At 43.7% G+C, this 72089-nt stretch overlaps 2 protein-coding genes and 1 long non-coding RNA gene across 11 annotated transcripts; 1 reads left to right on the top strand and 2 right to left on the bottom strand.

The window, feature by feature from the left end:
• The first annotated feature begins 31757 nt into the window (after nt 1–31757).
• On the top strand, nt 31758–34520 carry LOC127345738 (pyrroline-5-carboxylate reductase). The gene is made up of 7 exons (XM_051372267.2): nt 31758–32103; nt 32232–32280; nt 32377–32468; nt 32947–33019; nt 33673–33793; nt 33901–34006; nt 34203–34520. Exons 1-7 carry the CDS (start codon nt 31894–31896, stop codon nt 34389–34391), a joined length of 840 nt encoding a protein of 279 aa, XP_051228227.1. The 5' UTR covers nt 31758–31893; the 3' UTR covers nt 34392–34520.
• A 601-nt stretch (nt 34521–35121) lies between these two features.
• LOC127345737 (uncharacterized) lies at nt 35122–40014 on the bottom strand. Of its 2 annotated transcripts, none has more exons than XM_051372265.2 (3): nt 39687–40014; nt 37013–37277; nt 35122–35563 (listed from the first exon to the last, which is right to left on the bottom strand). In XM_051372265.2, the coding sequence occupies exons 1-3, from the start codon at nt 39943–39945 to the stop codon at nt 35314–35316; spliced, it is 774 nt and encodes a 257-aa protein (XP_051228225.1). In that variant the 5' UTR covers nt 39946–40014; the 3' UTR covers nt 35122–35313. The 2 variants fall into 2 exon arrangements, with proteins under 2 accessions (XP_051228225.1, XP_051228226.2); XM_051372266.2 differs by lacking the exon at nt 39687–40014 and adding an exon at nt 37799–38063.
• Nucleotides 40015–46647: 6633 nt separating this feature from the next.
• LOC127345736 (uncharacterized) lies at nt 46648–53487 on the bottom strand. 8 transcript variants are annotated; one of them, XR_011756304.1, is made up of 12 exons: nt 53270–53487; nt 53097–53192; nt 52903–52992; nt 52773–52824; nt 52565–52675; nt 52158–52242; nt 51779–51925; nt 51615–51678; nt 50109–50958; nt 49642–49941; nt 47140–47320; nt 46648–46997 (listed from the first exon to the last, which is right to left on the bottom strand). It is a non-coding gene; the product is annotated as an uncharacterized lncRNA (long non-coding RNA). The 8 variants fall into 8 exon arrangements; XR_011756308.1 differs by having other exon boundaries at nt 51779–51840; XR_011756302.1 differs by having other exon boundaries at nt 51759–51925; nt 52158–52208.
• Between the last annotated feature and the right edge of the window lie 18602 nt (nt 53488–72089).

Genomic DNA, 72089 nt, shown 5'->3' with positions numbered 1-72089 from the left:
GAATCAAGTTTAAGTTGTATTCTACCCCAAAATGAGCCATAGACATTTCCCTCTTATCTCATGATCCCTATCACTGTTCAGATGGCACCCCCAACTCGCAACATGACTCAGGAGGCAATGCTGCAGATGCTGCAACAGATGATGGCTGATAGAGAAGTTGAGAGAGCTGAACGGCAAGCCAACCTAGCTGCACTTCAACAACTTGCTCATGGCAACCAAGGCCACGGAAACCACGACCACCCAGGGTCAAAGCTGAAAAACTTCCAGAACACTAACCCACCTGTGTTCAACAAGACAGAGGAACCCCTCGATGCTGATGATTGGCTCCAGACTATGGAGAACAATCTCGAGGTTGCCGGAGTGGAGGACAACGAGAAGGTGTTGTTCGCCACCCACTATCTGGCTGGACCTGCACGTGCCTGGTGGACAAGTACCCGCGCCTTACATGCGGGGAACCTGATGACTTGGGAAGACTTCAAACTCAAGTTTAGCAAGTATCATGTGCCCCGGGTTTGATTAAGAAGATGAGGGATGAGTTCAGTGAACCGAAGCAAGGCGTAATGACCGTGGTGGAATACCGCGACAAGTTCCTCACTTTGTCAAGGTACGCCCGGATGAGACGGACACCGTCGAGAAGAGGAAGGAGAGGTTTCTGAATGGACTGCATGATGAGATGCGACCGTGCCGATCAACATCCCCTTTGCTGACTTAGAAGCACTCGTTGACTCCGCCATTCAGATGGAGGGGAAGATACACCAAGCCAATGAGAACCGCAAGCGCCGTATGATGAACCAGAGTGGGCCCAGCAACAACCACAAGTATCGCCCCAACTTAGGTGGAGGGTTCGCCCCAAGAAACAACAAGCCCCCGATGCAGAATCCACGTCCGAGTTATCAGAACAGGAGTGGAGGAAACCCCAGGTCAGGAGGACACACCAACTACAACAACAACAACCACCACAGCAACTTCAACCGCGCCCCACCTCGCGCCCCCAACAATAACCCCAACACTGCTCCAAGGACTGGGAGCAACGCTGTTCCCATCACCCCCAAGGACAAGTCTACCTACAACTGCTACGAGTGCGGAGTAGCTGGGCACTTTTCCTATGAGTGCCCCAAGAAGCTCGCCAAGACTGCCGCCAACACCTCAGGCCCTGCGCAGCAGCAGCGTCGTGTCACCACCAACAAGAAGTTCGCCCCCAACAACCCGAACAACCGCAACGGCCGCCTCTATCACATGAATGCAGAAGAAGCTCAGGAAGCCCCAGACGTTGTGCTGGGTATGTTCTCTGTTAACTCAATACCCGCAAGAGTGCTGTTTGATTCTGGAGCATCGCATTCATTCATTACCGAAGATTTTGCATGCACTAGTAAGATTCAACCCATCAGTTTGAAGCATGTCATGATAGTTCAAATACCTGGATCAACAACTAAAGCTAGAAAAATTTGCAAAGATGTGCCAATCAGAATACATGAAATAGAATTCTATGCAAATTTGATTGTTCTGGGAGCCAAAGGTATGGAAGTAGTCCTGGGAATGGACTGGATGGCGAAACATCATGGACTGATTGATTGTGCCAAGAAGGCCATCACCATGACTAGTAGCACCGGAATAATAGTCGAACACATATCTGAAAAGATGCCCCGAAAAATTTACTCAGTAACCAAAGCCTAGCCAAACCCACCTTGGATCAGATCAGGGTCGTTTGTCGATATCCTGATGTGTTCCCGGATGATCTACCCGGTATGCCCCCAGATCGGGATATCGAGTTTATCATCGAGTTAATCCCCGGAACCGGACCCATAGCCCAGAGAGCCTACAGCATGAACCCGGCAGAGTTAGTGGAACTGAAGAAACAGCTGGATGATATGCTATTCAAAGGTCTGATTCAACCAAGTGCGTCACCCTGGAGATCACCAGTTTTGTTTGTGGATAAAAAGGACGGTGCCACTCGTTTGGTTACGGACTATCGTAAGCTTAACGATGTCACCATTAAGAATAAGTATCCGTTGCCCAAGATAGAAGATCTGTTTGACCAGCTGACCGGAGCCCGAGTTTTCTCAAAGATTGATCTCATGGACAGATACCATCGCTTGAAGATTCGTGCCACCGATATCCCCAAAACTGCCTTTACCACCCGATATGGATTGTATGAGTACAATGTCATGTCATTTGGATTGACCAATGCCCCCGCTTACTTCATGAATCTCATGAATAAGATCTTTATGAACTTCCTGGACAAGTTTGTGGTTGTCTTCATCGACGACATCCTCATATACTCCAAGTCCGAGGAAGAGCATGAGCAACATTTGGAAGTGGTCCTAGATACCCTTCGGGAACATCAGTTGTATGCCAAGTTCAGCAAGTGTGAGTTCTGGTTGAAGGAAGTAGGATTCTTGGGTCACATCCTGTCAGCCGGAGGAATTGCCGTTGACCCCGCAAAAATCAAGACTGTTGAAGAATGGAAAGCCCCAACCACTCGCATCAAGTCCGTGCTTTTCTTGGATTGGCGGGATACTACCGCCGATTCGTTGAAGGATTCTCGAGCATAGCAAGACCAATGACCCAATTGTTGAAGAAGGACCGGAAGTTCGAATGGACCGACAAGTGTGAAGAGAGCTTTCAACAGCTCAAGTTAAGATTGACAACAGCCCCAATACTGGTTATGCCGGACATTACCAAGCCCTTTGATGTGTACTGTGACGCCTCCAAGATTGGTCTTGGATGTGTGCTGATGCAAGAAGGCAAAGTGATATCTTACCTATCAAGACAGCTGAAGCCGCATGAACAGAACTACCCAACCCATGACTTAGAGCTAGCAGCGGTGGTGTTAGCGCTGAAAGTATGGCGTCATTACCTCATGGGTAATCGATGCGAGGTTTATTCGGATCACAAGAGCCTGAAGTATATCTTCACGCAGAAGGAGCTGAATATGAGACAGCGCAGATGGATAGAGTTAATCAAGGATTACGACATGGAAATCCACTATCACCCCGGCAAGGCCAATGTGGTAGCGGATGCTCTGAGTAGACTGCCGTGTCAGTTGAACTCCATGTTAGCAATTGAGCAACCTAGCCTGTTTGAAGAGTTTGAACAGTTTAGACTTGAACTGGTTAGCGAAGGATACCTCGCCAGCATTGAACTCCAACCCACCCTGATTAGTCAGATCAAAGAAGCTCAGAAAGGAAATGCTAGCATTGACGGAATCAAGAACCAAATAGCCGCCGGAAAAGCACCAGGATTCACCGTAGATGAAGAAGGAGTGCTATGGTACAACAAGCGCCTTTGCGTACCGTCAGACTCAGAATTGAAGCAAGTTATCCTAAAAGAAGCTCACGACACCCTATACTCCATTCACCCCGGAGGAACCAAGATGTACCAGGATTTGAAAGAACAATTCTGGTGGCATGGAATGAAGAGAGAAATTGGAAGCTACATCGCCAAGTGTGACATCTGTCAAAGAGTCAAAGCAGAACACCAACGCCCCGCCGGACTGTTGCAACCCCTACGCATCCCCGAATGGAAGTGATTCCGTAGGAATGGACTTCATCACCGGACTGCCCAAGTCTAGTAAAGGAAATGATTCCATCTCGGGTAGTGGTCGACAGATCGACCAAAGTCGCCCACTTCATCCCCGTCAAGACCACCTATCAAGGACCGAGACTCGCAGAGCTATATATCTCAAGGATAGTCAGCCTGCACGGAACACCGAAGTCGATAGTATCCGACAGAGGATCCCAATTCACCTCCCGATTCTGGCAGAAAGTCCATGAAGGACTCGGAACTCGCCTGAATTTCAGCACAGCCTATCACCCGCAGACGGATGGACAGACCGAAAGAGTCAACCAGATATTAGAAGATATGTTGAGAGCATGTGTGCTAGAGTATGGATCTAAGTGGGAAGACTGCTTGCCGTACGCAGAATTCTCGTACAACAACAGCTACCAAGCCAGCTTGCAGATGGCCCCCTTCGAAGCACTGTACGGAAGGAAGTGCCGTACTCTCTCGAATTGGTCGGAAGTAGGAGAGAGTCAAATCTTTGGACCAGATATCCTCCGAGAAGCCGAAGAAAAGGTTCACAAGATTCGTGAGTACCTCAAGACAGCCCAATCAAGACAGAAGAGCTACGCCGACAAGAGACGCCGAGAGATGACCTTCGAGATCGGAGATTTCGTATATCTCAAAGTGTCCCCTCTTAAGGGAATGCAGAGATTTCAACTCAGAGGAAAGCTCGCACCCCGATATGTCGGACCTTTCAAGGTCCTGAGTCGCCGAGGAGAAGTATCCTATCAGCTGGAGTTGCCGGAAGAAATGTCAGCGGTGCACAATGTGTTTCACATCTCGCTACTCCGGAAGTGTTTAGAAGTGCCTGAGAAGACCGAGGTTTTCAAGAACATCGACCATCGAGCTGTCGACATCAACTCAGATCTGACATACCGCGAAGTACCTATTCGCATCTTGGAAGAAGCTTTCAGAACCACCCGTACTCGAAGTATCAAGTTTCTGAAGATCCAATGGAGTAACCACACCGAAGAAGAAGCCACTTGGGAGAGAGAAGACTTTATGAGGACTGAGTACCCAGATCTCTTTAGTACCTAGTTTTCTCAGATCTCGGGACGAGATCTTTTGTAAGGGGGAAGGGTTTGTAACATCTCAAGTTTCAACAATATTAAACAAGAAAGAGAAACTCCCCAAAACTCAAATTTTGCAATTAACAAAAACTTTTTCTATGCATATAGGGCCACATATAGATAAATGCATATGAGTGATTTCTTTTGTGCAATTGCCATGATGAGTGTTAGTATGTGTAAACCTTGCTTTGTGAACCCTAACAAAGTTCACTAAACCCTAAATTGGGGAGAAATAAAGAAATTGGGAAAAACCCCTCTCTCACTCACATACCCTCTAGGTAAAATAACCAATCCTCAACCAAGGCCAAGTTAGCTTGCCCCATGGCTTCTAAAATACTTCAATGTGATAAACTAACCCTTTTGCATCCTTGGATCAAGAATCAAACCAAAAGAAATCAAATTTTCTTCACACATGTGATAATGGTCACATCTCACAAAAATATTTTCTTCACCTCTTCACCCCTCTGTATTTCTCAAATCTTGAACTAAGCAAGGTCAACTAAAGCCAGGTCATCCAAGACCATGTCAAGGTGAGTAACTTTGGTGTTGACCACCCTCCCTAAAGTTGACTAGGTTGACCAGAATAAGAGGGCAAAGAAGGAACCCGAGAGAGAGAAGAAGATCACCCCAAATTTTGAAAACTTGCAAATCAATTCCAAATTGAGTGCCACCACCACCAATACATCACAATGTTTATATAAATGAGATTCACCAAAGAGAATTTCAAATTTCAAAATAAAAGTTCATGCGGGCATTTGGTCGAACAGGTGGCAGGCAGCCTCTAGACTAAGTGATACATGCTATTATCCAGCAGTTTTGACCCTAAACCACTTTGGCAAAGTGATCATCAGCCTCCCCTACACCCCCTGCCTCTAGCCCAGTACTTGCATGGCTGATAAAAGTGGAGGAGAAACACTAAACCATGCCAAACAATGCCATGCCGGCCACCTTTGGCACTCCTCTCCCTGGCCACTCCCTCGTCGTTTCTTCGTGTCCTTGAGCATCTATGATACATAAGGATCACGCCCGTACCACTGGATCGATCGCCATTGCACGGCCCTGCCGTAACGCCCGTGTCCAAAACGCTCCAGGACGTGCCAGCCGGCGTGGTGATCACGCCCTGGACGCGCAAGGACGTCGTCCACTTGCACGCCCTCGTCCTCGCCCTGCATCCCTACCGCCGCGTCGAGCATCGCCTCTGTACCCTCTACAAGCTAGACGAACGCCCGTGCCTGCCCTGCACCGTCGCCGTCGCCCGAGACGAAATGATGCCGCGCGCCCAGTGATGGACATTGCACGCGCCCGAGCGATCCCATCCCCCTTTTGCCGCGCCAGCTACTCCTTGAGCATCTCCAGGACAAGGCCTACACGCTCCCGTCCTTCGCTTGCCCTTTCGCTCGCTGGAACCGCCACGCCATGGCCGCGCCCTTGCAGCACCCCACGGCACCCTCGCCGCTATAAATAGAGGCCCTCCCAGCAAGCTCCTCTCACACCACTCGACTCCCCTCTCACCCCTGATCATCCTCACCACCTTAGTTCGTTCGATTGCCGCCGGAGGAGGAGCAATTTCAAGATCGGAGCCGCCGGGGGACGCAGCTCACCGTCGACGATTGGCGCCACCCCAAGCGCCGCCGCTGCTCCCAACCTCTTCCCCATCGACTACACCTTCACCGCGCATACTGCCTGAGTCCTGCATCGGCCTGGTAGGCTCCCCGACCTCCTACTGCTGCCGTGCCCTCGTCGGAATCCCGCCGGGGACGACGACGTTCCCACACCGTCGATCCTCCCTCTAATCCTACGGTCGAGATAGAACATACCGGTTCGGCGTTTAAATAGACACCGACAGGTGGCCCCCACCCTGTCAGCGCGGCCCGAGCGCGCCAGCCGCGTGTTGGGCTGCGAAGTGCTGCCGAATTTCGTTTCGGCCCATTTACTTTTCCCGCCCAGCCCAAAAATTCAAATCTGGTTTATTCTTTAATTCAAATTGCTCTGCTGAATGTTTAGTAAAACTTAAATAGTTTAAATTCTACCAAACCAAATCTAGCAAGTTTTATACCGTTGGAAAGCCCATAAAATTACCCATCCAATGCCACTGGCCCCATCTCCATTTTCGTTATAGATATAATTTGACAAAAAAGACAAGACAGGGACTTTTACACATTCAAACTTTATTTAAAAATCAACCAGAATAGATTTTGAAGTAATTCCAACTATAATAAATCACAAATGATGTCCTCTAATTGATTATGCAATAACATAGCCCTGTTGTTTGTATGATCATGGACTAGATCAAATAAAATGGCTATGTAATCATTTCTAGAGCATTTTTAAGTGGAATTCCAACTCAACCCCAATATGAGAATTACCTCTCATTTAAATTTTGATCCTAAGTACTAATAACCAGGGGGAATGACTTAAGCTAATGAACCCTTGAGAATTATACTTAGAGATTTTAATTCATTTAAATACTAAGTTTTTAAAACTATGTGAAGTGTAACACTTCTATTAAATTGAACTCACATGTAATAGATATGAAATGTTGACTTTGGGGTCAACCTATATTTCATACCCTATTATTATATGGAGAGATTAAATCTTAATAGTAAGTAATGCAAAGAAATGGAATCCCTTAAAGACCTACATATCAAATCTAAGAAATAGGAATAATGAGAGGAAATTATTTTCTTTCTAATAAAGACCAATCCTATAATCCACCATGCCATGTTTGATTGATGATAGGACTAGTGTGTGAACTATTTTTGAGTGCCTCTAGTTTAGCATGTGAGCTTGGTTTAGTATTTATACCTCGTATTCGTATATAGACGCTAGTAACGAGGAATACCAAGAAGAGGAGGGCTACTCTCAGGAAGAAGAAGAGAACTTCGATAACTATCCAGCTCAAGGCAAGCTAACCCTTGCTAAACACATGTGCTTAGCTCTACAAGAGCAAAGGCACCATCACACTTTACTTTTATGTATTACCTATCCCATGTTTTTACTTACAATTGCTTTTGCTTATTTATTTCAAAGTACCCTTTTTATTTATGATTCCCATGTCTAGATTAGAACAAGAGTATCAAAGTTAGCCTAAGCAAATAAAGCTAGATAGCACCTCCTTCACATAGTGGCTAGTGCTAAGCAATTAAAAATTGACTACTCTAGATGGGAACATTTGTGAAATGGTTTGAAGTAAAAGATTTTTTTGAAGGTGAATATGACCAAGAGAAGATGGTGATTTTTGACAAAATAGATGATTGAGTTTGAATGCGATACCTTTCCAATGATACAAGTACCCCCACAATACCTGATTATGGGTAGGGCTTAACTAGAAACTTGTGTATTTTAGTATGGGTTCCCTCTGAACAGACATCATAGGGGTTACGCTGCGGCTGCCTCCGTTACTTGTGGATTGATGTTGAAATGAGGTGAATATACGGCCCAAGCCCTGTGCAGTTCCCGGGCTGACTGCGGTTTCCACCGGGAGGCCAAGCTCATGGGGAGAGGTGCTCATACTAGCATATATAAGTGAAAGGTTTCGATTGATGATCCGCGTACTGTGTTACGATGATTCGAGGTTACCCTCGACGGATGTAATCAAAAGTTGTGGCACAAGAGTACAACCTCTGCAGAGTGTTAAACCTATTCGAATAGCCGTGTCCACGGTTACGGACGCGTGGAAAGGCCATACTATCTCCGTTATCATTAAAATGTTTTGGTTCTAGGAATGAATGGTGGTTTGAAAAGTGACGTTATGGTGATCCATAATGAGTTGTGGGAATGACACTAATGTTCCCACTTGAGTTAGTCTAGCACATGATTTAGGCTTTACCAAAGATTTATGAAACTAAAACTTGGCTTTATGCAAATAAACCTAGAGCTTAGCACCCCCTTACACTTAATGAGTATTTATCTTAGAATTAGTTTGCGAGTACTTTAAAAGTACTCATGGCTTTGCCCTGGCTATTCAAATGCCAGACTATGAAGGAGAGCACCAGTATCAGGATGACGGACAACAGGACGTCTACGATAACTAGGATCGTCTTCTAACGTCAAGCGTTGCCTGTGGAATAGATCGTCCACTACTACTTCGCTTCCGCTACTATTTGTGATGTTGAACAATATATTCGTGTAATGTTGGATCATGTGATCTATGGTTGTAAGACAATATGTGTTGTAATAAATGATGACTCTATGCTGCTTACTATTATGTCTCGCAAAAACATTATTCCTGGGATTGCGATGTACGGCATAATAGGCATCTGGACTTAAAAATCCAGGTGTTGACAGCGAAGGTGTTATACTATGTTTGTATGTGGATGATATTCTGATCTTTGGTACAAACATGAAAGTAATACACGAGGTCAAGTCTTTCTTGTCAAAGAGTTTTGATATGAAAGATCTGGGAGAAGCTGATGTAATTCTGAACATCAAGCTAATTAAGAACGAGAGCGGGATTACTCTAACGCAATCCCATTATGTTGAGAAGATCTTGAGCCGGTTCGGCTATATTGATAGCAAGCCTTCTTCAACACCCTATGATCCCAGTGTGACACTACGCAAGAACCGGAGGATTGCCATAGATCAATCTTTACTATTAAATTGGAATAGGTGGCTGCCTGGTGTCACACTTGGGCCAGTTTTTCATGGGCCTGAAGTCACAATTTTCGGTCGGTACATAGACAAAAATAATTTGCTCCAGCCTCCCGCAAGAGAAAGTCACGATCCAAGTAGATGATTTCCTTCCTGGCTCAGGGCATAACGCACGGATTTGGTTCAGACTCTTTTTTTTTCTATGCGACACATAGATTGGCTCAGCTGAGGTTTTCTACATATGGGATACCAACGGCAGAAACAAAAAAAAACGATCGTTTGGTGCGATCAGAAAAGCAGTACGACTCCTACAGATAACCGTCTTTGTTTCCGTATCGATGCGTGCCAATTCAAGAGACAATTGGCAGATTAGTCGGCTCCACCTCGGTTTGCCACATGTTCTCGTGTATACATATACCTACGTGTGTGTACCCTCTCTCTGAGTAGTAGATGCTATGAGTCCGGGTTAGACTAAGACTACTAGCCGTGTGCAATTGTACATGCAAGTCGTTGCTAATTGCTATATATAGCCACGTGTTTGACTCTTATGTATAAACCGATGGACGTGGTTGTAACCCAGAACTCGCACACATATATTCATGGATTTAGAACTCAAACACGGACGCTCAGGTCTTGTATAATGAGTATTACAAGGTAAGAGATATGTCGAGTTGCTCACTTTCATTGGGTGGGTTAGCGCTTGTGTTGTTTTGTCAATTCAAATTCAAGGGATTGCACATGATCTAAGATTTATCATGTATGAATCATGGGAACTCCAAAGCTTCTATATAATTGTGTGAGTGAAGAATTAGAATAATTTTAAACATTATGGAATCATAGGAATGTCAAATGCCCTTGTCTAGCATCGGAGGATCATGATGCTCGAGGGTGTAGATGTCAATATGGCATGTGGCGTAGTGTGTTCGCCAGAGCTTATCACACTGCGAGGGGTGGCCTCTAGGTCGCCAATCATGGTGTGCACCACCGATTTAGAATGGGTATCCGCCATGATTAATGTGAAGCAATGCTATAACTTTTGTAGTCGAGCACTTCCAATTATCTAAGATGTTTAACGAGAGAGGAAGGAGGCACTTTATGATTGATCCGCTGCAACGCGCGGGCACTTGGCTAGTTGAGATATTCTCAGATCGTTGGCTCACTCATGTACTTAGCGAGCGCGACTAGACCCGACATCTCTTTTGCTGTTAGCAAGTTGAGTAGGTTCATGTCAAACCCGGGTACTGATCATTGGCATGCACTTGATAGGGTCATGCGCTACCTATGTGGTACAATGAGTTATGGGATTCACTATTCAGGGTACCCAGCTGTGCTTGAAGGATATAGTGATTCGAATTGGATCTCAGATGTAGCTGATCTGTACGCCACAAGTGGGTATGTATTTACCTTTGGAGGTGGCGCAGTATCATGGAGATCTTGCAAGCAAACCATATTGACGAGGTCAACTATGGAAGCAGAACTTACTGCTTTAGACACAACCACTGTTGAATCAGAATGGTTGCGTGAGCTCTTGATGGACTTGCCTGTGGTTGAAAAACCTGTTGAATTGTGACAATCAAGAGACTTGCCTGTGGTTGAAAAACCTGTCAAAGTGAACAATTCTAAGGATAACGCGAAGTCATCAAGACACGTCAAGAGACGTTTGAAGTCTGTCAGGAAATTGCGAAACTCCGGAGTAATAACTGTTACATATATTCAAACAGACAAAAACCTGGCAGATCCCTTTACAAAGGGACTATCACGTAATGTGATAGAAAGTGCATCGAGGGAGATGGGTTTGAGACCCGTTGATGTTATGCCATAGTGGTAACCCAACCTTTGTGATCGGAGATCCCGTGAATTAGGACCTGGGAAGACCAAACTAGTGGTTTAATTGAGAAGAGTATTATGTAACCCTCTCTATGTGAAGATGCACAACTCTCAATTGCTGTAAGGCAGGTTGGCAACAATCCTTAATGTGTTTATGTTGGCTATTTTAGCAAAGATGCTATCCTACAGAGCATTCTTGAAATAACACACCTATATGAGTTCGATTGTTAAACGTCGCAATCTATGAGATTTGGGTGATCTCTAGTAAACTCATGAAGAGACCACGAAGTATGACGCATATGCTTCACCCGCGGGGTAGGCTACTGGCAACCATGTACTGGTCATGACTTTGAGTGAAACCCTGTTCTCGCAAAACTTGCAATTCAAGGCTTAGTCCATTGTTCAAGTGTGAATGGATGTAGCTTAAGGTTCTAGGCGGAAGTTCAACTTAACAGTCTCCGCTGAAACACTGGTATATAAACAAGTAGCGATTATTGGTAAATCTCTAAATGGGGATTTGAGATCTGGTGGGGGATTGTTGAAATATTGGGCCCACTTTTAGTGGTCCAAATTAGATTTCAGTTTTTCCTATAAATCTCAAAGCCCACATAGTGGCAGCCTTGTGAGTTTGAGCCCAAGTTGGTGGCAGCTCACTAGGGAGTGGCAAGAGGTGGGAAGTTTAGTCCCACATGGAAAGTTGGGAGGAAGTTAGACCACCTTATAAGGTGGGTTGTTCCACCACTAGTAAGTGAGTAAGAATAGGAGTGCTACACGCGCGCTCCTCCTCCTCCTCGCTCGCTCGTCTCATCTCGACACGACACGACACGACACGTCACGACGCGCGCCGCGCTCGTGGTGAGTGGATTGAGCCTCGAGCCGAGACTTTCCTTACTTTTTGCAGCTCAGGAAAACGAACAGAGTCCTAGACGGACGCGTCACAGTTAGTCGGTTCGGGTCGCTCCCGGATCGTGGGCTATCTGTAACCGACTCGAAACGTTTGTGCGACGTGGGCGTGGCCCACGTTGCCTAGGGTTTCCCGAGCCTATATAATCTCCTGCCCGGCTACCGCAGAAACACATCCAATACACGAGTTAGGGTTTCCACCTCTCTCTGCTTGCGCCGCCATCGTAGCCTACTCCATCCCGTGAGCCGACGTGCATCGGCGAACGGGAGAGCAGGTCTCCGGAACCGCTCGTCCTTGCGATCCTGTACGGGAGAGGGCGAATTAGGTTTTTGGGAAGCGCTCTGCGCGACTGCTCAAGCTCTTCATCACGGGTCGCCTTCCGTCCAAGTCGGGCGGTGCTGCCTACCGTCGTCTTCAACGCCGTCTACTTCGACCCGTCGTCCCCATCGTCAACAACGTTGTCATCAACAACGTTACTGCTGCGACATCATCTGCTACACCTCCACCGCCACCTCCACCAGATCGGTACGTGCGACATATCTCGATCTGTTTAGCGATGGATGCTTTATCGTTTGCGCTGCTGCTACTCATGTTGATTAATGCATCTAGTATGTTTGAGTTTCACATGTTAGTAGTTGCTGCCATCATGTTTTATATTCTGGAATTAATCATGGAAATTGTGCCTAATTATCCAACAGTTTGCAGCGTGGCGTCGGCGCGAGCTTCACCAAAGGCTCTATTTTACAGCGCAATCAAGAAGAAAAAACAACCATTCACCAGGTTGTAAAATAGAGCTCCTGACGTGGGCATTACCCTTCGGGTAACCAGTATTGCCCTATCTGGTATTGACAAATTGGAGGCCCATGAAGATACCTGAAGGCGAGATGGGCCACTAGGTCGGCGCATCAGAAGATTCCTTGACGGGCAAGACAAAGAAGCGAACAAACAAGGAAAGATTGGATCTAAACTATCAGAACCTAGTCGTCCTCGGTTAGGACCCTTGAGACCTGGCCTCCTATATAAAGGCCAGGAGAGGGGCTGCCGAGGGACACGAACAATCTTAGCAACCTTAGCCAGGAAAAGCTTAGAGCTAGGTAACCCTAGCAACAGCAATCTCGACTAGATCTCAGCCGAACTATTCGGCACCCCATTGTAACCCATTGTCTTCATAATCAAAGAACAGACAGGCAGGACGTAAGGGTTTTACCTCATCGAGGGCCCCGAACCTGGGTAAATCGCTCTCCCCGCTTGTCTGTGAACCGATGTCTCGTGTCAGCCTACAGGATTCCATCAACCCTAAGCCCCTATCGGAGGGCATTGGCGAGGAGTACCCTCGACAATTGGCGCCGTCTGTGGGAAACCTGTTGGCACAAGGCAAGGCTCCGGCAGATCCGATCATGGCATCGGCAGCTTCACCGGCAAATCCACCGGCAACGTTGCCAGCAACTTCATCAGCAACTTCGTCAGCACCATCGTCGCCCATCCTGGGAAGCCCGATTCGATTCGGCTCCTACGAGTTTACTCCACACAGCGACTCCTCCCGTTCGAACTTTTCAGATCTACAAGGGAACATGGAGATGACCTTCGGCAGCGTCCACTACAACGTCAATGCAGAAGGAATCCTACGATTGCTGGAATCCCCCGCCTCTGAATCGACGAGTTCTAGCGCACCATCATCACCCGATCTGTCGGCTGGACTGACAGGATCGACGTGCTCACCCGCGCCTTCGACTCCCCGCTCGGTATCCTCCATGTTGGTAGGGTCTGACGACCCCACGTCTTCGGAATTAACCTCGTACTACTGCCTGAACTGCGACACCAGGCACGGGCTGGGATCGAGCGACATGCCGTTCATTTGCAACACCCAGTATTCATCGGGAGAGGACAGTATCGACAGCACCGTCCAGGGAATCACCCGAAGACCGGCACACCATCAGGTTTATGTCGCCAATAACACGGGAAACACAAGGCGTAGAGGTGACGAGGATCATACCCCCCGTTCCAGTAGAAGGGCGAGTTTTGAGAACAGCGCTAGCAACCGCGACAGCGATTACACCATCGCGGATAAGGAGTGGGCAGCAGCAAGGGCAGCAGTACTCAACAACACGCCGCTCCCTGCGGGGACTTCGGTTGGAACCCTCAATGCTTACCACTCCATACTAGAGAAGAATCGGGAGCACCTGTCAAAAGAGCAAGCCTCCCTCGAGAGACGCTTATCTGCAGCGGATCGATCCAACGAACGACGAAGGGGCTCACAAGGGAGTGCCTCCCGAAACACTCGGGGAGCAGGCAAGCACCGGTCAAGGATATCAAGGCTTTCGGAAGATGACGCCAGAGAGATAACATCGAATCTGACTAAATCCTTTGTGACTACGGATACTGCGGGCATGCCACGGCCGAAAACCGTTGCAGGAGCAACGGCCAACCTTGCCGCTTACCTCATCAACCAGCGCCCCGAAGGATCTATGGCTCAAGCTCACCGAGGTGCCCTCGAAAGTCTCGCGATATTGGGGAACAACCTAGTCCCGCAGAAGGAAAGGACTATGGTCCAAGGTAGTGGGTCAAAACATCACGCGAGAGACGCTCGGGACGAGATCACCCAGAGCAGGATCGACAAAGCAAGACGACGACGCGCCACCAGGAAAGACGACGACAGCGATTCTTCGGATGAAGACCAGGAGTACGACAGCGAACTCAGGGGAGCCGATTGTTTAAGTTACAAGATACGCGAAGCAATGCCGCCCAAAAAGTTTAAGCCTACCCCTACCGACGCTGCCAAGTACGATGGGCAGCAAGAGCCAAGATCCTGGATAGACGACTACCTACAGACAGTGATCCTGCACAAAGGAAACCAGATAGCGGCAATGCAATGCTTACAGCTTTACTTAAAGGACTCAGCACGAGCCTGGCTACGGGGGCTGCCGAAAGGTTCTATCAAATCATGGGACGACCTAGTAGACGCCTTCGTTGCCAACTTCCAAGCAACATATAAGAGGCCCGTCGGGATCGAAGAGCTACGAAATTGCCGGCAGAAGCAGAAGGAATCGATGCGTTCATACATCGGTAGATTCACAAAGCTCCTGAACGCTGCCGAAGACGTATCAGTCGACAGAGCAATCGACGCTTTCAGCGACGGCATTCAGCGGGAAAGTTACATAGAAGAACTCGGGCGCAAAAAGCCAAAAACCATAACCAAGCTAATGGAAATCGCCAACAGCTGGGCTGATGGTGAGGATAACGTACGAAGGCCACGGCAGCGTAGTGATGACGAAGACGATGACCAGCCGAAGCACGACTCGGGTGGCCGAAGGGATCGTCAAAAGAGAAGGAAAAACCGCAACTATGATGACAACAATCTGGTAGCCGCAGGGTATTCCGATCGGCAGGATGAGCGAGACGACAGGCACGATGGTAACCGGAATAACTCTGGAAACCGTGGTAATTATAAACCACGACAGCAGAGGACTCCCGAACTACCCTACGCTGAACAGGTCAACGCCCCCTGTTACTGTAGGATAACGTTGCATAGAAAACAAAAAAATTCCTACCGCGAACACGCAATCCAAGCCAAGATGCAATCTAGAAGACGGTAGCAACGAGGGGATGATCAAGACTAACCCTTGAAGAGATTCCAAAGCCTATAAGAGTAGGCTCTTATTGCTGCGGTAGACGATCACTTGCCGCTTGCAAAAGCGCGTAGAAGATCTTGATCACGATCGCTTCCGGCGCCACGAACGGGCAGCACCTCCGTACTCGGTCACACGTTCGGTTGTTGATGAAGACGACGTCCACCTCCCCGTTCCAGCGGGCAGCGGAAGTAGTAGCTCCTCTTGAATCCGACAGCATGACGGCGTGGTGTCGGTGGTGGTGGAGAAATCCGGCGGAGCTTCGCTTAAGCGTGCGGGATGTGGTGGAGGAGAGAGACCGCTAGGGTTTGGGGAGAGAGGGGGGTTGGGCGCCGGCCCTCTAAGGGGTGCGGCCAAGGCTGAGGCTTGAAGTGGTCAGCCCCCTCTCTATGCCCCTCATTATATAGGTGGAAGCCCCAAGAGTTCTAGTCCAAGTCTTCGAATAAGACCCCAACACTAAAACCTCCCATATGTGGGAAACCTACTCAAGGAGGGAGTCCCACCCAAGGTGGGATTCCCACCTTTCCTTGAGGTGGGTTGGCCGGCCACCCTAGGGGAGTCCACCTTGGACTCCTCCCCTTTAGGGTTGGCTGGTCATGCAAGTGGAGTCTCTTTGGGACTCCACTTTCCAAAGTGCCATTCTTCCGGACTTTTCTAGAACCTTCTAGAACCTGCCATAAATGCACCGGATCATTTCCAAACTTGGAATATGGCTTCCTATATATGAATCTTATTCTCCGGACCATTCCGGAACTCCTCGTGATGTCCGGGATCTCATCCGGGACTCCGAACAAATATTTGAACTCCATTCCATATTCAAGTTCTACCATTTCAACATCCAACTTTAAGTGTGTCACCCTACGGTTCGTGAACTATGCGGACATGGTTGAGTACTCACTCTGACCAATAACCAATAGCGGGATCTGGAGATCCATAATGGCTCCCACATATTCAACGATGACTTCAGTGATTGAATGAACCATTCACATACGATACCAATTCCCTTTGTCACGCGATATTTTACTTGTCCGAGGTTTGATCATCGGTATCACTCTATACCTTGTTCAACCTCGTCTCCTGACAAGTACTCTTTACTCGTACCGTGGTATGTGGTCTCTTATGAACTTATTCATATGCTTGCAAGACATTAGACGAGATTCCACCGAGAGGGCCCAGAGTATATCTATCCGTCATCGGGATGGACAAATCCCACTGTTGATCCATATGCCTCAACTCATACTTTCCGGATACTTAATCCCACCTTTATAACCACCCATTTACGCAGTGGCGTTTGATGTAATCAAAGTACCTTTCCGGTATAAGTGATTTACATGATCTCATGGTCATAAGGACTAGGTAACTATGTATCGAAAGCTTATAGCAAATAACTTAATGACGAGATCTTTATGCTACGCTTAATTGGGTGTATCCATTACATCATTCATACAATGACATAACCTTGTTATTAATAACATCCAATGTTCATGATTATGAAACTAATCATCCATTAATCAACAAGCTAGTTTAAGAGGCATACTAGGGACTTCTTGTTGTCTACATATCACACATGTACTAATGTTTCGGTTAATACAATTATAGCATGACATATAAACATTTATCATAAACATAAAGATATAAATAATAACCACTTTATTATTGCCTCTAGGGCATATCTCCTTCAGTCTCCCACTTGCACTAGAGTCAATAATCTAGTTTACATTTGTAAAGATATAACACCTTGGCCTTCCGGTGCTTTATCATGTTTTGCTCACGGGAGAGGTTTTAGTCAACGGATCTGACATGCTCAGAAACGTATGTATTTTGTAATTCATTTGCGTCTCAACGCATCACTCATTTCCAAATGAGTTGGCATTAAATATGTTTGGTCTTCTGGTGGAACCTTAATTCCGCGGTCTGAAATATGTAACTAATATTGTCACACACAATATAGCTTCAAAGTTCTGACTCTGTCGGAACTACACCAAGTTCTCAAAGAACCTCTTGACTTTAACATCCTTTGTCATTGTCAAAACAATGACATACTCTGCCTTCTTTTGTAGAATCCGTCATAATATTTAGAACTCTTCTAAATCTAGCATAGATAACTTCTAGCTCATTGTGCTACCTTTTAAACAACACTTAGTCTAATTTGAGATTGAAATTTTATTTTCATATGTGACAAAAACAAATATCGGTGCAACATCTTACAGCGATTTATTTGTCATTTCTCCATACAAAACTATATATATATATATCCTTGGTTCTTCTAAAGTACTCAAAGATATTCTTACTGTCGTCCAGTGATCATCATATGAATCATTCTGGTATATGCTCATAACATTTTATAGCACATGACATCTGATTGTGTACATATTATTCGTGATCTATAATCACTCATGTGTTTTTACTCATTGAGTGTCAGATACACTCAAGTCTTGTTAAAACTTAACATGACAAAAATATTTTCTTAATATTTCTATATTGAACTATTTCAATATCTATTCTATGTACTTTGACTTAAACATATTATGTGTTTTAATCTATCTTCATAGATCTTGACACAAAATTTGTTTCTGTCTATATCCTTTCATTGAAGTTAATTTCTCAATGAAACTTTTAATCAAGTATATAATTACATCATTTATAACCAAATATATGTCATCTACATAAGTATTATAAATATGTCTCAGCGCTCCCACTTAATTTCTTGCAAACGCAAGCCTCTTCATCGTCTCTGATGAAATCAAAAACTCTTTGACTATTTCATCTGGTGAAGATTCCAACTCCGCGATACTCACTTCATCCAATTGAAGTTCGTATACCTATCTAGTATTCTACGGACTAGCAAAACAGTTGGTTGTATCTTATATACTCCTTTAATACACACTTCTGTTAAGTAGTGTATTTTGCCATCCTACTAGCATATCTCATAAAATAAATATGTAGTGATTACTAGAATAATCCACATAGACTATAAGCATTGCTACGGAAGATTTAATCTTATCATAGTCAACTCTTTGAACTTTGTCGTAAACAACTTTTCGACAAGTCAAGCTTCTTCAAGGATATTCCATCCAAGTCCATCAATTTTATAGATCCATTTACTTTCAAAAAGTTTTTATCTATCTTGGATTTCATGGCATATAGCCATTTTAACAGAGTCAGGGCCCATCATAACTTCCTTGTTTGTAGTTGGTTTATCATTGTTCAAAATCAATCCTTTGTCCACAAATCATTTATCTGATCACAAAGTAAACCATACCTACAAGGTTCAATATGTACTTCGATCTCCATGACTAAAACACTTTGTAGTCATGGGAGCCATGATCGTTGTGGCCGCTTCTGAAACCAATTCCGATGCTGCGCTACTCTGATCATTATGCTCAGGTTCATAAACCTTATCAAATTATATTGTCCTCCCACTCAAATACTTCACTAGAAACAATTTCTCGGAAATAAGAAACATTGACAAACACTTTTGTCTTTGTCTCGTGGGAAGAATTCCCAATCAAATCTCTGGGATAACCAACAAAGACATTCATCCGATTTTGGTTGTAAACTTATTTACTTATGCTATGCATACCAAAATTTAAGAAAAGACTATCAAGTTTCTTACCTATGCCATAACTCGTATGGTGTCATTTCAACGGATCATGATGATGCTTTATTTAGTGTAAAAGCGGTAGTCACTAAAGCATAATCCACAAAAATATAATGGCGTCATAATATTTTTATCTCATCATTAATCCAACAAGGTTTGGATACATATCTTGGATACTATATCATCATTATGATACTCCAAGAAATGTGAGTTGTAGAACAATTTCATAACTCTCTTAGATGTTCGCTAAAACTCGTAATTCAAATATTTCCACCATGATCCAATCATAGATATTTGACTTTTCTATTACGATGATTTCCACTTCATGCTGAAATTTATTTGAATCCATTCAAATGTTTCGAACTTCTTCCTATTGAATATATCCACATATATATACTCAATTCATTGTTGAAAGTTTTCATGAAGTAGAAGAATCTCCCGCACACAACTATGCCCAGTGAACCACATACATCATCATGTATTTTTCCACTAAGTTAGTTGCCCGTTCAACTTTTGGCCTATGAACGGTATTTTAATCATTCTCTTTAGAAAAGATTTGCAAGCGCCAAATGATTCAAAAATCAAATGACTCCAAAAATCCATTTGCATGGAGTTCCTTCATGCATTCCTTTCTAACATGACCTAAATGGCGGTTCCACAAATAAGTGGAATTCAAATCATTTGCCTTATGGCATTTTAGCGTCAGTGTTATGTATGTGTGTTTTCACCATTAAGATTTATAATAACTTATCCATCATACATGGAGTAATGTCATAATTTGAACAACTCATTGTTTTCATTTGACCAGAGCAAAATAACAATTATTAAGTTCTTTATTATAAATTCTAAGGGCTAGATAGAATGCCAACGACGAACATAATAACACTTTATTTTGTTCTAGACGTGCATTCCTATCATATTCCTTGTCAGTCACTTAGGCCATTGTATTCTTGTATTGCGTTGTTTTGTATGACACTTCATACCAACCAATATAGTACTAATACCCAAGAATTTCATAGTGTGACTTAACTAGGAATACAACCATAACATGTATATCATTTATATACACCTGAGCTAGACTTTCTAGTCTTTTCTTTTCTTTTTGCCAAAATATCTTTTGCAGTTTCTCTTTTAGCTTTCCTCATTATTCAGAAAAACACTTCAACATCATTAACTTCTAGGTTTGTTGGTCAAATACCAATAACCTTGAGGTTCTTACTTTGAAGTTGATCATCACATGACAAGTGTTCCATATTTCACTATTAGTAACTTTGTAATATGATGAACAATTTCACTCATAGTTTTATCCATCATATCATGACGACTTTCCGAGGCCATGTCTGTACATGCTAGGCTCGTAAAGTTTTAACCTTGGTATTTGCATGTGCAAATCTAGCTTGCACCCGTTGTATGCACACGTAGAATCTATCACACAGGATCATTACGTGATGCTTCGAAACGACGAGTCTTAGCAACGGTGCATATTAAGGATGGTCACTTCATGGATATGCGAATATCGTTAGTGCCCCAATAGTTGGAGGATTGTGACGCCTTGCGTCTTCAACCTTCGTACATTCCCATAAAACTTATGAGTTTATGTAGTCTCACCAAATTATATTCTATCATCTTGCAATAAGGTCTTAGATATCACTTATATCTCATACCTTGATTATTTCTGAAAACTAAATTTTCAGCTCCTTACTTTTCAAACAGATTTGGACTTCAAGTTTCACGGAGACAAGATAACTTTAGGTACTAATTGAAAACATAGCTCTTTGAATCAACAATGTGAGGTTTACTAAAAGTTTGCAATAGGACTTAATCAATTCTTGATTCTTTAACAATACGGTACCAATCCGTAAAGTTTATTTTCAGATTTTAACAGTATTTCTATCTCAATAATAAGACTAGCGCTTGGTAGAAAAACGGATGCCAATACTACAAATTAATTCAAAATACTACTCAGACTATGTTCATGATAATTAGTTCATGTTTTAATCTAATTACTAATGAACTCCCACTTAATACAACATCCCTCATTATTGTTAAGTGGTACACGATCCAAATCCACTACATCAAAACCGATCATCACGTGAGATGATGTAGCTTCAATGGTGAACATCAACATGTTGATCATATCATCCATATGACTCGTGTTCAACCTTTCGGTTTCTGTTGTCCCGAGGCCATGTCTGTACATGCTAGGCTCGTCAAGCAAACCCAAGTATTCCGCGTGTGCAACATGGCTTACACCCGTTGTATATGAACGTTGAGTCTATCACATCCGATCATCACGAGATGCTTCGAAACGACGAACCTTGGCAATGGTGCATACGAGGGGAGAACACTTTATTATCTTGATATTAATGTGAGGGATCATCTTATAATGCTACCGTCGCGATCTAAGCAAAATAAGATGCATAAAGGATTAACATCACATGCAATTCATATGTGATATGATATGGCCCTTTATATTTTGTGCCTTCGATCTTCATCTCCAAAGCACGGACATGATCTCCATCATCTTCGGGCATGATTTCCATCATCGTCGGCGTAGCGTCAAGGTCCATGATGCCGTCTTCATGGTTGTTCACCTCATGTAGCAACTATTACAACTACTTTGAAATACTACTCAACATGAAATTTAAAGACAACCATAAGGCTCCTGCCGGTTGCCACAATACAATAATGATCATCTCATACATATTCATCATCACATTATGGCCATATCACATCACCAAACCCTGCAAAAACAAGTTAGACGTCTCTAATTTGGTTTGCATATTTTACGTGGTTTAGGGTTTTCGAGAGAGATCTAATCTACCTACGAACATGAACCACAACGGTGATACTAGTGTTGTCAATAGAAGAGTAAATTGAATCTTCACTATAGTAGGAGAGACAGACACCCGCAAAGCCACTTATGCAATACAAGTTGCATGTCGAGCGTGGAGCAAATCTCATGAACGCGGTCATGTAAAGTTAGCCCGAGCCGCTTCATCCCACTATGCCACAAAGATGCAAAGTACTCAAACTAAAGATAACATAAGCATCAACGCCCACAAACCATTGTGTTCTACTCGTGCAACCATCTATGCATAGACACGGCTCTGATACCACTGTAGGATAACGTTGCATAGAAAACAAAAAATTTCCTACCGCGAACACGCAATCCAAGCCAAGATGCAATCTAGAAGACGGTAGCAACGAGGGGATGATCAAGACTAACCCTTAAAGAGATTCCAAAGCCTATAAGAGTAGGCTCTTATTGCTGCGGTAGACGATCACTTGCCGCTTGCAAAAGCGCGTAGAAGATCTTGATCACGATCGCTTCCGGCGCCACGAACGGGCAGCACCTCCGTACTCGGTCACACGTTCGGTTGTTGATGAAGACGACGTCCACCTCCCGTTCCAGCGGGCAGCGGAAGTAGTAGCTCCTCTTGAATCCGACAGCACGACGGCGTGGTGTCGGTGGTGGTGGAGAAATCCGGCGGAGCTTCGCTTAAGCATGCGGGATGTGGTGGAGGAGAGAGACCGCTAGGGTTTGGGGAGAGAGGGGGGTTGGGCGCCGGCCCTCTAAGGGGTGCGGCCAAGGCTGAGGCTTGAAGTGGTCAGCCCCCTCTCTATGCCCCTCATTATATAGGTGGAAGCCCCAAGAGTTCTAGTCCAAGTCTTCGAATAAGACCCCAACACTAAAACCTCCCATATGTGGGAAACCTACTCAAGGAGGGAGTCCCACCCAAGGTGGGATTCCCACCTTTCCTTGAGGTGGGTTGGCCGGCCACCCTAGGGGAGTCCACCTTGGACTCCTCCCCTTTAGGGTTGGCTGGTCATGCAAGTGGAGTCTCTTTGGGACTCCACTTTCCAAAGTGCCATTCTTCCGGACTTTTCTAGAACCTTCTAGAACCTGCCATAAATGCACCGGATCATTTCCAAACTTGGAATATGACTTCCTATATATGAATCTTATTCTCCGGACCATTCCGGAACTCCTCGTGATGTCCGGGATCTCATCCGGGACTTCGAACAAATATTCGAACTCCATTCCATATTCAAGTTCTACCATTTCAACATCCAACTTTAAGTGTGTCACCCTACGGTTCGTGAACTATGCGGACATGGTTGAGTACTCACTCTGACCAATAACCAATAGCGGGATCTGGAGATCCATAATGGCTCCCACATATTCAACGATGACTTCAGTGATCGAATGAACCATTCACATACGATACCAATTCTCTTTGTCACGTGATATTTTACTTGTCCGAGGTTTGATCATCGGTATCACTCTATACCTTGTTCAACCTCGTCTCCTGACAAGTACTCTTTACTCGTACCGTGGTATGTGGTCTCTTATGAACTTATTCATATGCTTGCAAGACATTAGACGACATTCCACCGAGAGGGCCCAGAGTATATCTATCCGTCATCGGGATGGACAAATCCCACTGTTGATCCATATGCCTCAACTCATACTTTCCGGATACTTAATCCCACCTTTATAACCACCCATTTACGCAGTGGCGTTTGATGTAATCAAAGTACCTTTCCGGTATAAGTGATTTACATGATCTCATGGTCATAAGGACTAGGTAACTATGTATCGAAAGCTTATAGCAAATAACTTAATGACGAGATCTTTATGCTACGCTTAATTGGGTGTATCCATTACATCATTCATACAATGACATAACCTTGTTATTAATAACATCCAATGTTCATGATTATGAAACTAATCATCCATTAATCAACAAGCTAGTTTAAGAGGCATACTAGGGACTTCTTGTTGTCTACATATCACACATGTACTAATGTTTCGGTTAATACAATTATAGCATGACATATAAACATTTATCATAAACATAAAGATATAAATAATAACCACTTTATTATTGCCTCTAGGGCATATCTCCTTCAGTTACCTACATTCGTATATCGATTCCAAGGACGGCAAAACGAAGTCAAGTCACCTGCTCAGGGACTGTCGGCAGTTCCTTGACATGCACAAACTCATCCAAAGAATAAAGCAAGAACAGCTACCACCACCACCCCCACCTCCACCGCAGAATCAAGTCCAGCAAGCTCAACCCTATCAACCCAACGAGGCGTTTCCACCACCACGTGGGCAGATGAGCATGATCCACAGGACAGGTGTTTCAAAAAGGGAGATGAAGAAGCTTACCCGAGAGATCAACTTGGTATAAAGCATCATGGCAAATATCCCTGAATACGTCGACTGGTCTTCTCAGAACATTACGTTTAGTCGAGCAGATCACCCGATGACCATACCAAAACCAGGACACGCCGCCCTGGTAGTCGAAGCACAGATTGGGGGGTTCAAGATGAGCAAAGTCTTCATGGATGGTGGAAGCGGGCTAAACCTGATTTTTGTCGACACAATTAGAAGTATGGGGATCACCATGAACATGTTGGAAGAAACAGACACCTGCTTCCACGGGATCCTTCCAACCGCACCGGGCCACTCTCTTGGCAAAGTCTACCTGAATGTCATCTTCGGCAGGGCCGACAATTTCAGGAAGGAGAAGATCGAGTTTGAAGTGGTGAACTGGGAGTCACAGTATCACGCTATACTCGGGAGACCAGCGTATGCCAAGTTCATGGCCGTACCACACTATGCATACCTCAAACTGAAGATGCCAGGAAACAATGGGACAAACATCACAGTCTACGGAAGCTTCTCACGCTCAGACAATTGTGATCGTGATTTCCAAAGGATTGCTGCAAAGTTTAGGCTACGACAAGGGACTGTCGACCCCCCGCCCAAATCGACAATACAAGAAATCAAGGAGGAAAAACTCGACAGGGAGACAAAGAAGAAGCCAACTCCTGAAGCACCAGCAGCAAAAGCATCAGCGGAAAAAGTTTCGGCAGTGGCCAAAACAGAAGAGATAGGAGGCGGCAAGATGCTAACAATCGCCGCCCAAGCATCTGGCGAAATCAACAGCACTCTCGCAACCTCCAGCATGATGAAGAAATCGGAAGATGCCTCTGAAGAGGAGAAGAACCCCTTCCTTGATAAAACACTCTCTTAGTTTTTCCTTTACTTTACACAGGGCTTCTTGTTTTCGCCCTCCAGTTTCATATTTACCCTATCAATAAGTTCTTAAGTTTCGATTCTTGTTAAAGTATTGCAGTCATCTAAAGCATCTACGACCGTGCTGCCGCCAAGTAACGACATAACTTAACGCGCGGCAGAAGATAGCGCCCAGGGCAAAAGCCTCTACGAGCACTGCAAAGAAGAATAAGGACATTAATTTTCCCCTCTGCTTCAGATGCCTCTACGAGTGCCGTACAAAGCAAGAGTTTGGAAAAACTTACACACAACCCACGCTCGATATTTCACTTATGGAAATATCAGAGAGCAACGGGCTCATCGGCATAATCATTACACCCGAAAAATTCGGGAATGACTGTCGAAATTTACAAACGGTTGAAAGCAAAGTTGCGCATACAACAGGTTTCGCAAAACCTGCAACACGAGCTGATCACTCATAATGATTTGCTAACCAACTAGTACTCATACATCCAACGGGCAATTAAGCTTCGCCCCTTTAAATATTTGCCAACGGCATGGTAAAAGTACACATTCATGTACCAACCAGACAAGAAGTTTTTGGCCCAAAAAACCTGAACACTCGGATGAATTAGCCAATACAATTTACAAAGGTAACTTTACACCTTTATATCACCCTTGCGGAGTTTTCTTTTCCTCAGGTACCTTTGACATCTCCTCAAGCCTGTCGACAATTACATGAGCAGGAGCTAAAACCTTCGGGTACAGCTCCTCGAAATCACCAGTTGCGTTGGCAATAGACAGCAAGCAAACTGAAGGATAAAAAGCAAGCACAAGGGCAAGCGTGCATTTGGCCCCTGCAAAGACTTGAGATCTTACTAGCTCCCAAACCTTCTTGGCACTTCCAAATTCAGACATCAAAGTCAAAAGGGTAGGGGGAACTGCATTCAGAGGAAACATTGTTTTCCAAACTACCCTCATGGCCTTGTAGCACTTGTCGAAGAACTGGTGGACCTGTTGCACTCGATCCTGAAATTTGACGACGGCTGAGGCCTTCGAGTGTTCCCGCCAGAAAATCTCTTCGGATGAGGAAAGCTGAGTCAAAGCATGCACCCGCTCGTGTATCCGCTTGTTCTCTTCCGCAGGGTTCAACGCTATGACTGCCAAAACAATTAATAAAAGACTCAGACAAGAAGTTGCTAGCAAGAAGGCAAAGGGATCAAGAAACTTACAGTTTAAACTTTCGGTAGCCTTATGCAGCTCGCCAAGAATGTACCGCTCCACGTCGGCTGCAATCTCGCTCTTTTTATTGACGATGGCAGCTAAGGCATAAGTGCTGCGTAAATCCTTCTCCATCTGTGTCATCCGGTCTTTCATGCGCTGGATCCGATCGCTTTCAGGAAGCGCACCCGACGAGTCGTCTGCAAACGAGGGTACTGGGAAGACCTGCAAAGCATCGGTTATAAAAAAGTGATGGATATGGTACAACCCAACGTCCAAAATAACTCCCATCGGGAGAAGTGCAAGAAAGTGATATCATAGCAAAAGTGTGCCTACAACAATGCTAGCACGGAGTTTATTACAAAACATGAGTTTGGCGGCAGAGCAATGTTTTGCATCAGCTCAAGGCACAAGTTTGTTACAAGAATCAAGGAAGCTGAGTTTGAGTCGATGAACTAGGGCCAGTCGACGATTTCCTTGATGAAACCAGTTCAAGAAGCTGACGGGCACAAGTAAGAGCAGATGCCTTAAAGGTGCTCAAATCAACAGGCTGCCCGTCTTGCCCTTTTGGAAGCCCCTTAGTCATTTCCTCGATGTCACCCTTAAAGCCGTAACCCATCATAAGCTGGAAGGCAAGGACAGCACCAAAAGTGCACGATGTACGCTTGAATACCTCGATGACCTCCTTGGTGTCAACCGCGAAGGTATCGATCACTGTCCTGTGGTCTTCTCTTGCTTGATCTTGGGGAAGATCATCGAGTGCATCCGCGCCAGAGCACCCTTCCCCTTCACGAGAAGCTCTTGTGTAAGCTGGTGAGAAGCGAGAATCGTTGACACAGCGTTCGCTGGGGAGTTATTTGGAACTCTTTCTAGGGCATCGACAGGAATGTTTGCTGCCTCTGCAATAGAAAGGAAGGAAAAAATTCAGTCATTGACAAAAAGTTTAAATCCATAAGAACGTCACCCGACAAAAGTATGTTAGAGATTACCAAGCAAGGCCAAAGAAGATTGACGAAGGACTTCATCCTTTTCGGTTGCTCGAGCCTCAGCCACCAGCCTGGATGCTTCTTCCTCCTTCAGCTTCCCTTTCAGTCTGGCCAGCTCCTCCTTCAGAGAATCAATCTCTTGACGAGCCACGACAGCTATCTTGACTGCGCCATCCAGTTTTGAGGAGGAAGATTCGACTTCTTTTTGTAGCCGAACTTTGTCAGTCTCTAGAGAAGTGAATCGGGAGGCGAAAACCTCCAGAGAAGAGATAACGTCACGCAGGTCCTTAAGAGAGAAAGAAAAACAATTAAACAAGGCACGCTCCAAGAAATTTGTATTAAGATCAGAAGAGGACTTACAGAAAAAGGAGCCGCAGTAGCAAAGCTTGAGAAATATCCTTCCCTTTGGAAAGGGAAGACGCAGTCGATGCTTGAGCCATGGGGGCAGCCTTAGGAGCCGAAGCTTCGGAAGCCACCACGACCGGCGAAACGGCATCAGACTTGGCCTTTTTAGGGGGAGGCTCGATAAAGCCCTCGTCACTGCAAAAGTAAACAATGATCGTGATTATAACAGAGTATGAAAGGTAAAAAAGGCACAAAGATAACTTTCGTAAAGGAACTACTTACATGTCGAAGAGATCATCTTCATCGGCAAAGCCGCTGCTGATCTCTTCAGAGAGAAGCTCGACCCCATCCGCACCGCATCAAGAAAAGTATCACGATCAGTGTCGACGTTACGCACTGATCCATCTGCGATACAAGTGTTATCGGCTGAGGAGGGAAGATCAGCGTGGGCAACTTCAAGATTCATCGGACCATTATATTCATCCTCTAAACCTGTTTGATCGGTGGTGTGAAAATCTACGGGGATTGAGGAGCCTCTCCACTCAGAAGTATCATCCGGTGAATCACGTGAATTTTCAGAAGCCATAGGGATCTGGCAAAGAAAAATGACAAGTAAGAACAAAGGTAATCATGTCGGCTAAGCAAGGAGCTATAATAGAGATATGAAGAAAGGAAAATACCCCTGATGGTGGATGATCAACGTCAAGGGGAGCATAAGAAGAGATCAGCGGAATCGAATCTTCCTGGTTGAAGGAAGTAAGACGACGAACTTCATCAAGCAACTCTTTTTCTGATAGATCGGCAGCATTAATCCTGGTCTCATCCTTTGGACCTGAGTACAACCACATCGGGTGAACTCTGGCCATGACTGGCTGGATTCGGCGCTTCAGGAAAACTGCTGCCACCTCCGTACCAATCATAGTTTGGCCGTCAGCCTCTTTGATTCGAAGGAATTTAGCAAACAATTCTTCGGTTGAGGCCCTTTCGTCGGCTGAGAGGATGTTCTTCCAAGAGTCCTTGGGCTTGGCTTCAGTAACGTCGGCATAGCAGGGGAGTCGACATTCGGATGACGAGGAATCTTTAACGTAAAACCATTTCAACCTCCATCCTTGCACGGACTCTCTCATTGGGAAATTAAAGTAATTAACTTCTGAGCGAGCAACAAAACCTACTCCTCCGGTGACAAAGTACCCATTACTACTGCTGTATCTTTTCACATAGAAGATCTTCTTCCACAGCCCGAAATGAGGTTCAATACCCAAAAACGCCTCGCAAAGGGTGATGAACACAGCAACATGGAGGATTGAGTTGGGGGTAAGTTGCCATAGTTGGATTTCATACGTCCGCAAGAGATGGAGGAGGAATCCATGAGTGGGGAGCGAAAGGCCTCGATGAAGAAAAGATAAGAACATCACAGAAAATCTAGCAGGAGGATCAGGCCGAGAGATCGCACCTGGAAGGATCACATCTCCCGCGTCGGAGGATATCAATCCTAAGCTTCGGGACCTCTTTTCGTCACGCTTGGTGACGGTTGAAGCTACCCATCCCTGTGTTTGACCATCGAGCCCACGGCCGGCGGCGCCGGAGCTGGGGAGGGGCGCTGAGCGCTCCCCTTCGGAAGAGAAGAGGAGGACTTGGCAGCGGCACCTTCGCTGGTGGAGCTAGCAGCGGCGGCGGTATTCTTCTTCTTCACCATCACGAGATCTGAGGAAGATTGAAACTGTGGCGGCGGCGCAACAATGGCGAAAGAAGGAAGAAGAGGGAGAATGAGGAGATGCTGCGGGAACCGTGGAGAAAATTGAGAACTTTTTGTCCCTTGGAGATTTTAAGGAGAAGTTAAAGTAAGCACGTGGCGCTTGAGGAAGGGAAGGAATTGACGGCCAACTACGCCCACGATTGCGCGAAAATCGAGGAGCCACCTCGGTCGTTACGCGTATAGTGGTCAAGCCCTAAAAATACTGATTGAGCAGGGCTAGGGCTAGCTCGTCATGATGGACCCGTCAAGTCAGCTCCGCAGCTTACACGTCAGCAATGACGTCATAATTTGGAAGCATTCGAAGGAAACATAAAAAGTCATCGGATAAAGGATTTGAGTCCACGCACGGATTTCGAAGCATCCGTACCTAGACTCGGGTTACTCCCATCGGAGCGCCTGACGCGCACCCGATAAAATGAAGACTCAACAGAATGAGCAGTCGAAGGAAGAAGGTTTGAGTCAAGACTCGGTTGCAAAAGCGCTCGCACCCGCACACTGGGGCTATTACTCCCATCGGAGCTCGTGATGCATACCTGATAGAAGTTTTTTGCACTCCAGATCATGCCCGGGGACTTGATTCTCGTGTAGGGTAACGGTGTTTTGCCATCGGCGCTAACCAAACAACAGTTGGGCACGTTACTCATTATCCTTTGCATAAAAAGAAAATATATCGGATGACTTATGAAGATCTCGGCAGAGGAAAGTATTCGAGTAGTACAACTTGAGTCTATGCACGGATTGCAAGCATCCGTACCTAGACTCGGGGTTACTCCCATTGGGAGGCGCCCGACGCGCACCCGATAAAAAGAAGATGAAGCATAATCAAGATGAACAAGAGCAATGAAGGAGAAGAATGTCAGGAGAAAACATGCATTAGTCTCTACCCGAATTATCTTCGGCTAGACACTCGGGGGCTACTGACGTGGGCATTACCCTTCGGGTAACCAGTATTGCCCTATCTGGTATTGACAAATTGGAGGCCCATGAAGATACCTGAAGGCGAGATGGGCCACTAGGTCGGCGCATCAGAAGATTCCTTGACGGGCAAGACAAAGAAGCGAACAAACAAGGAAAGATTGGATCTAAACTACTGTAAACCTAGTCGTCCTCGGTTAGGACCCTTGAGACCTGGCCTCCTATATAAAGGCCAGGAGAGGGACTGCCGAGGGACACGAACAATCTTAGCAACCTTAGCCAGGAAAAGCTTAGAGCTAGGTAACCCTAGCAACAGGAATCTCGACTAGATCTCAGCCGAACTATTCGGCACCCCATTGTAACCCATTGTCTTCATAATCAAAGAACAGACAGGCAGGACGTAAGGGTTTTACCTCATCGAGGGCCCCGAACCTGGGTAAATCGCTCTCCCCGCTTGTCTGTGAACCGATGTCTCGTGTCAGCCTACAGGATTCCATCAACCCTAAGCCCCTATCGGAGGGCATTGGCGAGGAGTACCCTCGACAGCTCCACAAACAAGTTTCTTCAACATACATACAACAAACAAGATCAAACAGCCACAAATAAATCCGAAAAAATCAACTAAATTTCAAAACTCTACGGTGGCTTATCCATCTAGCTAGCAAGCTAGCAATAGATTCCCAGCTTGGCGGCTAGCGGAGCTCGCAGCGCATCGGGCCACAACAATTGAGTCTATGTGTGCACGACCGACGGAGCTCGTAGCGCGGAAGGCCAGCGGACCTCCTCGTCGTCAAAGCGCGGAGAGACATTTCAAAGCCATTTTTCTTCGCGCGGTGGGAAGGATCGTGGTGCCAGCTTACAGCGCGTGCTAGCCGGCGCACCAGATATACCGCTTTGGATAGCGCAACTGTCGCACGCACTAAAATATTTATAGCGCGACCTATTTTGCAGCGTTTGCTGGAGAACGAAATACGCGTCCGGCACTATATTGACGATTATTTTAGTGTGGCGCAGTTTACAGCTACTGCTAGAGATGCTCTTATGATTGCCAATTGGTTTACCATGATTATGCCTAGGCGATCCAATCACATCTCCTCTGAATTCTTTTGGCGATCGTCTCATTTTGTGGTGTGCTGTCTCCATTTTGTTTGTCGCACGCATGAAGCGAAACCGTAACAGACCACACACCTGGAGAACGTGTCGAAACAAACATCCCAACGATAATATAATGATCACACGATATAGAGTAGTATCCAAATCCAAACAAACGGCAGCAGCGGAAAGCGCCACCATCTGCGCCGCCTCGTGTCGCCAAACCCCTCGCCCGCCGCTCGCCCAAAGCCACAGATCCAACGGAAAGCCTGCGTATCGCCAGTGTCCACTCCGAGTCTTCAGTTTTCCTCCCTGCAAACAAAGCCCAGCCGCCGCGCCGCTCCCTTCCCCTCCTCCCCATCGCAATGGCCGCGCCGCCCCAGCCCACGCCCGCCGCCGCCGCGTTCCGCCTCGGCTTCGTCGGGGCCGGCAACCTGGCCGAGAGCATCGCGCGGGGCGTGGCGGCGTCGGGCGTCCTCCCGGCCTCCGCCATCCGCACCGCGCCCCACCGCCGCCCCGAGCGCGGCGCCGCCTTCGCCGACCTCGGCGCGCGCATCCTCGCCTCCAACGCCCAGGTCTCCCCTCCTCTAATCCATCCAACTCGCCATCTTCTCCTCGTTTCTCATCCATACCGCCATATTCAGACTACCAGACGCTCTAAACTAAACCTTGCGTGATTGCTCTTCTCGTTCGTTCGTGGCAGGTCGTAGACGACAGCGATGTGATCGTCATCTCCGTCAAGCCCCAGATCGGTAAGCGTCTCTACTCTGGAGATGCTTGCTAGGTCTAAAATTTTCAGGCTTCTGTTTGTGCGCACTTACAAAACTGTGCACGCATCGAATTTGCAGTGAAGCAGGTCCTAGTTGAGCTCAAGCCCCTGCTGTCCGAAGAGAAGCTCCTGGTGTCCATCGCTGCTGGCATCAAGATGCAAGATCTGCAGGTCAGTCACTGTGCATTCAGCCAGGGTTTACTCTGCATTTTACTAATAAATCGTGATGAATGGAGCCTTGTAGGGTATCACCGTGTGGTTTATTTGCTTATCTATGTTCCAATTTTGAAGAAGCCAACTGATGACATCTTCCCCTTTTTATGGGTAGATCAGGACGTAAAAGCAACTTGCTTATTTTAAGATAAGAATTGTTCCAAGTAAACACTACAGAGCAAACATATACACCAATATTTTAGGTCCATTTTACATCAATTCTGGACCCACGAATAAATGTGTAGATTCAACTTCCTAATGGACCATGTATATGCATAACAGCTACTGAAATTGTAGAAAACGGTGACATTACCCTCCACCAAAACATCAAAGTTGAGCCATGCACCATTTTATCTCCATGAGAAGAATATACTTCCACTTAAGCTACAGTATGTCAACATACCACAGATTTTTATTTTTGCTCTTGAAATTCCAGGATTGGTCTGGTCAGCGCCGGATTATTAGAGTAATGCCAAACACTCCATCAGCTGTCGGACAAGCAGCTTCAGGTAACATATGCTGACTCGTCATCTTTTACACTTCAGGTTGCTTATAATCTGTCAACTACACACATGTTATCAACACTGCCAACCATCGTTCTTATCAAGTTAGAGAATGACTAGAATGATGATTGTTTCCTTTTTGCTCTCCCCTGGTTTGGACTCTGTTAAGGTTTTATGCTCACACATTGTGGATTCGTGGTTGGGTTCATTCAGAATGAAACAAGGCCATGATACGTGTGGCTCTAGAAAAGGATTACTAAATCATGGATTAGCTCCATTGTTATTATGCATAATGACTGGTTGTAATACAACCCTCTCATTCTGCTTTTGTTTCTACTATATTTTAGTGTCTAATGAAATACCAGGGTTTACCTAACTGAAATATCAAGGCTACTTTAAAAACATTGAAGAGTTGCTCAGCTTTGTGACTTAATTATCTACTCACTGTAAATTTGTAACGGGCAACAAATTATCTACTTTGTCTTTTTCCAGTAGAAAGACTAGTATTCTGTGCTGTATATCATTTCTATTATTGGTTGAAACTCTGTAATGCCAGTAAAAATTTATAAAATGGAGGTAGTATAACTTTTCATGCATACTTTTCACACAATTGAAATTGTATGTTTCTTGCTGATGTTCTTGCACTTTCATGTTTTTAGTGATGTGTCTGGGAGAGACGGCTACTGCGAATGATGAAAACCGTGTCAAAAGCTTATTCAGTGCGATTGGAAAAGTTTGGACAGCCGAAGAGAAATATTTTGATGCTGTAACTGGTTTGAGGTATGTAACAAGCAACATATTCTATACGAAATTTTAAGGAAGCCATACCAAAAATAGGGCAAACCTGTTTCAAAAACTAACACACATTTCCATCTATTTGAGTACAGTGGTAGTGGTCCGGCCTACATTTTCTTAGCAATTGAGGCCATGGCTGATGGTGGAGTTGCTGCTGGGCTTCCTCGGGACCTTGCTCTTGGCCTTGCATCTCAGACAGTAAGTGTCCATTCCATATTATGTTTTTTCAATGCATTATTTAGCTTAATTTGTAAGCTGGAGCATTGTGTGTGGTTCCTTTGCGCGTTATGATTTATTGTGACCTGTCATATCAACAATTATTATTTTCTGTTCCTAGTATGCCTTTTTTTGGTATCTGCAATGCTGCAATTTCTGATGTCAATCTGCTATTTAGGTGCTAGGTGCTGCAACCATGGTAAGCCAGACGGGTAAACATCCGGGTCAACTGAAGGATCAGGTCACTTCCCCTGCAGGAACTACCATAGCTGGGGTTCATGAGCTCGAGAAGGGTTCATTCCGCGGGACACTGATAAATGCCGTTGTTGCTGCCACAAACAGATGCCGAGAGCTCTCAAAAAATTAATGTCTTATTCTGGTAGCATATATTAGGCTGGCTACAATCCCATAATAAAATGGTGAAGACACGATTTATGAGATTTTTTAATCTCAGACTCCAAACAAGTTCTCAATATATTTTTCCGATCTCTCTAGATATCTTGGAGTTGGTACCATGAGATTCATATGGTGTTTTTTTTATAGACATACCCTTTTATTATCCTCAATTCCTCATAGCACATTACAATTTTGGGACACACATAGCACTCGCCGCTTGATGCTGCCTTTCATGTCGTCTGATCACTTCCGGGTTGCATCGTCAACATCATATGTTGCCTCCACGTGTCTCCTCCGCTGAACAGGAGTTGACTCACCGATAGTCAGCCAGTCCGGCTGCCACCAGGGAGGAGGTGCCACTGAACCTCCGCTCGCCTCGCAAACAACACCAGATCACCAGTGCAGCAGATGAAACCAGTCCAACAGCAATGCAACAGGAAAAAGCAAGTCGTCGGCGCAGCAAATACTGGAGATCGAATTGCCAACGAATCATGCATCGTCGACATCATATGGTGAGAGTGATATTTCATTCTGGAAACGATGTTATACAGCAAGTCAGCAACAGTTATATTGTGTTGGGCTGCCTGCGTTTGGAGTATGATGGCATCACAGAAAATATGCCAACTCAAATAACCAGCAAACATGTGCCCCATTCTACACATATAAACCAAGAGCTCACGAGTCTATGTTGACACTCAGAATTTCAAAGAAACATAAAAATCACATTATTTAGCATCTGTCCAATCTGGCTATCATTTAATATGTCATACATGCTGGTACAATTATGAGAGATGACATTATTATGGACAATGTTTCTACAACAATCCAGTATGAGTTACCATGGTCATATTTATAGACACATCAAACTTCCAAGCCTTCAACATCACAAAATTTCACATGTAATTGCGAGAATGCCACCTATCTTCGGGAGACCATTTGTCTTCATACCTACCAAGCGAGTACCCAGTGGCAGGTATATCAGCAAGATGCAAAGGATCAGGTTCAATGCCATAATCTGTCAATGGCCGGTGCTCAAGGATCTTGTCGTGTTCAGTAACAAAATCTGGAATCTCAACCTCGCCCTTTCTTATGTCCGCCCATAGATACTCCAGTCGAGTAATATACTTGATTTTCCAATACAACCTGCAAGAAACAATTAGCTAAAGTGAGGGAAACTGAGTGCATTTTTAGTTGCATGTTGAGTGAGAAGTCAAGTAAAATTCTAAGCGAGCAAGACAGATACTCCCCTGTCCAAAAATAAGTTGCTCAACACTTTTTCTAGATACGGATGTATCTACACACTAAAAACATGTCTAGGTACAACCGTATCTAGACAAACCTGAGCAGTTTTTTTTTTTTTTGGGACGGAGGGAGTATATGAGTTCAAAGCTGTTGTTTGTTGTCCAAATGGTATATAGAATGAGGCATCGTTCCACCAAAACTTAGGCAAATATGAATACCGAAAACCAGGCCCGGTCCTGAGGTTTTAGGGGCCCAGGGCGAATTTAGAATCCAGGGCCCTAGTATAACCATTAAAATAATAAATAATAATTAATTATTTATTATTTAAAGATACTACTAATAAATATTTCAAGTGCATTCTAACACATTCTTTAATATAATAGATATTGCTATCAAATACTTTGAATAGACAATTTTTTTCCAATATCATATCGACAGTGAACAGTGTCGAATACAGGGCCTTGTAGATGGGGAGCTAGACTCTACCTTGTCATGGCCTTGCAATTCCTCCATTTGTGTCATCTATTAGAGAGAAGATCAACACACAATGGAAAACGAAAGTGTGTGGACAGTCAACTGTGTGCTGCAGTTCTTTTTCTTCTAAGTATTATCTGTGACTTTCGTAGAACACCATGGTTTAGCTAATTTGCTCCATTTTCTAAAAAAAAAAAAAGCTAATTTGCTCCAGCCCAGTTAATCGTTGTACCTAGCTAATTGAAAGCAAAAAACACAACCTAATAACCAGAGAAAAATGCCCAAACCTAACGAAAGGACAAAAAGGCCCAAGTACTAGCCCACTAGAAGCAACCGTGCTTCGTCCGTAACGTTTCACCCCTGTGCCTGTCAACTGTACGAGAGAAGCTCTCGATCTGCTCTAATGGCGATGGACATCAGTTCATCCACAGCATAGTTTCTTGGGGATTGGGGGCCCCTTGATTTCGGGGGCCCGGGGCGACCGCCCTGCCTGCCCCCCCTTAGGGCCGGCCCTGCCGAAAACTAACAAAGACAATGACAGTCTCTCCATTCTGCCTGTTCAATTCAAATCAGAGTCTTTTTCCTAGGAATTCCCTAAAGCATATTACAAGAGTAACTGCTCATGATTCAAGAACTGCATGACACAACACTGTACGAAATAATTCTCAAGCCAGATAAAGGTCTGCAAAATCTAGACCGCTCTTTCACAATTATTCACTGGTTTCCTGATATCGTGAGACCAACTCTGAAGCATATAATCATATAAAAAATAAAAATTGATATGCTGGTTTTCTAGCTATGTCCGATATCATGATAAAACAAACCTACAGGATCAAACATTTTAAATGTTCAAGAACTGTATGAGAGAAAACTGACCCTCCGCTTAAGAAGAGCCTGCCTAGTGTGGCCAATGCCAGCCAGGAATAAAGCCCAGGATGCAGGAAATACAGTATCTCCAGCCTTTCCTTGTATTCAGGTGGAAGTTCTTCATAAATCCCTCTCAAGATTGTCATTCCAGGGTTGTTGTCATCTGATTGTACAGTGGTGTGCACGTATAGGATGCAGAATGGACCCCCTGGCAACTCAGTGCGGAGCTTGTGGAACACGTACCTCTTCAGACGTTCACCGTCTATAACAGGAGCTGGAATTCCAAAAGAAAATGCCACGTGAGCGATACAGGGAGTTTTATAGGGACTACGGGCATATAAATGCTAAAACTTGTGGCATCGCAGCATCAGTGTTATGGTATAAGTTATGAGACTCCCACAATACTAAGAGAAGGGAACAAGCAACAGCTTGTTAGCTGTCAGTTTAAAAATGATTAATTTTGAGAATCATGCTAATTGTTGTATCGAATCGGTTATCCATTCTGATGGAAGTTGGAGCAACAAGGACATGGTAAGGAACCATCTAATACTAGTAGTAAGCTGCATACAAACTAGATTGCGATCGAAATGAATACTATGAACTCTGCGCCACCTAAATCCATTTTTAGGGACATGGACAGCAAAGGTCACCCCGTACATATCCTCGGAATACAGCCGCGATCCAATCGCAGCGACTTCATTCACACCAAACCCTAGACGCGCACCGGCAATCCCCAACTACCAATTCACAAATCGGGGAGAGAGGACGGAAATTAACGAGAGGGGTTTCACGCACCGGGGAAGAACTTGCCGATGACGCGGACGACGAACCGGCCGTACCTGTCGGCGCCCTGGACCCGGACGACCTGGAGCTCTTCGAGGTCGGAGAAGTCGTCGCCGAGGTCGGGGGCGCAGTCATGCCACTCCGCCTCCTCGCCGTCGGTGAGGAGCGCCGCGCCTGCGTCCGCCGCGAAGTCGGACCCCAGCACCACCACGGAGAAGTCCCTCCCGCCACTGCCGCCGCCGGAGTCCGATGCGAGCGCCATGGCTGGCCGCCTCGTGTGCTACAGTACAGAGTTCCTAGAGCCCGGCGTGCGGTGCGGTGCGGTGCGGGTATGTCCACGGCGGCGACACGCAACTGGCCCAGAGCATTTCACGATGGGCTGGTGTTTGGCCCAGGTAATACGAGAACCACTTGGTCGCCCGCTTCTAGGCTGATGTTGGGCTCTTTTTTTTGCTCTACCAATTCTGTTAGCTAGGTGTTCTACCTACTGTAAAAATAAATACAGCTGTTCTAGTATGGACAATCTGCTTTGCATTGTTCCAAAAAAAATTTGCTTTGTAAGGGGTGTACCGCTGCCAGCAATTTTATCAATATTAGGGTTTTACTGGTAGAGGTGGTGGATTTATGTCTCTTTGAATCTTTGAGGTTAGTTTACTTTTCCACATCTAAAACAACATATATTGGTGAAAAAGAGTTCGTATTTGGAACCCAACTCAATAACCTCTTCGTGGAATTTTTCATCCAGCCAACGATACCATTGTGGCCAGTGTTGTAGACCAAAAGGAACTTGTGCTAATGGAGGCATAGCTTGGGGGTAAGAGGCTCTTCGGAAGCACTACTATCATCTTTAGAGACATAGCCGAAGAAACACTTCTGAAGGGGGTTGAATAAACCAGTACTAAAGGATATAATGACGCAACATAGTAAGTCTTGATGTCTTCCAAGCCTAAGCAACCAATCTATTTATGATGTGACCTCACTCCCTTGATGTATGAGTGGTGTATGTTCATCACTCTAGAGAAATGAAAACCGAGAGACTCTAAAATTGAGGAACATGATGTATAGCTGGGGCAATGTGAGTGTGAAGCCACCTCACTACTTGCCCTTTTATTGGCTTGTGTGTGTGAGTGTGTTTATATGGCTCTTCAATTTCAGCACATGCACTCGTTTCTAGTTACTAGCAGTGGCCCACATTGCGATAGATATCATTATATTGTATGAGGTACATGTAGGCCATGCATGATAAATAATTTTAACATATATTGTTTCATGACATAAATAATCTTATTTATTTCAATTAATAATCTTATTCTATTTTGTACATAATCATAAGAAATATTGGTTTTTCATGAAACTTGACGAACACACATATTATGTAGATGTACATGTAGACTTTTTTGTCAAATTTTTCGGCACTTCGAACCTTTTTTTTTTTTGCTAGTGGAGCATGTGCATCCAGGAACCAAATTGATTTTCCCTTAACTGTGCAAACTCATTATGAAAATCCTTGCTGCGCCACTCCTAGCATGCAGAGCGGGGCGAAATGATTCCTCAAAGTAGGAATAATAATTTGGGAAATTACTTGAGATGAAGTTGGAGCAACAAGGACATGGTAAGGAACCATCCAATACTAGCAGTAAGCTGGATACAAACTAGATTGAGGTTGAAATGAATACTATGAACTCTGCGCCACCTAAATCCATTTTTAGGGACATGGACATGCTCAAGTCTGACGTATAGCAAACTTGGTCACCCCGCACTTATCCTCGGAATACAGCCACGATTCAATCGCATAGACTTCATTCACACCAAACCCTAGACGTGCACGAGCAATCCCCAACTACCAATTCATAAATCCGGGGAGAAGAGGACGGAAATCAACGAGAGGGGTTTCACGCACCGGGGAAGAACTTGCCGACGACGCGGACGACGGACCGGCCGGACCTGTCGGCGCCCTGAACCCGGACGACCTGGAGCTCCTCGAGGTCGGGGAAGTCGTCGCCGAGGTCGGGGGCGCAGTCGTGCCACTCCGCCTCCTCGCCGTCGGCGGAGGAGGAGGTGAGGAGCGCCGCGCTGGCATCCGCCGCGAAGTCGGACCCCAGCACCACCACGGAGAAGTCCCTCCCGCCGCTGCCGCCGGAGGCCGATGCGAGCGCCATGGCCGCCTCGTGCAACAGTACAGAGTTCTAGAGCGAGCCCGGCGTGCGGTGCGGAGTATGTCCACGGCGGCAGCATACGTTTGGCCCAGAAAATTTCACGACGGGCTCGTGTTTGGCCCAGTTAATACGAGAACCACCTGGTCGCACGCTTCTAGGCTGGTGTTCGGCTCTTTCCTCTACCAATTCTGTTAGGTGTAGCAAAAAACGGTTTATTCGTAGCAAAATCAACCTAATTATAGTAAAAAATGGTTCGCCCAAAATACACACAGATCTTGTTGGAGACTTGCCGAAGACCTCGTCAGAGACAATGTAGCAAAAATGTTGTACTATTGTAGCAAACAAATTCTAATATTGTAGCAAAACCGACCTCATCGGAGACCTCGCAAAGAAAACTCGCCGGAGATGACACCCAGGAACTCGTCGTAGGCGTCATCGGAAACCTCACCGGACACATGGTAGCAAAAAAACACAACAATTGTACCATTTTATTTTGCTATTGTAGCAAAACCAACCTCGTCGAAGACTCGCCGAAGAACTTGTAGCAAAAAACTTATGCTATTATAGCAAAAAACCAAAAACAAATGTAGCAAAAGATTTCGCCGGATACTCGCCGGAGACATGGTAGCAGAAATATATGCTAAAGTAGCAAAAAAACACAAAGAATGTAGCAATATGATATTACCATTGTAGCAAACCGTACATTGATGTAGAATACTATTGTAGCAACATAAATTTCGCGGAAGGCATTGTAGCAAACAATTAATACAATATTAGCAAATAAACAAACTAATGTAGCCAAAAAGAAATGCTATAGTAGCATCATAATTTTTTTTTGGCGAAAATGTGATGCTACGATAACGCCCAGTAGCGACCAACCATCGTGTAGCACATGCAGCCACGGCGCCATGGCCGTACACATAAGATCGGCAGCGGGATCAAAACTCCATAGAGGTTGAGAGGAAAGTGGTCAGAGCTACAAGAGCACAGAGAAGTTTGAAAGAGAAGCGAGGTGGAGGTTCCCGATGCCGGCGACCGAAGCTACACGAGCACATAGGAGGTAGATAGGGAGGCGCAGCGGCTTTGAGCAAGCCCTGCGGCGACGCGGTTTGTCGCGGCAGAGCGGAGGACGGCCATGAGCATATGGAGATACACGGCGGCGCAGAGTCCAGCCATGAGCATATGGATATAGGCAGCGGCACGGAAAACCGGCCACGATCCCGTGGGCGACGGGCGGCAATCTTCACGGCCATGGGAGAGCTTCATTTGCGTCCGTGTGGTTCTGCCATGTGGAGTACTCCTTTTCTCTCGTCGCGCGGCGCGTGGCTTGCGGTGGAACCGGGGATTAGATTTCTAATCCCCCAGATTATAGGAGGTCGTTTGGTATCCATCATTTGAGCATGGAATCCTGGAATTCATTTTAAAATTCCATAGGTGGGCTGTTTGGTTGCCACAGAATTGGGCCATCATTTTATTTAGGAAATCCAGTAAAATGATGCCATGTGTAATCACAATTCCAAGCTGAAACCTGTCATTCACAATTCCTGTGGCAACCAAACAAATTCAATATTGAATTCTACTGTTATTTACAATTCCTGTGGCAACCAAACAAGTGTCAATTTCTGGAATTACAATGTAAATGAAATGTATTCATTTCAAAATGCTACAAATGAAATGAAAACCTGGCTTTCAAACGACTTCTTAGCGTTTCCCAAAAAATTAGCATATAGAGAGATATATTTTATGTGTGCACGTAAAGTTTCACATGAAATCGATAATTTTTGTACACTGTGTAAAAAAATAATGGCTCGCACAATAGACTATTTTAGCACTAAAAATTTGTCTTTTTTGCGCAGAGCACAAAACATATCGGTTTTTGATGAACAACTTTGTGAGCATGTAACATGTCAAGGTATACATGTGAAATTTTTATTTGTATTTTTTGACATTTTTAAATATGTTTAATGTGAATTTCGAATAAAGGATGCATATACACCGGGGTGTAGAAACACATGTCCCATTGTTTTACTCCTTCTCATCCAGGAAGTTTCCAAATTTTGAAAAATCTCATAGAGCCTTCGTGGCACAAAGGGAGTAGTATGGACAATATGCTTTGCAAGGGGTGTGTCATTGCCATCAATTTTATCAACATTAGGGTTTTACCTGCCGATGTGGCGGGTTTATACGTCTCTTTGGATCTTTGAGGTTAATTTATTGTTCAGCGGTTTTTTTCTTTTCTGAAACAACATATAGTTGTGAAAAGGAGTTTGTATTTCGAACCCAACCCAATACCTCTTGCGACATTTTTCATCCAGTCAACAATGTCGTTGTGGCTAGTGTTGTGGACAGAGGGTGAGACATAGAGGATCTATGAAATTGTCGCAGCCAAGAAGATGGTGCTAATGGAGGCGTATCTTGGGGAGAATAGGTTCTTCGGAGTCACTACTATCATATTTAATAACATAGCCCAAGAAACCCCTCTGAAAGGGGTTGAACAAGCCAAGGATATAGTGATGCAACATAGTAAGTCTTGATGTCTTCCAAGCCTAAAAAACCAATCTATTTATGATGTGACCCCCACTCCCTCGATATATGAGTGATGCTTGTTCATCACTCTAGAGAAACGGAAACTGAGAAACTCTAAAACTGAGGAACACGATGTATAGTTTGGGCAATGTGAGTGTGAAGCCACCTCGCTACTTGCCCTTTTATTGGCTTGTGTGTGTGAGTGTGTCTATATGGCTCTTCAATTTTAGCACATGCACTCATTTCTAGTTACTAGCAGTGGTCCACATTGCGATAGAGATATCATTATATTGTATGAGATACATGTAGGCCTTGCATGATAAATAATTTTAAATATGTTGTTTCATGACATAAATAATCTTATTTATTTCAATTAATAATCTTATTTTCTCTTTTATACATAATCATAAAAATATTGGTTTTTTATGAAACTTGACAAACATTAGAAACCTATTTGAATACAAATTCAATGGTATACCTTCGTGACATAAATCCATCTGTTTGTTGGCCAACTTGATGGTCAAACTTAGGCCTTGAAAAGCCTGTACACCACCTAAATGGGGATTGGGGGAGTATTGTATGTTTTGGACTGTATTCCTAAATTCCCCCAAAAAATCATATGAAAAAATTGATCATTTTTGCAGCCTATCATTTTTTATACTTATTTAATCTTCCATATTTGCATCACAATTCAGTTCCCTCATGGTTTCTACCTTTTTGTCGAGGTGCCGTACCATAAGAGATGTTGTTGATAAGATACACTCGCAGTTTTATATACATGTAGAGGTTAGTTGATGTTTTGTTGTTATTTTAGGCTACTCTCTCATCCCTTGCTTCTTGTATCTAATTCAGTAGTTATTTGCGTGTTGTCCTTGAACATGTCTTTGGTAACCAAATTACAATGCTAAAAGTTATTATTCCTATGAATCAACACGGTTCTAAATTTAATGCCCTCTGTATTGCTGGATTAGAGCAATTCCAATAGTATAGCCAGCTGCTGGCTATAGGCCAAGTGTCATGTCATATATAGCCAACTTATAGCCAACATATACAATAGTGAGCTATAAAAATGTAGTACTTAATCAATATGTGGCCCACCTTTCACTCTCACAAAGTGCCTAGGAGCACGTGCTAGAGCTGGCTCTTGCATAAGAGCCCACTCTCCTTCTCTCTCCTCCCCTCTCTCTTCCAACTAAGCAATAATATACTATTTTACTTGCTCTTAATTGTGCCATATGTTTGGTGACCGTCCCACTCTTTCGATGCTCGTGTAAAAGTGAATTGCCTAAAATAATCTAACAAGCTTTGCTTAAATATAGCTGTTCGTATAATGCGCAAAGAAAGTGCTGCTGATCGTTACCATGCCATACAGATGAAACACTTGCCTGTTGGAGATGGTATTTGGATTGCTCGCCATAAAGCACGTCACATGAAGATGAAAAATTATAACAGTTTGAATACTGTTATTATGAACTAAATTAACTTGCATTGTTAGGAAAACAGTTGTTACTCCAGGCAAACGTGTTTTGTACCAAGGAAGCATATGCTTCCTTTATTTTTTAATTGAAATGTTAAAAAACTTGGAACAAAAAATTCGCACCTACATCTTCACGTACTACGCGTTCACAAAGTTGTTTCATGAGAAATCGACTTGTCGTGTCACGCACCGGGGAATAAGAACTTGCCGATGACGCGGACGACGGATCGGCCGGACCTGTTGGCGCCCTGAACCCAGACGGCCTGGAGCTCCCCGAGGTCGGGGACGTAGTCGTGCCACTCCGCCTCCTCGCGGTCGGCAGGGGAGTGAGGAGCGCCGCGCTGGCGTCCATCGCGAAGTCGGACCCCAACACCACCACAGAGAAGTCCGTACCGCCGCTGGCGCTGCCACCGGGGCCCAATGCGAGCGCCATGGCCGGCTCGTGTGCTACAGAGTTCCTAGAGCCCGGCATGCGGTGCGGAGTATATCCACGGCGGCCACATCTGAGTCTGACTAGCCCAGAGAATTTCACGATGGGCTGGTGTTTGGCCCAGGTAATACGAGAACCACTTGGTCACACCCTTCTAGGCTGGTGTTGGGCTCTTGCTCTACCAATTCTGTTAGCTAGGTGTTCTACCTAATGTAAAAAGTCCTCCCAAAAAAACCTACTGTAATAAGAAAGGCAGAGTTGTTCTAGTATGGACAATCTTCTTTGCAAGTGGTGTATCGCTGCCAGCAGTTTTATAAATATTAGGGTTTACCTGTCGAGGTGGTGGATTTATACGTCTTTTTGGATCTTTGAGGTTAGTTTACTTTTCCGTAGTTTTCTTTTTCTAAAACGACGTTGTATTTGGAACCCAACTCAATACCTTCTCACGGCATTTTTCGTCTAGTCAACGATGTCGTTGTGGCTGCTGTGTGAATGTAGGGTGAGACACGGGGAGTATCTGAGCTTGACATGGAGAAGAACCTGGTGCGTTGCTTGGGGAAAAGAGGCGCGTTAGAGACAACCCAAGAAACCACTCTCAAAATGACTGTACAATCCAATGCTGAAGGATATAATGATGCAGCATAGTAAGTCTTGATGTCTCCTAAACCTAAGCAACCAATCTATTTACGATGTGACCCCACTCCCTCTATGTATGAGTGATGCATGTACATTACTTCAAAGAAATGAAAACCCAGTCTATAAAACTAAGGAACATAATGTATAGCTTGGGCAATGTGATTGTAAAGCCACCTCACTACTTGCCTTTTTATTGGCTTGTGTGTGCATATATATGGTTCTTCAATTTCACCACATGCACTCGTTTCTAGCTACTAGCAGTGGCCCACATTGCGATGACCATGTAGGCCATGCACAATAAATAATTAACATATATGTTTCATGACATAAATAATCTTATTTATTTCAAGTAATAAATAAACCATCAAGATATGATGTGATATGATATGATATGATATTCATCAAAAGTTTTATTTTTAAAGTGGAATATGCATCATGCGCTACTTCTTCGCGGTAAACTAATAAACCTTAATTTTATGGACTCTAGGATATTACACATATGCCACCAACACATGATTTGACATGGGCCCGCGGGCACAGACCTGCCACAAGCCCACAGCATGCTCTTTCTGGTGAAGTATAATGAACCTGGATTATGAGGGAGGATTTGTGGGGCTATGACCAGGGCAACAAAAATATATTAACATGATTTTAGTTTGTTAAAAATAAGCCGAGTATGGCAATCTTTTACATCTTGGTTAGAATGAGAAAATTATGAATGATGGCTCCATCGATTCAGACTTATCTAGTTTTAATTGTAGCATAGTATTGGGTAATGTCATTTCATACATACATACATATTATGTCAGGGGTGTTTGACCTTGGGTCATTGGCGTCATGAAAGATGTCTTTCTTGCGTCCATCCTAGAACTATTTCCTGCCAAAAAATCTCTACTAGTCATGCCACCAAGGTATTCCAATGAATATTTTCGGGAAGCTTATGAAGTGGTGCTGATAGATCTAGAAACATTCGGGTTTGTATGCTATTAGTTCTTATCTTATGAGTTATTGCATACCTTAGCTGTGTCCAATGATACTAGATTTAGATGTGCGCCTTGGCGCACGACCCCGTGGAACTCATGTCAACATCTATTTCGTATAATTGCGATAAAAATAGTTACCAATATAATAATCCATTTCTTATAAATTTTAAGCATGCGTACAAAGTCTTTTCTCCAAACAGAGTATGGCAGGTAGCACAAAGTACGAAGAACTAAAAATGAGAGCGGAGATAGCAGCATGAAGCAAAAGCCAATGATATATATCCACTTGTACTGCTATCGTGTTATATCTGAAGCTCATAAATTATCCTAGCACTTTGATATACAAAAAGAAGAGACACAGGCATAGGAAAAGAAGAGATGCAAGCTACTGATTGTAAGAAATCAGGAAAGTATGCAGGTTACAACCAATGAGAGTAACGTGTATATAAGGGGTGGAGGGTCATCTGTTGTAGAAAATGCGAAATAAATCAAAGAAAACCATCTTCAAAGAAGGTCTGAATTAAGATATCCCAGGCTTGAATATAGTGCTATTGGTTAATGCATGCATTAAAGATAATACCTTACCTACTAAGCAATCAATGAACCGCAGATACATGAAGGGAAAACATTAGAAAATATATGGAAAAACAAAGGAAGGAAAAGGGGCATCTAGTACCTTAGTTTTCTCAAATAACTACTGGGTCTTCGACTCATCCCTTTGGCATTGGTTGTATTTTACCGAGTATAGAAGTTACTGACATATTTTGATATGTATGTACATGTCATGGAAATTTAGGCAAGACCCGTGAAGACGCTACCGTAGGCAATAAAGTGCAGAAAACAATTGGATGATACGTGAACAACATTCGGGGGAAACACCACATTTTTCCAAAAAGTAATCTAGAGCTGGCCGCTAGAGAAGTAGCTTGGATGAAGTCCAGCCGCACGAAGAGCAACAGAAGCCCGCAGATCATGCATCCAGCTTCCAAACCAGATCATACCGCTGTAATGTAAGTGCGGATCAAACAGCAAGATAGAATGAAGTGAACGATCATATTATCAAAGCAGACCAGCCCACTCTTATTTTTTTTATGAAACCAACGTGCTTCCTTAAACGAAGAAAGTCGAATTTAAAAACTACTTACACTTGTAGTGTCAGGAATAGTCTATTCAAACTTGAAAATAGTTCGACAATGTTCCAGAAATATGTAGCTGAGAGATTATAGGTATAGATCTGGTGAGTTGTAATGAACAATAGTGACTCGCTTATATCCAGCATCAACACCAGTCCTCTTTCATGCTTCCATACCTTGGTCTGATGAAAACCTGCAAATGAACAAGAAATATTGTTAGCATAAAAGTACTTATCTTAATGAACAGGAAATGTCTAGGACGTTTACTAATTGAATGTATAAGAAACATGAGAACCCATTAGCCTCAAGTTATTATTGGCAGCACACGGAATCTAATAATTTTAGAAAGTTAATGGAGCCCACAAGCTACTACCAATCAATTTTAACATTTTGTATTCATCATAACCATCTCAGTTATGTGTGACATGTAGATTAGTCAAAGGGAAATACATACCAAATTCAGGAGAAAAATGTAGGAAATGTGAATCTTAGAAAAAAAATGATTGCATCTAAGCAACTTGTAGTTAATCTAATGAGAGCAGGTTGGCAGCAAGTTTTATGCATGGTCAGGGGCAGAGTTTTAGCCATCTAGTACTGTCTATAAGATAAGGTGGGAACTAAACTGAGAGCATATATCCACTAATAAATCAGCCAAAGCTTGTATGAGAGGAAACATTTGGAACATTTCCATGTTTTAAAAATGCATCTCCCTTATCACTTCTTTTGTGCTACAAAATCACTGAATATTTTAACACCTTCTATTGTATATAAACCATGTAAATGAATTCTTTCAGACCTTTTCGGATTCTAGAAAAAACCCATAAAAGTAACAAACAGAAACTTAGACAAGAACAACCCAACAACATATATACGTCCTAAGTGATAGGTTTACATATAACTTATGCATTGGACTGCTGGTCAGGGTTCGACTACAGTCTGGTGCAGAATTGTGGTATCTCACACGCCTGGGCTCTTTCTTTATAAAAAAAAACCATAAGGGTTCCTCCTCGTGTTGTTGGTCTCATTTTTTTATGCATTAGATAAGGCAATTAGTTTTAAGACAGCTTCACTGGGAGGCGGTGTCCTATCTAGTAAGCATATTTTCTAGGGTTCAGGACCATGAAGAGATCGAGAGATTAGATAAAAATTAAAATAATATGGTCCATTTAAAAGCAAGTAGACATAAGATCTGTGGCACTTCCAACTGATTTGTGGCACTAAACTTACACAACATTAGACATTATATGCAAGCTAAAACTGCATGAAAACCTTTAGGCAAAATATCAGCCCCGAGGAGACCACAACCTTACATACTTGCAACCTATCTATTAAACCCAAACATTCAGCGGTTACGTTATCTGTTAACATAACACGTGAAAATGCAATATTTCAACTTGCTCTATATTTATTTTGTTTTGCACCTAAATAGTTGAGTTAGTCATGTGCCACCCACTGTAAGATACCGAAAAATTATCAACGACCTTATGCATCAGCATTGGCATCATATTCGTTTACTATGCTCCGTGACCTAATAATTACTTCTATCTATGTGTTTCCCACGTCCTAATTTTTTTGAAGTAATTAATGAGATTTTTCAGCAAAGTTTGTTCATAGCTAGCAGGACTACTCCAGCTTCGGGAACACCTATCACCTGCCAATGAATAATATTTTCCTAATGATATATCTCAAACATCAACTATAGCTCAGGCATTTCCAACCAAACATCAAACGGGAATAAAATGTTTAATTCTTCATTAATAATTTGCCACATTTTTCTCTGAACCTCTATTATTTTGCCACATGACCACCACATGTCAGTCAATGACAGGTGGTGCTGTGGAGGTCATGTGGCAAATAATAAAGGTAAAGGACATTTTGGAAAATTGTAAAATCTCCAGATAAAATGTCCACGGTAGCACCTTCCCATCAAAATGGACATAAATCTCAATCCTTAAATACTACATTACTTGTATTAAGATTTTCCCATTTCTAAATCTGTTAGCTAAACTGAATAGTTGTGGTGCATTGCACATTGAGATCAGAGTTATCATGAAATAGGCATACAAAGTCATTATTTAGGGACTTAGAGCCCTAGATGTGCACAGGGTAGTAGTCATGACACATATAAAAACTCATACGTTGCCAGGCATCGGACATTTTGCCCGTAAGTCCATGATCTGAATAAGGTTTTGCCATGTGCACTAAGTAAAACAGTACGGAATGACCAACTTGCTTGCAGTACAACCATTATATATCAGAACTTAACAAGCAGCACCTACACAACAAAAAAGGAGCCATGGCACGACCAACTATAGGCAAGAAATTTTATTGCTTCAAAATCAGGTTGGTAGGAGCGAACACTACATGTCTATATATAGCATCCAACCTGACAAAAAAACTGTATTTTTTGTTATCTTTTTTTGTTCAGTCCTTAGATTCATCAAAAAATTATCCGTCCTTTCATCATCATGACGTTTCATAAACATGAGTTAGAAAGAAGGAAGCCGTACATACCTTCATACTCATGCATTCTTTAACACTTTCAAGAGTGTTAATGCCGTTGTACCAAAGAGCATTCTGGGTTGATGATTAGCTATTGGCGGCTAAATTCTGCCCATCAGTCCAATCAAAAGTAGATCCTATGCTGGTTGATTTACTCCCTCTATCATGATTGATCTGGTCAACACTGAGTATCGGTTTTATGAAGGACATCTTCGCGGAAGACTGGGGTTCCAACATTGATCCCCAGTATGGAAAGAAACTTCCCCTTGCATATTTGACCTCCAATCCTCTAGTAGTTTTCTTTTTTAGGCCCTGACTCATAGGTTAATAAACATGGGAATGGTTAAAATCTTGAAACAGCAGATACTTCCATTATTGAAGATCTAAAACAAATTCCTATTATGAGTCTGCACCATATTATGATCTGAAAGGTCTCAAAAACTGTAGTGATGTAGAGAATATAAAAAGAGAATGGATACCTTATGTGCACATATATTCAAAATATTCGCTTGGCTGAAAAGGTCTATACAACAGTTGAAGTGCCAAAATTTGTACCAAACTGGAACTGCACATCACAAAATATATTGTAATTAAAGAAAGAAGATAGTCACAACAATAGCTCAGTACACAAGAACTTCTAGAGATAATTGCTTCTGCATCTTATCACTGCCATCATTAGCAAAGATAGTCATAAGCCGCATAAACACATTATTGTACATGACTCAAGACATTTAAGGAAGAAAATGTAGCTCATAAATTCTTCAATATTAGCAAGTTTGTGTCCATGATAGCAGACATTGCTCGTTGATTTTGTCTAAAAGTTGTACCTGAAATTGCACGATATCAAACATTAATAGGAGATTAGAAACTGCGTAAGTACAACGAATATCTAGAGCATCATAAATGATCTACAAATATTGCAGTATATAAGCCCTGTTGTTGGCTTCATTTTCAACCATCCTTTTAGTTTTCAGGAGCTGATAGAAACAAAATCCTCCATCCATGAGTTCTGCCATCTATAGCCAATAAAAGGGTCAAGGAAAATCCCTTAAATCAGTGTACAAACAAACAACGAAATCAACCCAGATTCACTGCGGAAATCATGCCCTATGGACACGACATCGGTTAAGACGCCAGTTGGCTACATGAGGCAAAATCAAAGCACGGATGAAAAGTTAATAGGCCAAAATAAAAATAGGAATACTCCCAGTTTTAGTAATAGGAGGAATTTAGTTTGGAAGTCAACAGCGAGGGTGCCTTACTTTCTGGATGAAAGGTCCAACATGATAGACAAAGAAGAGAGGCAACCTAGAAACTTCAAAAGTATTTCTGCAAAAGATAAAATATAAATAGTTAACAGCATGGCAATATACAGGGAGATAATTTAACTTTTCCATATATCATGCACATATCATGTCAGGAATGTCACAAAAAATTAGTAATGTAGCCATCTAACCAAACAGAATCAAGCACAGTGGAACAATTACACAGCTACAGGAATAATCATCAACACAACATAATTGCATTTGTTAGCTCACAACAGCGAAACCTCAAGCACATAATAAACTACACGAGCAATTTAAATGGAACTTTATTGTATCTCTCTAAGGTGAAAAATCTGCTCCGTAGCTAGAGGCTCATCACTTACAGTCAAAGCTACTATCATACAGTTGATCAGTGTACTCAGGTTCGTCTTATTGGTTGTCAAGAAGCTACATGAGCATGTACAGTTCACCAAGATCTATATAACTTATAGAATAGATCAAATAGACCCTTACATATTTGCCTGCCAGCCACACTTAGGTTTACAACTTTTCTAGTAATTAGAATAGAAGCACTGCCTTAGAATCCTCGTATATGAACATATTATCTGGATACTAATTACTTCCTCGCCAACTAATCAACATAAGACATAAACAAACAATCGTAGGCAAATCTAAACACAACCAGAATGTTCCCTTCCTACGCAAAATCTCAGTACATACCTCCTATGATGTGCTCATGTCATGCTACTTTAATGGCTACATCCTGACTTATGATCCACGGAACCTGTGAAAGGAAAGAATGAATTTAATGGGGTTTAAAACGTTGCATGGTTTTCAGTTTACAGAGCAAAAACCGAAGGTCACCGTTCGATCCACATGCAAACCTTGTTCCTGAGAGACTTCATGTCTATTCCCCAAACATCTCCATCAGTTGGCATCTTCACATCTGGTAAATGACACACTCACCAACTTACAGACCTTCTAGTGATAGCGGTAATGAGCTTGAAAGCCATCAAGCTTGTGCCTAAGTACTGAACCCATTTTTAAAAGGCCAAACGTACTTGTTATTTGAGGAAAATCAAAAACTGATATCGATTTTTAATGTTTACTCTTTTTCATATTGCACTTGACATTTGTAGGTAAGATAATAATGGATTGCACCTTATTTTCAGGTAAATTGACAATTTCGCTAAACCAAAGATGAGATTGCATTTTTTACTGTTGCAAATACACAACAACCTAAGGTCCGAGAAAATCTTGTACCTCAATACTGCAAAATTTCTCTAGTAACTTCTTTTGTAGCTTCTTATTACCCTGGGAATGATAGCAAAACAACAATTATGATAACCTGCATGCCAACAAGGAGGGACAAAGCAGATTGTAGCAGTGTATATGTACTACACCATACAAAAGTGAAAGAAACCGAGCATGTAATCATGACTTACTATTAGTATACAGCTACTTAGTAAATTGAGCAATGCAACTTTACACATGCCATTCTACTGTTGTCAGTAGCAACTTTCTTTATAAGTGGTATAGAGTATTTTAAAGCAGGACTTGCAATAGAATAAGATTCAGTAACCTAAAGTTTCCAGCAGCTATAAATGTGCAGAAGAGCAGCAATGGACAGGAGCTTATTTTTCTTTACAAAACCTAAAACCTATAACTACCTTTATCCTGTAGCCATTTTGAAGAACTTTAAATTTCTCCAGGTCCTCTGCTAGTTTCAATGGAGTTGGTGCAAGATTTGGATAGATCTTCAGAAACTTCGAATCAAAACACTACATATGAAAGGCCAAATCATTAATTCTGAGAAAGCTTCAGAACAAATGTATAATCTTCAATAGCAATTATCCAAAAGAAGGGTTGATAATTTACCGAAATCCCAAGATGAAGAAGACATGGAAACTTAGGATTGACTTTCCCTGATCTGAAATGTTCAAAATTTAGGAATTGTAAGTCAGAACCAGGTCACCGAAAGAGTTAAAATTAATGTTTAGTATCTCACTTCTTAAATGGACCAGCCCTCTCGAGAAGTATATTGCATAACCCTGGTTATTCCCAATAAACTTCACTCGATTTGTGTCAAATGCATCTTCTGGTTTTAGTGCCGTGGCAGTTTGTAGCACATCCAAAATGTAACTAATGAGGCCACCAAGCAATCATGAAAAGATACCTCAATACAAAACACAAAAGGCTTACCATCTTGCCATGATACGGATGCCATTATAACATCAGCTCCAAATCATCTACATCATTCAGCAATTTTGCCATCTGTTGCCACAACTATGCATATGCCTAAAACAAAGAAATACAAACAATGCTAAGAAGGCAGAGAAAGACAAGGCAAGGACAACAACCGCAGCCATGTTTACCACTGGATCCAACGTCACAAGGATCTGCGCATCAGAGCCTCCTCTCGCGCGGTGCAACGGCGGCCGTCCATCCGCATCCTGCCGGCATGGAGGAGCAGTTGAGATGGAGCTCCGGCCACCGCTCCTCCGGCAGCTGGTCACCGTCCTCCACCTCCGGCCGGCGCCCCTCCGGCGCTGCTCCCCGCCGCCGGTCGCCGCCCTCCATCTCCCGGCCGCCGTCCCCGTGCGCCCGCCCCGCCCCGTGCGCCTCCCCGCCGCCGGCGCTCTCCCGCCCGCCCCGGCCATCTCCGCCGCCCGCCGGTCGCCGCCGTCCGCCGCCGCCGCCGGTCTTCGCTGCCCCGTCCCGCAGCTTCGTCGAGTTCCCGGCATGGTCGCCCGCTCGATCTGCCGATCCCCCTTCATCTTCTTGCCAAGGGAGAGGAGGGAGGAGCAGGAGAGACGGGGTGGGATTGGGAGAGGAGGCGAAGCGTGAGGGGATTGGGCAGCGGCGGCTAGGGTTTCTAACTTGGGCTGCCGCTTTTATATGTCTCAGTGATGAAAAACGGACGGCCGAGATGCGCTGATGGGGAGATCCGATGGCTCACGTGCGAGGTTCGCTGTGAAGCCCCCATGGGGGGGCAGCTATTATACCTTCCAATGCCCCTTTTTCTGCACATTCTCCAAACTTTTATTTATTTATCAATAAGATCTAAGAAATTCACAATATTTATGATTATTTTGAGTGCAAGTTTCAAATGGTTGAATGATACAATCCCCATCCCCTCATATGTTTTGAAGATGCTAAGTAACAAAGGATTGGGAGCGCATGTTTATGTTCTTCACGTTTAATAATTATTTTGTTAAAATAGGATAGATAAGGTTTTCACATACTTGTCCAGTTTTCTGTTGGAATCGTGAATTCTAGGACACTTTGATATGTTATATCCTGTTACTTAAATCTTACCTTTTTTCTTTTAAAGCTTGATGCGTTCACATCTTCATACTCCCTATGTCCCTATGCATGTGGTGCCTCTTTTTTGTATTTTAACTTTGGCTGCTAATTTGACCAATAATACATATGTCACATGTTATAAAAATTACAACATTAGAAACTTATTTGAATACGAATTCAATGGTATAACTTGGTGACATATAATCCATCTGTTTGTTGGTCAATTTGATGGTCAAACTTAGACCATGAAATGCGTGTACACCATCTAAATGGGGATGAGGGGAGTATTGTATGTGTTTAGACTATATTCTTAACTGCCCAAAAAAATCATATGAAAAAATTGATCGTTTTTGCAGCCTATAATTTTTCATATGTTAAGTCTTCCATATTTGCATCACAATTCATTTCTCTCATAGTTTTTACCTTTTTTCGAGGCTTCTTACGAGAAGAGATGTTGTTGATAACATACACTCGTAGTTTTATATACCTCCTCGAAATAGGCTTTCACCCCGCTATATTAATATAGCAAACGACCCGATACAACGAACGCGCTGGGGCCGCAGCACAACACCAAGCCCAAAAGGAAACACAAGAGAAAAGAAAAAGAAAACAAAGCCGACACCGGCAGCTTGACAAGAACAAGAATGACTCGCAACCGCTGCGCCCTCCAGAGAATGCTACCACACTCCTAGCACGCCGAAGCGCCGCGTATCAAGCAACACCTTCAACAAGGAAAGTGACGACGACGCCACTGCTGCCCGGACTGGTCCTAGGGTTTCCCCCGATACGCGGAAGGGAGTGGGGAGGAGGGACTACCGACGCCCTTCAGGAAGGCAAGGCGACACCCGCAGGCGTCACCGCGTCAGTGTCGGGCCTGCCGACAAGATTTCTCCCGTCCCCCAACCCACAAACCCGGACGATTCGACGTGCTCCACCCGACTTGCCGCCCACCAGCACACGCCACCGCGACCTTGAAGCCATCCTTGCTGTCTCGCTGTGGTCGCCGGAGAAGGGCCTAGACGTAGAGATGAGAAACAGCCGGGTCGGGGGTAGCAGCACCTCAGCCGAGCGGGAGGGAACTACCTCCACCGCCTTCGCGGTAGCCGACCGGACATGGCAGCGAGGTCAAACCCGCCCGGCCGGGCCCAAACAGGCCCGCAAAGACCTCGCTACCACGCTGCAGCAGGCCGGCCGGAGTACCGCCGCCACCCAGCCACCGCCGTCGCATCTCCTCCACCTCCAGGGAGCATCACCGGGGCGCCATGAGCAGCCCGCCCGCCCAGCCCCTCTGGGCCCCAAACTGGGCCCAGATCTGGGCCGAGCAGGCCCTGCCATGGCCGCCGCCAGCGCAGCTCCGCCACCAACGGTGGCGCCGCCTCTCCTCCAACCACCCGACGCACAGGTACCACCCCGCCGCGCCGGACCGCCGCCGCCGAGGAGCACCGCCGCCGGCCGAGAAGCCCCGCGCCCAGCGCCGCGACGGGTAGAGACGTCCCCGCCGCCGCCGGCACCGCCTGTGCAAGGCCCGGCGGTTTCCGCCGACGGCGGCGGCAAGGGGGAGCGCGAGGAGGGAGGGAGGAGCGCCGGGGAAGGGGCGCGGCCCGGCCACCGCGGGGGGGGCGGCGCGGGTCGCGAGAGAGGGGAGGGTTTTTTTGCTCGCTAGGGATTTCGGCGATGGTGTGTTTTCCCTGTTTTTCATAGTTTTATATACCTGTAGAGGTTAGTTGATTTTTTGTTGTTGTTTTAGTTATCTGCGTGTTATTCTTCTACATGTCTTTGATAACCAAATTACACCGCTAAAAGTCGTTCCTATGAATCAACACGGTTCTAAATTTAATGCCATCTATATTGCTGGATTTTTTTTGACACAAAAACAGTAGGGAAGGCCCCTACTGTGTCATTTTATATATTTATAAAAAACAAAACAAAGTACAGTTCAAGCACTTTACAAGGTGTCCAGCCACTCAGTCATGCCCTCTAGAAGACTAGGCTTAGCTCTATGTCTTACAAGTTCAAAGGATTCTTTAAAGAAAATAAAACAGACTGGAAGATTGATCTGCTGATTGTCAAAAATGAATTTATTTCTATGATTCCATAAACTCCAGCAGCCAATGATGAGGGATTCTTTGAAGCAGGAAAAACCGAATCTCTGCTTGGCATCAATGAGCATGTCAAAAATTCCCAATTCAGTATTCCATTCCATATTTAGTTTTCACCAGAACCTTTGACTAAAATCACAGGAGAAGAAAAGATGCATAAAATCCTCATCAGCCCCATCAGCACATAAGACACAATCATGAGACTGCAGGTGGAAGTTTTTCCTGGCCAAGAGATTTCTAGTTTTTCCTGGCCAAGAATTTATATTGCTGGATTAGTTGTGTGATATGTTTGGTCACCGTCCCACTCTTTTGATGCTTGTGTAAATGGGAATTTCCTAAAATAATGTAACAAGAGCTTTGCATATTTTAGTTGTTCCTATAATGTGCAAAGAAAGTTCTGCGGATCCGTCTGCTTGAACCATGCCATCCAGATGAAACGCTTGTGTGTTCGAGATGGTATTTTGATTGCTCACCATAAAGTACTCACATAGACATGAAATATTGAAATAGTTTGAATATCGTTATTATGAACTAAATTAACTTGCATTGTTAGAAAAACAGTTTTAACTATGCATACTCATTATGAAAATCCTTGCTGCGCCACTCCTAGCGGGCAGAGAGAGGCAAAATGATTCCTCAAAGTAGGAATAATAATTTGGGAAATTATTTGAGATATAGGAAACTGGAAAATAAACAGAGAAGTCGGACCGCAAAAGGCGTCCACCGCGAAGTCGGACCCCAACACCACCACAGAGAAGTCCCTCCCGCCGCTGCCGCTACCGCCAGAGCCCGATGCGAGCGCCATGGCCGCCTCATGTGCTACAGAGTTCCTAGAGCCCAGCGTGCGATGCGGAGTATGTCCACGGCGGCAACATGTGACTAGCCCAGAGTATTTCACGATGGGCTGGTGCTTGGCCCAGGTAATACGAGAACCACTTGGTCACGCGCTTCTAGGCTGGTGTTGGGCTCTTGCTCTACCAATTCTGTTAGCTAGGTGTTCTACATACTGTAAAATGAAATGCAGATGTTCTAGTATGGACAATTTGCTTTGCAAGTGGTGTATCACTGCCAACAGTTTTATAAATATTAGGGTTTACCTGTCAGGGTGGTGGATTTATACGTCTCTTTGTGTCTTTGAGGTTAGTCTACTTTTTCGTAGTTTTCTTTTTCTAAAACTACATTGTATTTGGAACCCAACTCAATACCCTCTCACGGCACTTTTCATACAGGTTGATGTGGATGGTGCTGTGAGCAGAGGGTAGACACCAATAGTCTCTAAAATTGACATGGAGAAGAACCTGGTGCGTAGCTTGGGGAGAAGATGCACTTTTGAGACAACCCAAGAAACCCCTCTCAAAAAGATTGAATAAGCCAATGCTGCTGGATAAAACGATACAACATAGTAAATCTTGATGTCTCCCAAGCCTAAGAAACCAATCTATTTATGATGTGACCTCACTCCCTCGATGTAAAAGTGGTGCATGTTCATTGATACGCGTACAGCACGCGTCCGTTGGGAACCCCAAGAGGAAGGTGTGATGCGTACAGCGGCAAGTTTTCCCTCAGTAAGAAACCAAGGTTTATCGAACCAGTAGGAGCCAAGAAGCACGTTGAAGGTTGATGGCGGCGAGATGTAGTGCGGCGCAACACCAGGGATTCCGGCGCCAACGTGGAACCTGCACAACACAACCAAAGTACTTTGCCCCAACGAAATAGTGAGGTTGTCAATCTCACCGGCTTGCTGTAACAAAGGATTAGATGTATAGTGTGGATGATGATTGTTTACAGAGAACAGTAGAACAATTGCAGTAGATTGTATTTCAGATGTAAAGAATGGACCGGGGTCCACAGTTCACTAGAGGTGTCTCTCCCATAAGATAAATAGCATGTTGGGTGAACAAATTATAGTTGGGCAATTGACAAATAGAGAGGGCATGATCATGCACATACATGATATGATGAGTATAGTGAGATTTAATTGGGCATTACGACAAAGTACATAGACCGCTATCCAGCATGCATCTATGCCTAAAAAGTCCACCTTCAGGTTATCATCCGAACCCCTTCCAGTATTAAGTTGCAAACAACAGACAATTGCATTAAGTATGGTGCGTAATGTAATCAATAACTACATCCTCGGACATAGCATCAATGTTTTATCCCTAGTGGCAACATCACATCCATAACCTTAGAGGTTTCTGTCACTCCCCCAGATTCACGGAGACATGAACCCACTATCGAGCATAAATACTCCCTCTTGGAGTTAAGAGTAAAAACTTGGCCAGAGCCTCTACTAATAATGGAGAGCATGCAAGATCATAAACAACACATAGATATAAATTGATAATCAACATAACATAGTATTCTCTATTCATCGGATCCCAACAAACACAACATATAGCATTACAGATAGATGATCTTGATCATGTTCGGCAGCTCACAAGATCCGACAATGAAGCACATAAGGAGAAGACAACCATCTAGCTACTGCTATGGACCCATAGTCCAGGGGTAGACTACTCACTCATCACTCCGGAGGCGACCATGGTGGTGTAGAGTCCTCCGGGAGATGAATCCTCTCTCCGGCAGGGTGCCGGAGGCGATCTCCTGAATCCCCCGAGATGGGATTGGCGGCGGCGGCGTCTCTGGAAGGTTTTCCGTATCGTGGCTCTCGGTACTGGGGGTTTCGCGACGAAGGCTATTTGTAGGCGGAAGGGCAGGTCAAGGGGCGTCACGAGGGGCCCACACAGTAGGTCGGCGCGGCCAGGGCTTGGGCCGCGCCGCCCTATTGTGTCGCCACCTCGTGGCCCCACTTCGTCAGCTCTCCGGTCTTCTGGAAGCTTCGTGTGAAAATAGGCCCCTGGGCGTTGATTTCGTCCAATTCCGAGAATATTTCCTTACTAGGATTTCTGAAACCAAAAACAGAAACAGCAAATCGGCTCTTCGGCATCTCGTTAATAGGTTAGTGCCAGAAAATGCATAAATATGACATAAAGTATGCATAAAACATGTAGATATCATCAATAATGTGGCATGGAACATAAGAAATTATCGATACGTCGGAGACGTATCAGCATCCCCAAGCTTAGTTTCTGCTCGTCCCGAGCAGGTAAACGATAACAAAGATAATTTCTGGAGTGACATGCCATCATAACCTTGATCATACTATTGTAAGCATATGTAATGAATGCAGCGATCAAAACAATGTAAATGACATGAGTAAACAACTGAATCATATAGCAAAGACTTTTCATGAATAGTACTTCAAGACAAGCATCAATAAGTCTTGCATAAGAGTTAACTCATAAAGCAATAATTCAAAGTAAAGGTATTGAAGCAACACAAAGGAAGATTAAGTTTCAGCAGTTGCTTTCAACTTATAACATGTGTATCTCATGGATATTTGTCAACATAGAGTAATATAACAAGTGCAATATGCAAGTATGTAGGAATCAATGCACAGTTCACACAAGTGTTTGCTTCTTGAGATGGAGAGAGATAGGTGAACTGACTCAACATAAAAGTAAAAGAAAGGTCCTTCAAAGAGGAAAGCATCGATTGCTATATTTGTGCTAGAGCTTTGATTTTGAAAACAAGAAACAATTTTGTCAACGGTAGTAATAAAGCATATGTGTTATGTAAATTATATCTTACAAGTTGCAAGCCTCATGCATAGTATACTAATAGTGCCCGTACCTTGTCCTAATTAGCTCAGATTACCTGGATTATCATCGCAATGCACATGTTTTAACCAAGTGTCACAAAGGGGTACCTCTATGCCGCCTGTACAAAGGTCTAAGGAGAAAGCTCGCATCGGATTTCTCGCTATTGATTATTCTCAACTTAGACATCCATACCGGGACAACATAGACAACAGATAATGGACTCCTCTTTTATGCATAAGCATGTAGCAACAATTAATTTTCTCATATGAGATTGAGGATATTTGTCCAAAACTGAAACTTCCACCATGGATCATGGCTTTAGTTAGCGGCCCAATGTTCTTCTCTAACATTATGCAATGCTCTAACCATTTTAGTGGTAAATCTCCCTTACTTCAGACAAGACGAACATGCATAGCAACTCACATGATATTCAACAAAGAGTAGTTGATGGCGTCCCCAGGAACATGGTTATCGCACAACAAGCAACTTAATAAGAGATAAAGTGCATAAGTACATATTCAATACCACAATAGTTTTTAGCTATTTGTCCCATGAGCTATATATTGTAAAGGTAGAGGATTAGAAATTTAAATGCAGCACTCAAGCAATTTACTTTGGAATGGCGGAGAAATACCATGTAGTAGGTAGGTATGGTGGACACAAATGGCATGGTGGTTGGCTCAAGGATTTTGGATGCATGAGAAGTATTCCCTCTCGATACAAGGCTTAGGCTAGCAAGGTTTATTTGAAACAAACACAAGGATGAACCGATGCAGCAAAACTCACATAAAAGACATATTGTAAACATTATAAGACTCTACACCGTCTTCCTTGTTGTTCAAACTCAATACTAGAAATTATCTAGACCTTAGAGAGACCAATTATGCAAACCAAATTTTAGCATGCTCTATGTATTTCTTCATTAATAGGTGCAAAGTATATGATGCAAGAGCTTAAACATGAGCACAACAATTGCCAAGTATCACATTATCCAATACATTATAGCAATTACTACATGTATCATTTTCCAATTCCAACCATATAACAATTTAACGAAGAAGAAACTTTCACCATGAATATTATGAGTAAAGTCTAAGGACATATTTGTCCATATGCAACAGCGGAGCGTGTCTCTCTCCCACACAATGAATGCTAGGATCCATTTTATTCAAACAAAACAAAAACAAAAACAAACTGACGCTCCAAGCAAAGCACATAAGATGTGATGGAATAAAAATATAGTTTCAGGGGAGGAACCTGATAATGTTGTCGATGAAGAAGGGGATGCCTTGGGCATCCCCAAGCTTAGATGCTTGAGTCTTCTTGATATATGCAGGGGTGAACCACCGGGGGATCCCCAAGCTTAGAACTTTCACTTTCCTTGATCATGTTGTATCATCTCCCTCTCTTGATCCTTGAAAACTTCCTCCACACCAAACTCAAAACAACTCATTAGAGGGTTAGTGCACAATTAAAATTTACATGTTCAGAGGTGACATGATCATTCTTAACACTTCTGGACATTGCACAAAGCTACTGAAAGTCAATGGAATCGAAATATCCATCGAACATATCAAAACAGGCAATGCGAAATAAAAGGCAGAATCTGTCAAAACAGAACAGTTCGTAAAGACGAATTTTATTGAGGCACCAGACTTGCTCAAATGAAAATGCTCAGATTGAATGAAAGTTGCGTACATATCTGAGGATCACTCACATAAATTGGCATAATTTTCTGAGTTACCTACAGAGAATTTGGCCCAGATTCGTGACAGCAAAGAAATCTGTTTCTGCGCAATAATCCAAATCTAGTATGAACCTTACTATCAACGACTTTACTTGGCACAACAAAGTACAAAACTAAGATAAGGAGAGGTTGCTACAGTAGTAAACAACTTCCAAGACACAAATATAAAATAAAGGTACTGTAGTAAAAACATGGGTTGTCTCCCATAAGCGCTTTTCTTTAACGTCTTTCAGCTAGGCGCAGAAAGTGTATATCAAGTATTATCAAGAGACGGAGCATCTACAGCGGGGTGTGGAGTTTTCTCAACTATGCATTGTATATTGGATACATAAGTTTCAGCGGCTCCCTTTTCATTAGTCTTGGGCTTGCTACTCTCATCAAACAAATTTTCAGGAATAAGCCAAGCATAGTTATTTTCTAGTGCCTCATGCATTGCTAGGAGCTTACATGGTATTGGTGCTTTAATCTCCCCACCATTATTAACATTATTAGTATACTTGATTCTATCCATATCCATCTTTTCAAGTGTTCTTTTGAAATCAGTGATCATGCCAAGCCTATCATGCTTACTAAAAACTTTTCTAGCTTCTTTAGCTATATCCGCAAATTCTCGCACTAAGACTTTTAGAACAAAATCTCTCTTCTCTCCCCTCTCCATATCAGAAAGTGTAAGAAACATGTGTTGTATCATGGGGTTGAGACTAATAAATCTAGTTTCCATCATGCGTACCAAACAAACAGAGGCATCTTCATAAGTAGGGACAGCTTTTGCAAGGGGTATATCTTTAAGATCTTCATGCATACTAACATGGGTGAAAAATTCTTCTATATTATCTCTCCCAATTATAGACCCTTGTCCCACAGGTATATCTTTTACAGTAAAATTAAAAGGAAACATGTTGAAATAAGTAAAGCAAATGCAAGTAACTAATTTTTTGTGTGTTTTTGATATAGAGTGCAAGACAGTAAATAAAGTAAAACTAGCAACTAATTTTTTTTGTGTGTTTTGATTTAGTGCAGCAAACAAAGTAGTAAATAAAGTAAAGCAAGACAAAAACAAAGTAAAGAGATTGGATTGTGGAGACTCCCCTTGCAGCGTGTCTTGATCTCCCCGGCAACGGCGCCAGAAAAAGAGCTGTTGCCGTAGGAGTTGGCAATCTCTGGGGTGTAACTTTTCTTCAGATCCCCGGCAACGGCGCCAGAAAAAGAGCTTGATACGCGTACAGCACGCGTCCGTTGGGAACCCCAAGAGGAAGGTGTGATGCGTATAGCGACAAGTTTTCCCTCAGTAAGAAACCAAGGTTTATCTAACCAGTAGGAGCCAAGAAGCACGTTGAAGGTTGATGGCGGCGAGATGTAGTGCGGTGATACGTCTCCAACGTATCGATAATTTCTTATGTTCCATGCCACATTATTGATGTTATCTACATGTTTTATGCATACTTTATGTCATATTCGTGCATTTTCTGGAACTAACCTATTAACAAGATGCCGAAGTGCCAGTTGCTGTTTTCTGCTGTTTTTGGTTTCAGAAATCCTAGTAACGAAATATTCTCGGAATCGGACGAAATCAACGCCCAAGTTCCTATTTTCACCGGAAGCATCCAGAACACACGAGAACCGCCAGAGAAGGGGGACAGGGCCACCAAACCACACCCCGGCGCGGCCAAGGGGGGGCGCGCCCCCTATGGTTTGGGCAGCCCGTGGCCCCTCCGACTCCGACTCTTCGCCTATTTAAGCCGTCGTGACCTAAAACTTCGACACCGTTCGACGAAAACCACAGAAATCTTCCAGAGCCGCCGCCATCGCGAGGCCAAGATCTGGGGGACAGGAGTCTCTGTTCCGGCACGCTGCCGGAGCGGGGAAGTGCCCCCGGAAGGCTTCTCCATCGACACCGCTGCAATACTACCACCATCAACTACACGCCAGCAAGCTATTTTCTGGCACTGTTGCTACTGCTCATATATATTCATACCACCTGTATTTCACTATCTCTTCGCCGAACTAGTGCACCTATTAGGTGTGTTGGGGACACAAGAGACTTCTTGCTTTGTGGTTGCAGGGTTGCATGAGAGGGATATCTTTGACCTCTTCCTCCCTGAGTTCGATAAACCTTGGGTGATCCACTTAAGGGAAAACTTGCTGCTGTTCTACAAACCTCTGCTCTTGGAGGCCCAACACTGTCTACAGGAAAGGAGGGGGAAAGTAGACATCAAGCTATTTTCTGGCGCCGTTGCCGGGGAGGAAAGGTAAAAGGTACTCACACTCCGGACCTCGGCTACCAAGCTATTTTTCGCCGTTGTAAGTACTCGAAGCTATTTCCTTTAGATCCTGCAATTGCATCTTTTTGTTTCTTGTTTACACTAGTTTGGCATAATGGACAACAATGAGCTTTTTACTCTATTTCCTGATTTAAGACATGGATGGTTTGATCCGAAAATTAAAAAACCCATGGAACATGTTAGTATGAACACTTTGAATACCATTTTTGCTAATGATATGGAAAATTCTAAGCTTGGGGAAGCTGGTTTGCATGATATTTTTAGTCCCCCAAGCATTGAGGAGGAAATTTTCTTTGACGATACTTTGCCTCCCATATATGATGATTATAATGATAGTGGTCTTTTGGTGCCACCTACTATGGAGAGTAAATTTTGTTGTGATTATACTATGCCTCTTACACTTGATGAGAATAATAATGATAGCTACTTTGTTGAATTTGCTCCCACTACAACTAATAAAATTGATTATGCTTATGTGGAGAGTAATAATTTTATGCATGAGACTCATGATAAGAATGCTTTGTGTGATAGTTATATTGTTGAGTTTGCTCATGATGCTACTGAAAGTTATTATGAGAGAGGAAAATATGGTTGTAGAAATTTTCATGTTACTAAAACACCTCTCTATGTGCTGAAATTTTTGAAGCTACACTTGTTTTATCTTCCTATGCTTGTTACTTTGCTCTTCATGAACTTGTTTATTTACAAGATTCCTATGCATAGGAAGCATGTTAGACTTAAATGTGTTTTGAATTTGCCTCTGGATGCTCTCTTTTGCTTCAAATACTATTTCTTGCGAGTGCATCATTAAAACTGCTGAGCCCATCTTAATGGCTATAAAGAAAAGAACTTCTTGGGAGATAACCCATGTGTTATTTTGCTACAGTACTTTGTTTTATATTTGTGTCTTGGAAGTTGTTTACTACTGTAGAAACCTCTCCTTATCTTAGTTTAGTGTTTTGTTGTGCCAAGTAAAGTCTTTGATAGTAAAGTAAGTACTAGATTTGGATTACTGCACAGTTCCAGATTTCTTTGCTGTCACGAATCTGGGTCCACCTCCCTGTAGGTAGCTCAGAAAATTAAGCCACTTTACGTGCATGATCCTCAGATATGTACGCAACTTTCATTCAATTTGAGCATTTTCATTTGAGCAAGTCTAGTGCCATTTTAAAATTCGTTAATACGAACTGTTCTGTTTTGACAGATTCTGCCTTTTATTTCGCATTGCCTCTTTTGCTATGTTGGATGAATTTCTTTGATCCATTAATGTCCAGTAGCTTTATGCAATGTCCAGAAGTGTTAAGAATGATTGTGTCACCTCTGAATATGTTAATTTTTATTGTGCACTAACCCTCTAATGAGTTGTTTCGAGTTTGGTATGAAGGAAGTTTTCAAGGGTCAAGAGAGGAGGATGATATACTATGATCAAGAAGAGTGAAAGCTCTAAGCTTGGGGATGCCCCGGTGGTTCACCCCTGCATATATTAAGAAGACTCAAGCGTCTAAGCTTGGGGATGCCCAAGGCATCCCCTTCTTCATCGACAACATTATCAGGTTCCTCCCCTGAAACTATATTTTTATTCGGTCACATCTTATGTACTTAACTTGGAGCGTCTGTATGTTTCTTATTTTTGTTTGTGTTTGAATAAATTGGATTACATCATGCTTGTGTGGGAGAGAGACACGCTCCACTGGTTCGTATGAACACATGTGTTCTTAGCTCATAATATTCATGGCGAAGTTTCCTCTTCGTTAAATTGTTATATGGTTGGAATTGGAAAATGATACATGTAGTAATTTGCTATAATGTCTTCGGTAATGTGATACTTGGCAATTGTTGTGCTCATGTTTAAGCTCTTGCATCATATGCTTTGCACCCATTAATGAAGAAATACATAGAGCATGCTAAAATTTGGTTTGCATATTTGGTCTCTCTAAGGTCTAGATAATTTCTAGTATTGAGTTTGAACAACAAGGAAGACGGTGTAGAGTCTTATAATGTTTTCAATATGTCTTTTATGTGAGTTTTGCTGCACCGGTTCATCCTTGTGTTTGTTTCAAATAAGCCTTGCTAGCCTAAACCTTGTATCGAGAGGGAATACTTCTCATGCATCCAAAATACTTGAGCCAACCACTATGCCATTTGTGTCCACCATACCTACCTACTACATGGTATTTTCCGCCATTCCAAAGTAAATTGCTTGAGTGCTACCTTTAAAATTCCATCATTCACCTTTGCAATATATAGCTCATGGGACAAATAGCTTAAAAACTATTGTGGTATTGAATATGTAATTATGCACTTTATCTCTTATTAAGTTGCTTGTTGTGCGATAACCATGTTCACTGGGGACGCCATCAACTACTCTTTGTTGAATTTCATGTGAGTTGCTATGCATGTCCGTCTTGTCTGAAGTAAGAGAGTTCTACCACCTTATGGTTAAGCATGCATATTGTTAGAGAAGAACATTGGGCCGCTAACTAAAGCCATGATCCATGGTGGAAGTTTCAGTTTTGGACATATATCCTCAATCTCAAATGAGAAAATTATTAATTGTTGTTACATGCTTATGCATAAAAGAGGAGTCCATTATCTGTTGTCTATGTTGTCCCGGTATGGATGTCTAAGTTGAGAATATTCAATAGCGAGAAATCCAAATGCGAGCTTTCTCCTTAGACCTTTGTACAGGCGGCATAGAGGTACCCCTTTGTGACACTTGGTAAAAACATGTGCATTGTGATGATCCGGTAGTCCAAGCTAATTAGGACAAGGTGCGGGCACTATTAGTACACTATGCATGAGGCTTGCAACTTGTAAGATATAATTTACATGATATATATGCTTTATTACTACCGTTGACAAAATTGTTTCATGTTTTCAAAATCAAAGCTCTAGCACAAATATAGCAATCGATGCTTTTCCTCTATGGAGGACAATTCTTTTACTTTCAATGTTGAGTCAGTTCACCTATTTCTCTCCACCTCAAGAAGCAAACACTTGTGTGAACTGTGCATTGATTCCTACATACTTGCTTATTGCACTTATTATATTACTCTATGTTGACAATATCCATGAGATATACATGTTACAAGTTGAAAGCAACCGCTGAAACTTAATCTTCTTTTGTGTTGCTTCAATACCTTTACTTTGAATTATTGCTTTATGAGTTAACTCTTATGCAAGACTTATTGATGCTTGTCTTGAAGTGCTATTCATGAAAAGTCTTTGCTATATGATTCACTTGTTTACTCATGTCATATACATTGTTTTGATCGCTGCATTCACTACATATGCTTTACAAATAGTATGATCAAGGTTATGATGGCATGTCACTCCAGAAATTATCTGTGTTATCGTTTTACCTGCTCGGGACGAGCAGAACTAAGCTTGGGGATGCTGATACGTCTCCGACGTATCGATAATTTCTTATGTTCCATGCCACATTATTGATGTTATCTACATGTTTTATGCACACTTTATGTCATATTCGTGCATTTTCTGGAACTAACCTATTAACAAGATGCCGAAGTGCCAGTTGCTGTTTTCTGCTGTTTTTGGTTTCAGAAATTCTAGTAACGAAATATTCTCGGAATCGGACGAAATCAACGCCCAAGTTCCTATTTTCACCGGAAGCATCCAGAACACACGAGAACCGCCAGAGAAGGGGGACAGGGCCACCAAACCACACCCCGGCGCGGCCAAGGGGGGGGCGCGCCCCCTATGGTTTGGGCAGCCCGTGGCCCCTCTGACTCCGACTCTTCGCCTATTTAAGCCGTCGTGACCTAAAACTTCGACACCGTTCGACGAAAACCACAGAAACCTTCCAGAGCCGCCGCCATCGCGAGGCCAAGATCTGGGGGACAGGAGTCTCTGTTCCGGCACGCTGCCGGAGCGGGGAAGTGCCCCCGGAAGGCTTCTCCATCGACACCGCTGCAATACTACCACCATCAACTACACGCCAGCAAGCTATTTTCTGGCACCGTTGCTACTGCTCATATATATTCATACCACCTGTATTTCACTATCTCTTCGCCGAACTAGTGCACCTATTAGGTGTGTTGGGGACACAAGAGACTTCTTGCTTTGTGGTTGCAGGGTTGCATGAGAGGGATATCTTTGACCTCTTCCTCCCTGAGTTCGATAAACCTTGGGTGATCCACTTAAGGGAAAACTTGCTGCTGTTCTACAAACCTCTGCTCTTGGAGGCCCAACACTATCTACAGGAAAGGAGGGGGAAAGTAGACATCATGCGGCGCAACACCAGGGATTCTGGCGCCAACGTGGAACCTGCACAACACAACCAAAGTACTTTGCCCCAACGAAACAGTGAGGTTGTCAATCTCACCGGCTTGCTGTAACAAAGGATTAGATGTATAGTGTGGATGATGATTGTTTACAGAGAACAGTAGAACAATTGCAGTAGATTGTATTTCAGATGTAAAGAATGGACCGGGGTCCACAGTTCACTAGAGGTGTCTCTCCCATAAGATAAATAGCATGTTGGGTGAACAAATTATAGTTGGGCAATTGACAAATAGAGAGGGCATGACCATGCACATACATGATATGATGAGTATAGTGAGATTTAATTGGGCATTACGACAAAGTACATAGACCGCTATCCAGCATGCATCTATGCCTAAAAAGTCCACCTTCAGGTTATCATCCGAACCCCTTCCAGTATTAAGTTGCAAACAACAGACAATTGCATTAAGTATGGTGCGTAATGTAATCAATAACTACATCCTCGGACATAGCATCAATGTTTTATCCCTAGTGGCAATAGCACATCCATAACCTTAGAGGTTTCTGTCACTCCCCCAGATTCACGGAGACATGAACCCACTATCGAGCATAAATACTCCCTCTTGGAGTTAAGAGTAAAAACTTGGCCAGAGCCTCTACTAATAACGGAGAGCATGCAAGATCATAAACAACACATAGATATAAATTGATAATCAACATAACATAGTATTCTCTATTCATCGGATCCCAACAAACACAACATATAGCATTACAGATAGATGATCTTGATCATGTTCGGCAGCTCACAAGATCCGACAATGAAGCACATAAGGAGAAGACAACCATCTAGCTACTGCTATGGACCCATAGTCCAGGGGTAGACTACTCACTCATCACTCCGGAGGCGACCATGGCGATGTAGAGTCCTCCGGGAGATGAATCCCCTCTCCGGCAGGGTGCCGGAGGCGATCTCCTGAATCCCCCGAGATGGGATTGGCGGCGGCGGCGTCTCTGGAAGGTTTTCCGTATCGTGGCTCTCGGTACTGGGGGTTTCGCGACGAAGGCTATTTGTAGGCGGAAGGGCAGGTCAAGGGGCGTCACGAGGGGCCCACACAGTAGGTCGGCGCGGCCAGGGCTTGGGCCGCACCGCCCTATTGTGTCGCCACCTCGTGGCCCCACTTCGTCAGCTCTCCGGTCTTCTGGAAGCTTCGTGTGAAAATAGGCCCCTGGGCGTTGATTTCGTCCAATTCCGAGAATATTTCCTTACTAGGATTTCTGAAACCAAAAACAGCAGAAACAAAGAATCGGCTCTTCGGCATCTCGTTAATAGGTTAGTGCCGTAAAATGCATAAATATGACATAAAGTATGCATAAAACATGTAGATATCATCAATAATGTGGCATGGAACATAAGAAATTATCGATACGTCGGAGACGTATCAGCATCCCCAAGCTTAGTTTCGCTCGTCCCGAAAGGTAAACGATAACAAAGATAATTTCTGGAGTGACATGCCATCATAACCTTGATCATACTATTGTAAGCATATGTAATGAATGCAGCGATCAAAACAATGTAAATGACATGAGTAAACAACTGAATCATATAGCAAAGACTTTTCGTGAATAGTACTTTAAGACAAGTATCAATAAGTCTTGCATAAGAGTTAACTCATAAAGCAATAATTCAAAGTAAAGGTATTGAAGCAACACAAAGGAAGATTAAGTTTCAGCAGTTGCTTTCAACTTATAACATGTGTATCTCATGGATATTTGTCAACATAGAGTAATATAACAAGTGCAATATGCAAGTATGTAGGAATCAATGCACAGTTCACACAAGTGTTTGCTTCTTGAGATGGAGAGAGATAGGTGAACTGACTCAACATAAAAGTAAAAGAAAGGTCCTTCAAAGAGGAAAGCATCGATTGCTATATTTGTGCTAGAGCTTTGATTTTGAAAACAAGAAACAATTTTGTCAACGGTAGTAATAAAGCATATGTGTTATGTAAATTATATCTTACAAGTTGCAAGCCTCATGCATAGTATTAATAGTGCCCGCACCTTGTCCTAATTAGCTCGGATTACCTGGATTATCATCGCAATGCACATGTTTTAACCAAGTGTCACAAAGGGGTACCTCTATGCCACCTGTACAAAGGTCTAAGGAGAAAGCTCGCATCGGATTTCTCGCTATTGATTATTCTCAACTTAGACATCCATACCGGGACAACATAGACAACAGATAATGGACTCCTCTTTTATGCATAAACATGTAGCAACAATTAATTTTCTCATATGAGATTGAGGATATTTGTCCAAAACTGAAACTTCCACCATGGATCATGGCTTTAGTTAGCGGCCCAATGTTCTTCTCTAACATTATGCAATGCTCTAACCATTTTAGTGGTAAATCTCCCTTACTTCAGACAAGACGAACATGCATAGCAACTCACATGATATTCAACAAAGAGTAGTTGATGGCGTCCCCAGGAACATGGTTATCGCACAACAAGCAACTTAATAAGAGATAAAGTGCATAAGTACATATTCAATACCACAATAGTTTTTAGCTATTTGTCCCATGAGCTATATATTGTAAAGGTAGAGGATTAGAAATTTAAAGGTAGCACTCAAGCAATTTACTTTGGAATGGCGGAGAAATACCATGTAGTAGGTAGGTATGGTGGACACAAATGGCATGGTGGTTGGCTCAAGGATTTTGGATGCATGAGAAGTATTCCCTCTCGATACAAGGCTTAGGCTAGCAAGGTTTATTTGAAACAAACACAAGGATGAACCGGTGCAGCAAAACTCACATAAAAGACATATTGTAAACATTATAAGACTCTACACCGTCTTCCTTGTTGTTCAAACTCAATACTAGAAAGGGATTTCTATTTTCGTGCCCTCGGGTCCTTAGTTCTACTCAGTTTTCCCCAGCTCCTTAGTTTTTCCTCAGTTTTCCCCAAGCCCTTGTCTGAACCCGCAGAAGGAGCTCGGACGGAAGGAATCCGTTAAGTTGACCGTTCCGTGCTGACGAGTGGGGTCGTGTCGTTTGTGGGGTCGCGTCGTGTGGGGCTGGTAGGAAGGGACCGCGTGGGACAGGACGAGACCATGTTTGTGGGGCGGTAGCGTGTGGAGCCGTGTGGGTCCGGGACGGGAGCACGAGTGGTTTCTGTCTCTTTCGCCCAGATTAGCAGTTTTCAATGTACCTTTTTCCTCTCTCTCGCTCGATCTCATTCATATTTGATAGCCCAAATTGGTAGCAAATCTAGAGTAGCTTGTCCTTCTGTTTTTTAACGCCATTCATTTCTTTATGCCTTCGTTTTTACCCAATCAGGTAGGAAATCTAGGGCACAAATCCAGAGAGAAAATATAGGATAAGCTGCATACAACAACCAACATAGCATAGATATATTCAGGACAGATCCAAAAGTAGTACCGATAGATCCAACATAAGCTACATTTTACATGAATTTAAGCTGCTCTACAGATAGAGCAGTCACATACAGAGAGTGCAGTAGGCACGTTCAACGCCTCCAGGTAGCGCGTGTGACTCGCTTGGAGGTTGCGCAGGTGAATCCCAAGTGCTTTGTGTTTGGCCATGTACGCATGCACGTTCACGGTCCTTCCAACTCTAGCGCCACATCTGCCAATGGATTCAGCATGGTTCACCAGGGAGTTGAAGTCGGTGGCGCGGAGCTTCCTGTTGCAGAAGGGGCACTTGTAAATGCCTCGAGCAAAGGGGCCATCGTAATGGCCGGACTGCAGCCTCCTGAGGACGTGACGAGTCTTGGTGTGGAAGGACTCATCGTTGCTGTCGACGTCGCTGCTCTGCACCTGTCACGTAG

Source organism: Lolium perenne, chromosome 3 (genome assembly GCF_019359855.2).
Source record: "Lolium perenne isolate Kyuss_39 chromosome 3, Kyuss_2.0, whole genome shotgun sequence".
In the NCBI taxonomy this organism is placed as follows: Eukaryota; Viridiplantae; Streptophyta; class Magnoliopsida; order Poales; family Poaceae; genus Lolium; species Lolium perenne.
This window is presented reverse-complemented; position numbering and strand designations above follow the sequence as displayed.

What these genes read in the sequence shown, in the direction of transcription:
- LOC127345738 (XM_051372267.2), top strand. Translation starts at nt 31,894, where the DNA reads ATGGCCGCGCCGCCCCAGCCCACGCCCGCCGCCGCCGCGTTCCGCCTC. An exon ending in TCCTCGCCTCCAACGCCCAG is followed by an intron (nt 32,104 to 32,231) that starts GTCTCCCCTCCT and finishes CGTTCGTGGCAG; the next exon opens with GTCGTAGACGACAGCGATGT. An exon ending in TGTCGGACAAGCAGCTTCAG is followed by an intron (nt 33,020 to 33,672) that starts GTAACATATGCT and finishes TCATGTTTTTAG; the next exon opens with TGATGTGTCTGGGAGAGACG.
- LOC127345737 (XM_051372265.2), bottom strand. Translation starts at nt 39,945, where the DNA reads ATGGCGCTCGCATCGGCCTCCGGCGGCAGCGGCGGGAGGGACTTCTCC. An exon ending in CGTCGGCAAGTTCTTCCCCG is followed by an intron (nt 37,278 to 39,686) that starts GTGCGTGAAACC and finishes TTGGAATTCCAG; the next exon opens with CTCCTGTTATAGACGGTGAA. An exon ending in AGGCTCTTCTTAAGCGGAGG is followed by an intron (nt 35,564 to 37,012) that starts GTCAGTTTTCTC and finishes TGTTTCTTGCAG; the next exon opens with GTTGTATTGGAAAATCAAGT.